Raw genomic sequence first — 60,948 nt, 5'->3', positions numbered from 1 at the left:
ACAATTCAAGTCTGCTGCTACCTGAGCCTGATGAGCTATACATTAAATACATTTTATGAGCCCAACTCCAAAAAAACAAATGATTGTGCCCTTATCCAATACATAGCCTATGTTATAGGCCACCGCAAATTTCGTACGACAGAAAAACCCATTGATTTAGCCATGTTAAAAAACAAGATGACCCTGGAAAGCCAGGTGGAGATGTGTAAATTAAACGTGCATTCAGTCCTTATATTACCGTAGCATATGCTGCAGCAAATGTAGGGACCACAATGGAAATAAGTACCCAGCTTTATTGCGCAATCCCGATCACTTTTTAAATGATTTGTGTTTATACAGTAGGTTTTTCATTTTGGGTAGAGGGTGCATTATTTTAATGATATGTTGAGTTGGACCAGTCTCCCCCCTCCCCCAGTAAATTTCACTTACATATGAACAAATATGAATGACTGTTTAGACAATTATTAAATACAGGTTATTGGCAATTTTCTACTATTACCTCGGGGGGGTTATTTAGAACGTTAAAAAATTCCGTACCCCGGAAGTGATTGGTTAGTGCTGTGGTAACCTGAAACAAACCACACCAGTTCAATAATGTCGGTATTACATTTCTCTCAGTCATGCATGGATTTGTACTACTTCAGTTTTGTATGTTGACTTGAATAGGCGCACTAGCACCCGTGTTCGTGTCTGACTTGTGGCAGTCGCCATCATCGCTATGATACCTGATAGTTACGGCGAAATCTCGTAGCTAACCGATTGCTGGCTAGCTTAGCTTGTTATCTGGATGTGAACAAAGCTAGTTAGTTAACGTTAATTGAGTTGACATACAACGTCCAGGTACTTCTGAACATAAGATAGCTAGCCTAGCTAAAATATTAGAATTTCAGGCAGTCAACCGCATTTGTGTAGCGAGCGTACTGTATCTAATTGGGGTTGCAGCCTCTGAGAATAAGCTAACGGTAACAAGCTAGCTATCGAACAGCTGTCAAAATGGATAAAGCGGAATCAGATCGGTTGATAGAGAAAGCAAAGCTGTGCTTGCGGTCAGGGCGGAGAGAAAAGGCCCTTCAACTGTTGTATGAAGCCCAGAAAATATTTCCCAGTACTCGGGCCAGAGGTAAGGGTCCCGTAATGGCCGTCTTGTTAGCCTTGCTTGCCAACTTGAATGTTAAAATAGAAAGTGCAACGTCTGTATCTTGTGAATTGCATAATGTATGCTCGAATCAGCGAATGTGTTATGCATGTCATCTGAATATTTACAACATGGTCAGGCTTATAATAATCAATATTTTTAGATAGCATGTTTGTGCCTGTAAGTGGATTGATTTACTTTTTCTAAGCTGTAGGCCACCCTACAATGTATAGCTACTGTAACTAGTCATGTTTGACTTACTTGCCGTGTTATTAGTCAATCTGGAGTTGTAGCTTTCAGCCACCCAAATTGTTTGTTATTGTTAATATACACGGAGTGTACAAAACATTTGGAACACCAGGGCGGCAGTTAGCCTAGTTGGGCCAGTAACCGAAAGGTTATAGGATCAAATCCCCGAGCTGACAAGGTAAAAAAAAAATCTGTCGTTCTGCTTCTGAACAAAGCAGTTAACCCACTGTTCCCCGGTAGGACGTCATTGTAAAATAAGAATTTGTTCTTAACTGTCTTGCCTAGTTAAATAAAGGTTACATTTAAAAATAAATGTGATATATATTAAAAACACCTGCTCTTTTCATGACAGACTGACCAATAAGGATCCCTTATTGATGCGACTTGTTAAGTCCACTTCAAACAGTGTAGCTCATTGGTCACCAACCTTTTGAGTGAAGATCAGAGTCATAAAATAAAAAACGACTTAAAAAACGTAAGCCTATTTAACAGTAACCATTTAAAAAACGTTCTGTAGCAATGAGGTTTGTGCAGTAGGCTATAAGCCCAATACATTATCACTGCATATTGGCTATGCTGGAATTGCCCTGCCAGTGCTGTTCTTCTCAGACCATTTTGAAATTATATTTAAAAATATTTTGTATATGATCACACTGTCAATAGATAATTTGTTGTATTACTTGTGAGGCACAGTTAAGTGAGCTGGACTGATGGCCTGCATCTGAGGGAGGGAGCAGTGGTGAGGCTGCCTCTCACTGTCTCTCTCTCCCTCCCTCTGCTGAGAAAAGAGGACACAGTCTTCCAGCTGATGGCGAAACTTAAGAGCCAATTTACGCTTGATCTGAAAATGTGGTCGGAGGCGCCGTTTGGATGGTGTGACGCAAATTGAGCTGTGTACCGCATCGCTGTGCGCCTCCCAAATTTTGTAACAATGCTGAGAACTCCAAATAGCCTCATGCACCAATTCATGTTACTCCTATGACCCCAAAAAATAAAACGGTCCTCAATATTAAAAAAGACACAAGCTGCTAATAATAACGCAATGTTATCAGAACACTTATAGGCTCTGCATGGTCATTCCGACATCTGCATTGGCCGTGCAGCAGTTATGGTGGTATGGCCTCTGCAGAACTCAGGGCATTCGTACTTCTTGTGTTTTGCCTAGCAGCGGAGAGCTGTTGTCAAGGAAGTGAGTTTGTGTTTTATACAGGACCCCCCTGCTCTCACCTACCAACAACCAATCATGTCTATACGGAGCCCTCCACATTGTTTAAACATTTGAGCGGCGCAGAGCATGCCCAGAGCATGCAGTACACACCATCCACATTTTCAGATCGAGCATAAATTGGATCTTTGCTATACTCCTTACAAATTAGCTGGTTGTAGCATTTTTATGACTTATAAAAGTGTTGAACAAGGTGTTGGTGGTGCTGAATAAGAACTTGAACATGAAGTTACTCATAAAAACCGCAGCCAGCTCTTTGCTGTATTCATTGTCTCTCTAGTGATGGTTTTGAAATCTCACAGTATCGACTTTGCTGTGGGTTCAAGGCTTTAAAAAAAATTTTTTTTACAGTCTAAGGCTCAAACTGTGCAGACATGGTGATCTGAGCTATTTGACTGGCCAGCGGTAGGCCTTTTGGTGCACTAGATTTGCTCTCTGGGCCTGCCGTGTATGAAATGGTTCAAATTGGGAACTTTGTCTTCCCGGCGCTAGGGCTGCTGAATCAAGTGCGCCAACAGCGCGAAACAAAAACAAAAAAAAATAGGAGCGCAAGGCTTTATCGTTGGGTTTTTACAGAAATGTTTGGTGATCGACTAGGAATGCCTTAGAGATCGACCAGTTGGTGACCACTGGTGTAGATGAAGGGGAGGAGATGGGTTAAAGAAGGATTTTTAAGCCTTGAGACAATGATGGTGTATGTGTGCCATTCAGAGGGTGAATGGGCAAGACAAATTGCCTTTGAATGGGGTATGGTAGTAGGTACCAGGTGCACCGGTGTGTGTGTCAAAAACTACAACGCTGCAGGGCTTTTCACGCTCAACAGCTTCCCGTGTGTATCAAGAATGTTCCACCACCCAAAGGACATTCAGCTAACTTGACACAACTGCGAGAGTCAACATGGGCTATGTGGAACGCTTATGACACCTTGTAGAGTCCATGCCCTGACAAATTGATGCTATTCTAAGGGCAAAAGTGGGTGCAAGTCTATATTAGGAAGGTGTTCCTAATGTTTTGTACACACAGTGTAAGTAACTCATCTTCTGAAGACAAGAAGGGACTAGGTTAGGGGAATACATGTTTCGGGTACATAATGTTACTTACACACCAAAAGCTGTTTCTTCTATTAATATTTGCCCCCATTCCTGATCTCTCCATCAGTGCTGATCGATGCCATAGTGAGGAATGGGAGCTCTGCTGCTCCAGAGGAGCCCCACATACCCCCACCGCGTGGCTTTCGATCCAATGAAGAGGACGGGGATCGAGAGGAAGCGCGCAAAGGGGCCAACGAGGAGAAGAAGACATACACAGAGGATCAGCGTCAGGGTGTTCTCAGGTACCTGAGTGATAGGGCCTACGTTCATTTTGAGCACTTACAGACCTTTACTACATTTGTCAAGATGTCCGCCCAGTGAAAGGGCAAATGCACGTTGCCCTGTTGTGGTATCAGATTTCGTACTAATCTTTGTGGGGTTTGATCCATTGCAGGATAAAGAAATGCAAGGACTTCTATGAGATCCTGGGCGTTCCTAAAGACTCTAGCGATGAAGATCTGAAGAAGGCATACAGGAAGCTGGCACTGAAGTTCCACCCTGACAAGAACTGTGCCCCGGGAGCCACCGATGCATTTAAAGGTAACCTGATCCAGGACTCATCTGATTCACATCTTTCTCTGTGAGCTAAGAAACAAATTCTAACAACAAAATAGATGAATAAATAGGGCCTCTGTATTTTGTGGGACTGCTGGTGCAGATAATTAGCTCCTTAATTATCATGCTATTGTGGCCCTGTATGTGCATCGAGTCAGACGACATCACCCCAAGAGCATCGATCATAGGCCTGATAAGTGTTCCCCCCCCCCCCCCCTACAGCCATAGGCAATGCGTATGCAGTGCTGAGCAATGCTGAGCAGCGTCATAAGTATGACCAGTACGGAGAGCAGGCTCCCTCTGAGAGCACCACCCACCCCTCAGCCCAAGCTCGCCACGGACACTACCGCAACTTCAACAGGGACTTTGAGGCTGACATCTCCCCTGAAGAACTTTTCAATATCTTCTTTGGAGGAAGATTTCCCACAGGTAAGATTTGCGTGCGTGTGTGTGTGTGTGTGTGTGTGGAAGTCGAGGTTATTAGAGTAAACTGAAAAGGTTACAGTGTGATTGAAAGGAAACGTTACCGCGTCAGCGGAGATGGTATTCACGGGAAACGCTGCATATGTTCGGCTCAATCGGAAATGACCTTTACATTTCTATTGCGTAATCTGTAACGCTTCAGCGGTAGATTGAATGGAGCCCTAAAACAAATCATGAAGACTTTTGTAAACTGAAATAAAATGAAGAAACCCATTTGAAAAACTGAAACTAACTCAAATATGAAAAACATCAAATTGTGGTTCAGTTTTAGTTTGTTTTCTTCTAAACTTTGGGCAAAAATGAAACAGGGTTTTCAAGCTTCTGAATCTGGCAGGTAAATGCCGCCAGGAGATGGCGATGTTTCATATAAGCCTATCTTGTGCATCACTTGTCTCTCAAGACTGACATGTTGCCTCCCACAATGTACCAATGTTCCTGCATACACGTCTGTAGAAGTGTCTGCGCCAGTTGGGACAGAGGAGTGGGAAATGGGGTGCGTGCCACCACCGTATCTATTTGTTGCCCAAGTGTAAAACATTCCCAACGTAGTATCTAGCTAGCAAGATGGAGAATGGCTGTATGTAATGAGTGCTTTTCGCTAGTGGCTAGTTTGCATCTACCTTCACTAAAACCAGTGCAAAGGCTTTGCCGGCAAATTTGAGTTCCTAATCGTGATATTCTGGCCCGTCTACCCAAACTCATGAATTGTAGAGAGTTGTGTGTCTTAAGAAGACGCTCTCCGGAACAATCCCCCCCCCTTTCGAAATGTCCAAGAGACATCCTCCCCAGACCTAGCGCTGCTGTTGCCTAGGTCTGGGATTTCCGAGACTAGTGCATCACTAGCTAACAAATGTGCCATGACTTCATTTGTTGTTGTTTTTTCCTCTCTTTCAGATATAGGTACTTGTTTCTTACATGTACTACTAAAGCTGAAAAAGCTTTAAAAAGATTAGTGTAAAAATGGGCAAGTTGTCTTCCATATTTCTGCAACCAGTCTAGGCAGTAATTGCTTTAAATCCAAGTCACAATGAGGTTGACTTTACAATTTAAACCTATCAATTTATGTATTACTGCCCTGTGGCAAGACGTCAAAAATCCCCCCAAATTAAAGGCCAACAAAACTGAAATGTCTTTTAGCCTCCCACGCCTACTCTACTTTGTCCTTAACATTAAAACTGAAACTAAATCATATAAAAACTAAAACTAGTAAATCAAGTCGGAAAACAAACTTAAAACTCACATTTCAAATAAACATTGAAAAAACAAATACTGTGTGCATGTATGTGTCTGAAAGAGAGAAGGCGCGTGCGTTTTCTCTCTTGTCCCTTTCATTTTTGGATTAGTCACCTTGTCGGTTGTTGCGTAGTAGTTACGAGTATGTTCTGCTCCCTCAGGCAACATCCATGTGTACACAAACAGAGGAGCCACCTACTCTAACTTCTACCAGCCTCGTCGGCGACGCGCATATGAGAGGCGCGATGAGGAAGTGGAGGAGAACCGCAGTCCGGTCAGTCAGAATCTCCTAGAAACTCCCACCAGTTCACATCATAGATGTTCTGTAGCTGTGTGATTAACCAACAGAGCTACAGCGGATTTTTCTATGGGCGTACAGTTTAACTCACATGGCTACAGCGTATGTATTTCCTATGTGTTCACAATTAATGCTGGGCCTTAAATTTAGAGCCACCACTCTTTAAGGTTTGGTTTTTGATCCTGTCTCTGCCATTTTAGATATTATTTCCCTTTATGCAGTGCTACAAGAGGCAATAAAAATGAGAACCATATGCTGCTCCAAGAGGGTCAGTTACAGTAGGGGTTAAAGGTTGACCAATGAAACGGACCAGCTGTGAAAATGAGTAAACAAGCTTTTCTTTTTTTTTTTTTTGCAATAAAGCAATAGAGTCCTAGAAACATTACTGCAGATTGATTTAAAAATATATATATTTACAGGTATATGGTTTGTTATAAACTTTTGCTTTAACATTTCTTTCTGGCTTTGCCTTTCCTCAGCAGAACACCTTCACGGCCTTCCTGCAGCTTCTTCCTGTGCTGGTGCTGATCCTCATATCTGTTGTGACCCAACTCATGGCCACCAACCCTCCCTACAGTCTCTTCTACAAACCGTGAGTCAACCACATCGACCAAGCTTCTTGATGACACGTTTGTCTCGAAAGTAGACTGCGTATGAACCTCATTCAGACTAGTTCCATGGTAACGGCCGAGTGCAGAGTGCATGAGGACCCTTTTAAGAGCAGGGGTGGGCAACTCCAGTCCTCGGGGGGCCTGATTGATGTCACACTTTTTCTCCATCCCTAGCAAACACAGCTGGTTTTAATCCAATTGCATTCTAAACTGAAGATCATGATTAGGTGATTGGAGTCAGGTGTGTTAGCTGGAGCAAAACTGTGACGGCCAATCAGGACCTCGAGGACTGGAATTGCCCACCCCTGCGTAGCAGGTGAGGTGTGATGTGTATTACCCTCTAAGTCTGCCTGTAGTGGGACTGACTGTATATTTGTCTTTCAGGGCCATGGGCCTGGTGGTCTCCCGGGAGACCCAGAATATGGGTGTGCCCTACTACGTGGACAAGGGCTTCCAGAAGGAGTACAGTGGGGAGTCCCTGGAGGAGCTGGAGAAGACCATAGAGAGTGACTACATTGAACACCTGCAGAGCAGCTGCTGGAAGGAGAAACAGCAGAGTAAGTTCAGCTGCAATCAGATCCTGGTAGCTTGGCGCTGTCCCCATTTGGAGACATGTTGACTGAGGCAGCCATGCATGGTTTATTCATGTTGCAGAGTATGAATTTCATCCATATATAAGCCAATATGTTTTTTTTCTCCATCTTCGTTCAGAGTCGGACTTGGCGAACCTTGCCCAACTGTACCGTGATGACAGGCTGAAGGCGAAGGCTGAGTCTCTGAAGCTGGACAACTGTGACAAGCTGTACCGCTTTGTGGGCCGACAGAGAGGAGAATGAGGGGCTTAGACAGGAGGAGAGGGAGGCATCTCTTTGCAGCTGGGAATTCGACACTACTCGTTTAAATTGTATTTATTTTATTTATTTATTCAAATCGGGTCACTTTTTTTTTTTTTTTTTAAGAAGAAGAAGAATCGTCTTCTCTCTGGTTAGAGCACCGTGGCAGCCAAAGCCATTTTGAATTGAAACATTGCGCCTTCTCTCCTCTTGGATGGAAGAAAGTGGAGGAGCATGTACTGTAAGCTGCCAAGCCTGGCTCTTTGTAGATAACATGAAGCCCTGCCTGCCTGGCTGGCTCTGGGATTGTTGTATTGATGTACAGGAGCCTTGTTTCTACTTCCTTACATTAAGGAATATGGGCTTGCTTACAAGGTTTGAGAATATGGTTCTGTTCACACGTACACTTTCCGTTAGTCACCTGTTTGAAGCATGTTTAGTACTGGTGCGTTACTCATTTTTATCTTGTTTTCTGTGGCGTGGGTTACATTGGAATATATTGAATAGGTCTTGGGAAAGAACATAGCTAGAGCCGTGAGTTAGTTTTTAATTGGGAAGAACGTTTTAATTGCGAAGAAAGGCAAGGACCTGAAAGCCAGTAACTTCAAGAAAAGGTTCAGATACAGAGGCAAACGACGTGAGAGATTCTATTTGAAAAGACAGATCTATACGGTCTTAAACTGTGAAGGAAAATGTGTAGATTTGTCACGCCTGCCCGTTTAGAGAAACAAAGCAAGGCAAGAGCTATATATCTCTCGCATATTAGATCCACTTACAATTTAACTGCGGATCTCTGTTTTATGTGAAGACGGATGCATTGATCCTTTTTTTTCCTTTTTCTTTTGCCGTGCATTAAGACTTTGCCAGACAGCGTTGCTGTAGTCGTATTTATTGTCCATTATTTGGTCATTTTGGTTGCTTCTCGAGCACATTTTTGATGCTGTTTTATTCTGAGCCCTATTCCCTGATGCATGCATAGTTGATCCAGGTTTTTGTTACACATCAGGTGCTCAGTCAGCCGCTACACCACAACTCTCTGAAGGACTATTAACAGCAATCCACACATCCTGCCCATTTCATGTAATCGACTTACTTTACTAAAGAGCTTTTAAACATGCTTTAGGTTTGGTTTCTCCAAAGGAACAGTTGTTTCAGTAATAGTTTCAATCTTCTAATGCTTGACCTTTCCTTTTAGTCAGATCATAAATCCAGCAGACGGAGGGTTAACGGCCACACTAGTGGCAGACCGACAGGATGGCGTTGGGGGCAGTAATGGATTACAGATTAGACCTGATGCTAACTGGAGACCTAGTGGCCTCTTGGCTAACTAAACTCTGGTGTCCCGTTGATTTGTGCTGCCAGAGCAGGTTTTCAAGCTGGTTGAATAAAATCTTAAACAATCCATTGGTGTCTCTGGGGAGCTTTTGTTTTGTTTCCTGATGCTTTACTCCCATTTTCCCCAACTGATTCAGAATGTTTAATAGTCACATGTACAGGGTTACAGGTGTGATTGCAGGGTACAGTGAAAATCTTCGGCGTTGAGCTTCAACATGCAGGACTAGTGAAATAAAATAGAAATACAACTCTCTCATATGTACAGTTGAAGTCGGAAGTTTGGATACACCTTAGGCAAATCCATTTAAACTCAGTTTTTCACAATTCCTGACATTTAATCCTAGTAAAAATTCCCTGTTTTCGGTCAGTTTGGATCACCAGTTTATTTTAAGAATGTGAAATGTCAGAATAATAGTTGATTTATTTCTTTCATCACATTCCCAGTGGGTCAGAAGTTTACATACACTCAATTAGTATTTGGTAGCATTGCCTTTAAATTGTTTAACTTGGGTCAAATGTTTCGGGTAGCCTTCTACAAGCTTTGCACAATAAGTTGGGTGAATTTTGGCCCATTCCTCCTGACAGAGCTGGTGTAACTGAGTCAGGTTTGTAGGCCTCCTTGCTCGCACACGCTTTTTCAGTTCTGCCCACAAATGTTCTATAGGATTGAGGTCAGGGCTTTGTGATGGCCACTCCAATACCTTGACTTTGTTGTCCTTAAGCCATTTTGCCACAACTTTGGAAGTATGCTTGGGGTCATTGTCCATTTGGAAGACCTATTTGCAACCAAGCTTTAACTTCCTGACTGATGTCTTGAGATGTTGCTTCAATATATCCACATTATTTGTGAAGTGCACCCGTCCCTCATGCAGCAAAGCACCCCCACAACATGACGCTGCCAACCCCGTGCTTCATGGTTGGGATGGTGTTCTTTGGCTTGCAAGCCTCCCCCTTTTCTCCAAACATAACAATGGTCATTATGGCCAAACAGTTATATTTTTGTTTCATCAGACCAGAGGACATTGCTCCAAAAAGTATGATCTTATATATATATATATACACACACACACACACACAACAAAAAAAGAAACATCCCTTTTTCACCCTGCCTTTCAAAGATAATTTGTAAAAATCCAAATAACTTCACAGATCTTCATTGTAAAGGGTTCAAACACTGTTTCCCATGCTTGTTCAATGAACCATAAACAATGAATGAACATGCACCTGTGGAACAGTCGTTAAGACACTAACAGCTTGCAGACGGTAGGCAATTAAGATCACAAGGTGTGAATGGAGGACCACCAGATCAAGACCCTGCCATGGCCAGCCCAATCTCCAGACCTGAACCCCATTGAAAACCTCTGGAATGTGATCAAGAGGAAGATGGATGGTTACAAGCCATCAAACAAAGCCAGGGGTGTCATAAAGTCACCCAACATCAATATGAAAGACTGGTGGAGAGCATGCCAAGACACACCAAATATTGATTTCTGAACTCTTCCTAAGTTAAAACATTAGTATTGTGTTGTTTAAAAATGAATATGAACTTATCTTTCTTTGCATTATTCGAGGTCTGACAACACTGCATCTTTTTTGTTATTTTGACCAGTTATTTTCTGCAAATAAGTGCTCTAAATTACAATATTTTATGTGGAATTTGGAATAAATGTCAGTTTATAGAATAAAACAAAAATGTTCATTTTACCCAAACCTATAAATAGTCAAACTGATCATTTTGCAGTGGTCTCTTAATTATATATATTTTACCTTTATTTAACTTGGCAAGTCAGTTAAGAACAAATTCTTATTTACAACAATGGTCTAGGGACAGTGGGTTAACTGCCTTGGTCAGGGGCAGAACGACATATTTTTACCTTGTCAGCTCGGGGGATTCGATCTAGCAACCTTTCGGTTGCTGGCCCAACGCTCTAACCACTCGGCTACCTGCTGCCCTCTAATATATATTACTGTACATGTCAAAAGTTTGGACACCTACTCATTCTATGGTTTTTCTTTATTTTTACTACTATGAAAATAAATGCAGTTGACAGTGAGAGGACATTTCTTTTTTTGAGTTAGTACCAGTCAAAAGTATGGACACACCTACTCGTTCCAGGGTTTTTCTTTATTTTTACTATTTTCTACATTGTAGAATAATAGTGAAGACATCAAAACTATGAAATAACACATATGGAATCATGTAGTAACCAAAAAAGTATTAAACAATTCAAAATATATTTATAATCGAGATTCTTCAAAGTAGCCACCTTTTGCCTTAATGACAGCTTTGCACACTCTTGGCAGTACGAACATTGCCTCCTTGCAGCATGCCTAAAGCACGTTCACGCACATAAGCAGGGACTCTGGGCATCTTTCTTTTGGTGTTTTTCAGAGTCAGTAGAAAGCCTCTTTAGTGTCCTAAGTTTTCATAACTGTGACCTTAATTGCCTACCGTCTGTAAGTTGTTCTTGTCTTAACGACCGTTCCACAGGTGCATGTTCATTAATTGTTTATGGTTCATTGAACAAGCATGGGAAACTGTGTTTAAACCCTTTACAATGAAGACCTGTGAAGTTATTTGGATTTTTACGAATTATCTTTGAAAAGACAAGATCCTGAAAAAGGGTTTTTGCTGAGTATATACACACACACACAGTCCATTTGGAAAGTATTCAGACCCCTTGCCTTTTTACAAATGTTATGTTACAGACTTATTCTAAAATGTATTAAACTACCCACAATACCCCATAAAGACAAAGCGAAAACAGGTTTTTAGAAATTTTGGAAAATTTATTAAAAATAAAAAACAAATACCTTATTTACATAAGTATTCAGACCCTTTCCTATGAGACTCAAAATTAGGCTCAGGTGCATCCTGTTTCCATTGAGCATCCTTAAGATGTTTCTACAACTTGGAGTCCACCTGTGGTAAATTCAATTGATTGGACTATATAAAAGGTCCCACAGTTGACAGTGTATGTCAGAGCAACAACCAAGCCATGAGGTCGAAGTAATTGTCCGTAGAGCTCCGAGAGAGGATTGTGTCAAGTCACAGATATGGGTAAGAATACCAACACATGTCTGCAGTATTGAAGGTCCCCAACAACACAGTGGCCGCCATCATTCTTAAATGGAAGAAGTTTGGAACCACCAGCCTCTTCCTAGAGCTGGCTGCCCAGCCAAACTGAGCAATCAGGGGAAGAAGGGCCTTTGTCAGGGAGGTGACCAAGAACACAATGGTCACTCTGACAGAGCTCTAGAGTTCCTCTGTGGAGATAGGAGAACCTTCCAGAAGGACAACCATCTATGCAGCACTTCACCAATCAGGCCTTTATGATAAGAATGGCCAGACAGAATCCACTCCTCAGTAAAAGGCACATTACAGCCTGCTTGGAGTTTGCCAAAAGGTACCTAAAGGACTCTCAGACCATGAGAAACAAGATTCTCTGGTCTGATGAAACCAAGATGAATCTCTTTGGCCTGAATGCCAAGCTTCACATATGGAGGAAACCAGGCACCATCCCTACGGTGAAGCATGGTGATGTCAGCATCATGCTGTGGGGATGTTTTTCAGCGGCAGGGACTGGGAGACTAGTCAGGATCGAGGGAAAGATGAACGGAGCAAAGTACAGAGAGATTCTTGATGAAAACCTGCTTCAGAGCTCTCAGGACCTCAGACTGAGGCGAAGGTTCACCTTCCAACAGGATAACGACCCTAAGCACACAGCTAAGATAATGCTCGAGTGGCATTAGGACAAGTCTCTGAATGTCCTTGAGTGGCCCAGCCAGAGCCCGGACTTAAACTCGGTCGAACATCTCTGGAGACCTAAAAATAGCTGTGCAGCAACACTGGGGTCTGAAAACTTTCCGAATGCACTGTACATACTGGTGTTACACCCGAGCTTATGGCGGGATTCAGTTAAATCACACGCTGTCGACAATGTGCCAATTTAAAAGGTCATTTTCGATTGAGCCGACATGCAGCATTTACCATAAATGCCGTCTCCACGAACTTGGGAACATTGCCTTTAAATAGCGCATTGTCGACAATGCTCAAAATGGATTGCCTTAGAGTCACAGCCTTAGTCCTTTTTGTTGGATTTCTTTAAAACAAAAACAAAAATCACACACTACCTGGTTTGCTAAGTTGGGGGACCTCAATCTTGCAACTAATATTTATTATTTTGAAACATTCATTGCCTTTAAAAAGGCACCATATGTACACAAATGGACATGCCTGTACAATACTATACAAAGGACTTAAACTCATGAAACACATACACAATGCAAGGCATTTCAGCTTTCTGTTGACAGACACGTACAGTACGACCCTAGTCATCTCATCCAGTCAACGGTTCCTCACTCAGTTTATCTACGTCACAATGCCTTGCTCAGTTTAAGAGGGGACTCGATTCAGGAGTTGGAGTATGTTTCTCTCAGTGCTGGGGTTGCGTTTGCTCTAAACTGCAATTCAGGAATTGCATTGCTCTCTCAGCCAGACATACCATGTCCTGTTGAAGTGAGAGGACATGAAACGACATTGACCCAGACTGTGGTGTCCTTCGTTACCTTAATCAACTGGGACATGACCATGGATAGAGGATACCAATCAGTTGTACTCCATCCAGAGTCATCTGCAGGTGCTCCCTGCGACTCATTTCTTCATCTTCAGGTCAGCTTCTATGGCACAACGGCGCCCCCTGGTGCCCCCATCCTGTAGAAGCACAGAGAGGGGATGGGTTAACTCTGGTCCAAAGCCATCCCCCTAGACAACACCGGACAGACTGGCCCTCATATTTAGTGTTTGTTTGAACATGATAGGAAACATGGTTCAACATTTAGATTCAATGCAACTTGCAAACGCATGTGTCAATTAGCTTGTGTGCATGAAAGTTGGCGAGCCGATTTGTGTTTCTGAGCGTATGTGTGTGAGAGAGAGAAAGAGGGAGAGAAAGAGGATATTTAAGAAAGAGAATACTATAGAGCAGGGGTATTCAATTTGCCTGTCTACCCATCCACATCGCTCCGGCCAAACGCCACTCCCACTAACGTTTCTTCTCCATGATGAGTCTGGATTTGCTTCTCGAATGCGAACACATTCTGACCGCTCTGATTGGTCCCAGAAACCGATGGGATGGGCCAGAGCCGGCCTACACGAATCACGTCATTTTTGACGTCAGCACAAACAACTTCCAGGATAGCAGGTTCAGCATGGAGCGATCGATAGAGCAACGAAATCAAATTCAGGATGAGTCGTCAGGCAAGTATTCAATCTGACTTGGGGCCAGAATGCAAATACCCCAGCTGTAGTCTTGCAGCTCATAACCTGCAGACTGGGTACTTACAAAGAGAGAGAGAAGGAAGGCAGGAGAGGCCATGGGGACACTGTCCTGTGAGAGGACAGAGGATAGTCAGAGAGAGGGAACAAAGACACACAGAACAAGGAAAGAAGAAAAGTAGTGGAGTACACACAGTGACGACACGCTGACGACACGCTGACGACACACTGACGACACACTCCAAAAGAAAAGAGAACTGCACAAAAAAAAAAAAAAAAGATAGACCCCCTCCAAAAAGATTGTGAAATGAGGTACATCATATACAGAAAAACATGGAGGGTATAAAATAAGTGAACGCCATTACTCATGGACACTAAAAATACCGTATAGAATATAAACCTGTGGGAACGCATACTGAAGCAGGACCCATCTTCTCACAGGAGTGGTCCAAGAACTGACCCGAGTCCTTTACTTAAATGCAGGTGGGTAACCAATTCCTCACTTGGATTGTGAAGATATCGTTGGAGCCTTTTTTGTGATTAACTAAATAAATCCATCTTAAAACGTGTGCTCCAATATGCAAAAAAGTACCATGTGACTTTTGGCCAAATATGAAATTCTGTAGCATTGCTAATACTTTAGTTTCAAATACTATAATACTCTTAGAAAAAATATTTATGTTTCATTTACAATCTGTAGAAACTACGAGAATAGAAAGGTTCAGAACTTTTGTGAAACATCACAGTGGAAAAATATGTGGCAGCTAGAAATCAAAACGGGATGAGATAGAGATAGATGGGAGGGGTTGAGGGTAGCTGGCCTAAAAACAAACAAAAAGTTAACTACCGGTATTGTAAAATATACTGTCGCGATGAACTGGAAGTAGAATCCTAAGTATTGCTATACATGAGTTTACTCCAAATATATATAACACATATGGAATCATCAACCAAAAAAGTGTTTAACAAATCAAAATATATGTTATATTTGCGATTCTTCAAAGTAGCCAACCTTTGCCTTGATGACAACTTTGTACACTCTTGGTATTCTCTCAACCAACCAGCTTCATGAGGTAGTCACCTGGAATGCATTTCAATTAACAGGTGTGCCTTGTTAAAAGTTCATTTAGGGAATTTATTTCCTTCTTAATGAGTTTGAACCAATCAGTTGTGTTGTGACAAGGTAGGGGTGGTATACAGAAGATTTACCAAATAGGGCTAAGACCAAGTCCATATTACGGCAAGAACAGCTCAAATAAACAAAGAGAAACGACAGTCCATCATTACTTTAAGACATGAAGGCCAGTCAATGTGGAAAATTTCAATAACTTTTAAAGTTTCTTCAAGTGCAGTTGTAAAAACCATCAAGTGCTATGATGAAACTGGCTCTCATGAAGACAGCCACAGGAAAGGAAGACCCAGAGTTACCGCTGCTGCAGAGGATAAGTTCATTTTAGTTACCAACCTCAGATTGGAGCCAAAATAAATGCTTCACAGAGTTCAAGTAACAGACACGTCTCAACATCAACTGTTCAGAGGAGACTGCGTAAACCAGGCCTTCATGGTTGAATTGTTTCAAAGAAACAACTACTAAAGGACACCAATAAAAAGAAGAGACTTGCTTGAGCCAAGAAACACAAGCAATGGACATTAGACCGGTGGAAATCTGTCCTTTGGTCTGATGTGTCAAAATTTGAGATCTTTGGTTCCAACCGCTGTCTTTGTGAGACGCAGAGTGATGATCTCTGCATGTGTGCTTCCTACCGTGAAGCATGGATGAGGAGGTGTGATGATGTGGGGGTGCTTTGCTGGTGACACTGTCTGTGATTTATTTAGAATTCAAGGCACACTTAACCAGCATGGCTACCCCAGCATTCTGCAGCGATACGCCATCCCATCTGGTTTGTGCTTAGTGGGACTATCATTTGTTTTTCAGCAGGACAATGACACAAAACACACCTCCAGGCTGTGAAAGGGCTATTTGACCAAGGACAGTGGAGTGCTGCATCAGATGACCTGGCCTCCACAATCACCCGACCTCAACCCAATTGAGATGGTTTGGGATGAGTTGGACCGCAGAGTGAAGGAAAAGCAGCCAACAAGTGCTCAGCATGTGGGAACTCCTTCAAGACTGTTGGAAAAGCATTCCAGGTGAAGCTGGTTGAGAGAATGCCAAGAGTGTGCAAAGCTGTCATCAAGGAAAAGGGTGGCTACTTCGAAGAATCTCGAATATAAATATATTTTAATTTGTTTAACACTTTTTCGGTTACTACATGATTCCATATGTCTTATTTCATAGTTTTGATGTCTTCACTATTATTCTTTATTAAAAATAAAGAAAAACCTTTGAATGAGTTGGTGTGTCCAAACTTTTGACTGGTACTGTATTAAAAAAAAAACATAAGGGGGATTTGAAATGATGCAGACAATTACACTGATAGAAGCCACAATCTATGTGCAATATTAAAGCTAACCCACCCCTAAAAAATATATTTTAAAAATACTATAATACAAATTGGATCTGCCCCACTAAATCCAAAATAACTAATTCTAACCCCCCCCCCTTAAACCTTGACCCTCTCTCCTGCTTTGAGACTATCTACCAGCCAGAGACACTGGAGAGGAACACAAGGTTGGAGCGCTGCCATGGCTATGTCTTTACACACATCGATGCAATGAAGTGGGGTACACACAATAGACATGCACACATGAAAAACACACACACACCCACACAAACACACACGACGCAGATACAAACACAGATCAATGAAGCTAACAAAGAGCTAACACACACACAAGTGTAGACACAGAGGCAGTGAAAAGATGAAGGATGAAGGATGAGAAAGAAAATATCAGTGTGTGTATCAGATTGACAGTTGAGAGAGTTGAGAGAAATATAACCAGATTACATATGCATAGCCTTACCTAAACTTTCACCAGTATCCCTGACATTGACTGGTACTGTACTGGGCCTGATCTTGTATACAGTGTAGTTTCTGGTGTGTATTTATTTGATATGACTTAGTATTACTGCATGTTGAGGGAGAGCTTGCAAAGCAAGCATTTCACTGCCCTGTTAACACCTGCTGTATCCTGTGCACGTGACAAATCAACTTTGATTTGATTTCAACTGCGTGGACTCGCAGGGATCTTTGTCTCGAGTTGTCCCAATAACTGCACAGGTATGGGTGCAGTACATGCGTTTGACTATTTTGCATTCTTGTCTGTCATGCAAACAGTAGTAGCACTATTATCTGATGGAGTCAGGTTCTTATCTACTATCATGAGTTTATCACCATCTAAGCCCATGAAGCCCACCAACAGTATGGTCTCCATCGATGGCAACTCAGAATGGACACCAGAGAAGGATGTCAGTGGGGAAATGGATAAAATGAACACTGAAGCACATGATCATGCATTAAGAAAACACCATGACTGACATACATGTGCCCTCCTATAAAATCTAGGACTGCCTTCCAAAAGGTAAGAGACTTGTGTCCTCTCCTTTCCTCTGCAGTTAAACAGATCTCTAATCTGTCTCTTCTTGCATCCCCAAATCCTCACTTTCCTTTCCTCTCCGAGACTCTCCATTCCCAATACTCTCTCCTCTCCTCCCATTCCCATCTAAAGACCCTCTATCCCATGCAGTCCCACTGAGAGGAGCACCTTCTCCGAGGGGTCCTGTTTGCGGGTGCTCTCCCGGCCCCTCAGGCTCTTGGCGCTGACGCCCGACTCCGAGGTCTGCATGATGAGCTGTGTGGCCAGGAACTGCTGGATCTGTTCCAGGACGTCCCTCTGCATCTCCAGGGCCATGTGGAACACGTCGTGGTCACAGCTGTTGTACATCACCGCGTTCTGGAACATCAGCATGATGTCCCGCTGGAACTCTGCCGTGGTGCGGATCAGACCGGTCTCAATGTTCTTCTTAATGGTGGACAGGTCCATGGGCCTGGGGCGGAGGAGAACGGAGGGGGTCAGAGTGTCCAACAGATCCACTAAGTGAGGCGACCAAGCCAGCAGAGAAAGCGCCTGTCCCCTGTGTCAGTGCTTACCTGTGCACAATACTGTGATAGCCCGGGGCAATGTCATCAGTCACAGGCTGCAGGAACACATTAGCATACCTGCACCAGGAAAAGAGCAAGGGCATCACTTTCAAAAGCTAAAATGAGAGGCAGGGTGCATGGTGCTGCTGTAGACCTGGGTTCCATGGGCGAGCTTGTTACCTGTGATTGGCGGCTGCTCGCCATACCAGCATGATGGCTTTCCTCCAGATCTTCTGAGCCTGCATGGCCTCCTGGTCCTCACTGCACATTGAACTGCATAGGCCAAGAAAAGGAACAAGGCATTTTGACATGATAGAGACATTCTTTGTGTGTGTGTGTGTGTGTGTGTGTGTGTGTGTGTGTGTGTGTGTGTGTGTGTGTGTGTGTGTGTGTGTGTGTGTGTGACTCACAACTGGGAGGAGGCAGGGCTGCTGGGGATAGAGTCTGCGGTGGTGTGGAGCTGCAGAGAGGAGGAGGCTGTGTGCAGACTGTAACCGTCCTCACTCTCACTGGCTGGGGGCTCCAGCTCGGTCTCCCCCTCTGCCTCAGACAGGTAGGCCTCCTCATCCCCCCCATCCAGGCCCTCTTTAGTCTCTGAGGCACTCCTCTCCTCTCCGTCACTCACCCCCTCCTCTTCCTCCTTCACACGCAACACGGGTACAGAGAGATGGGGAGAGAGACCGAGTTAGATACCTACAGTAGAAAAGAGGGGAATCCTTTGTCCTCCTAATATTGAGCAAATTCCACTCATCGGAGTATCTCACACAGGCTTTGAAAAAGGGCCTGCGAGTGTTACGAGTTCATACTTCCTCTTCCAATTCTAATGTGTGGGAGGTCAAATTAACGAAAAACGATCTACCAAATCAATTCATTTCAACATTTGGATTACTTCTTCTCGTCATTACCATTCACCTGATGATTCACCATTTACTCCTGATGTACTGACCTGTTGCACCCTCTACAACCACTGTAATTATTATTTGACCCTGCTGGTCATCTATGAACGTTTGAACATCTTGGAGAACAATCGGGCCTTAATGGCAATGTACTGTTATAATCTCCACCCGGCACAGCCAGAAGAGGACTGGCCACTCCTCAGAGCCTGGTTCCTCTCTGGGTTTCTTCCTAGGTTCCTGCCTTTCTAGGGAGTTTTTCCTAGCCACCGTGCTTCTACATCTGCATTGCTTGCTGTTTGGGGTTTTAGGCTGGGTTTCTGTACAAGCACTTAGTGACATCTGCTGATGTAAAAAAAAGGGCTTTATAAATTAATGTGATTGATAATAAGACAGGACTTTTTTTTGTTAACTTATGATGGGGTTCCCTGGGTCACCTGGGCGGGGGTCCCTTGGCAAGAAAAGGGTGAAGAGCCCCGTTCTAACAAAAGGATAACAGGTCTCAGCACAAGTCTGTTCTCTCTTCAGTGGGACGTGTACCTTGGAGTGTCCTCTTGTCATGGGGCCACCCTCAGAGTCTGAGGGACAAAGTGAAAAGAGAGAGAGAGAAACGGGCAGTCATGCTAAGAACATAACAGGTTGATTTTGGCATCTTGTATGGCTGTCAGTTTGATGTGCCAGGGCTATGAGTGTGTGTGTGTGTGTGTGTATACCTGCGTGTGGGGTGTCAGCTCCTTGCTGCATCCACTCTTCACTCTCACACTTGATGGTGGCATGGGGAGAGACAGGGCTTCCCTCCCCATCGGCCCCGCCCATGACCCCATGCTGCAGACGAGCGCCAATAGGCTGGCTGTGCTCCAGCATCATAGACGAGCAGGAGGGAGGAAGGCCACTGATGCCCAGGGGGTGTGTGTACCCTGAGGTACAGTTGTCCTGGCTGTCACATGCAGAGGCCCCACCCCGTATCTCCAGGCTCTCCCTCTTCACCTCCAGACTGCCGTGGAGGGAAGAGGAGTAGGAGGCTTGTGGGGCCCGAGTGGGGGCGGCAGGGTTAGACTCAGGGGGCTTGAAGGGCCCGGGCTCCCAGGGGGGGCCAGACAGGGCGTGGCCTGTCTCCTCACACAGGGACAGAGCGGCCTCCACTGCAGCTGCATCCAGAGCCTCTGCATTCTCATCACCCTATAGGGTGAGAGGTTAGAGCCTGTCACTTCATTTTTACATATTTTGTCATTTAGCAGAACACTCTTATCCAGAGTGACTTCCAGGAGCAAATAGGGTTAAGTGCTTTGCTCAAGGGAACATAAACAGATTTTTCACCAAGTCTGCTCTGGGATTCGAACCAGCTACCTTTCGGTTACTGGCCCAATGCACTTAAAACGCTAGGCTACCTGCACCACTTCAAACACCTCAGAAAGACATATTATGCAGTTATTATTAGAGAGAAGGCTGATATAACTATGGCTTTACAGGCAGAACAGGTATCCATCAACGTTTTTAGGTGGGTGAGGCGGAGGACGAGCACCTTATCCTCAATGATGGCGATGATGTCCCCCACTGTCTCCAGGTCCAATTCATCTCCCATGTAGGGCACCGTCACTTGGCCCTCTTCTGTCCCCTCCCCTGGGCCAGGCTGGGAGGCCTCCACCTCATCCCTGCCTATATAAAGACACACACATATATATAGGTAGCATTAACAGCCTTATAATATGATTCATATTCAATCTCTGCGTAAAGACAACAGATGGAGGACATGATCATGGTGACAGGCTTCACGTTCATGTCGGAGGAGATGAGATGGAATGGGATGCCGTGTACAGTAGTGTGACGGTCAGTTGAAAAGACACAGAAAAGATGCCGGGGAGGAAGTGACGAGAGAAGAAGGAAGAGGATCTGTATAAAAGCAGAGGGAGGGAGGGAACGGGAGAGACCTGTGTGTAGTGAGGCGGGGGATTCCATAGTGGGGGGTGCAGCAGCAGTGAGAAGAGCACTGGAGGAGTCTGTGCTGCCGGACAAGGAGCCCAGCGGAGCTGAGAACTGAGGCCCAGCCTCCAGCAGACGAGAGAGTGTAGGGGCACCTAGCGCACACGGACACACACACACACACACACGGACACACACACACACACGCACAGCGCACAGAGCCTTGATCTATAATCAAATGCCACGCTAAGCAATACAAAAAATTGTACTATTTGACTACCCAAGTTTAGCAAACGCATACATGGACAGGTACACATCTGCAAACATTCTAGAAGCAAGCTTTCTGTTGGGTGTTTATGCAAAAGAACAAGTGTGAGTGTGTGTGTGTGTACCTGTTGCTAGACAGCCAGGGAGAATGGAGCCTGTGAGCTGTAGGTCATGTGCTATTGTCATATTACCAGGCAGGTCACCATCTCCAACCTATAAGGCAAACACAACACCTCTGTAACTGCAACAGGAATCATCTGAGGACGAGTCTGAGATGTTGAAACGGCTATGGGTCGTTACATGTGGATGTTTTTAAATAGTATGGAAGTGAACAATCCCTATGGCATAATATAGTGTTTCCTCTAGGACATACCAGTCTGGGGCTTGTGGACATGAAACTGCCTTTCTTCAGTAGCTCAGAGAGGAGAGGGGATGGTGGTGGCGTGGCTTTCTGGCCCAAGAGCTTCTTTTGTGGGGAGTCATCCAGAAGAGTGCCCAGGCCTGACTCTGCACCAACCATCCCACAGGCCTCAGTCAGGGGCATGAACCCTGCTGCTTCTGGGGCCTACGGAGAGGAGGGGGGAAATGAAGTTGGGAAAAGGGAAAAGGAGGGATATAACATGCAAGGGAGTAGGGCAGGCAGACCGAAGAAAGGGCATTTCGTGTAGCATGTGGCAGCACATCAAATTGACAATGACAAATTGACAAAAACAGAATGTTTTTACTGAACTCCAATCATCTCTCTACCTGCCCCTGCCCCTGCCCCGTTCCCCTGTCGCTGACAGGGACTCACAGTCACTGAGGTGCTGGGGTCCTCGGGTGTGCTCTGGGGTGTGTCCCCTTGGCAGAACTCGAGGCTTGGCGAGCCGCACCCCGGGGGAGAGCGCACGGTCACACTGGGCACTCGTTTAGGGGTGTTCTTCACCGCCTGTCTGGCTGGAAGGGGGGTGGGGCGTCGGGGTGAGACTGTTCTTAGTTTGACCAATCACACTACAGTCGATCCACTAATTACTTTGACCAGCGTTTGTGGCTGTGTACACATCTATCTCAGCCTTAGATATACTTTCTGATAGAGCTCCTCCTCCAAACCCCTTGGCATGATTTTTATTTCAACATCCCCTGTGGGTTTATTGAATCATTCAAGAAACATAAAAACGCATCTGAATCAACCTGTATACTGCCTGGTATATTGAGTTCTACAAGGTCTGGAATAAGACTGATACAAAGGGGTGACCAAGGAGCAATAGCAGGAAATACTGTTATATTTACTGAGCAGATAAAGAAACGCTACAGGCAAAAGCAGCTTGTGGTGTGTATGAGGTGGGTTACCTAGATAAGCTGCATCTATGGCCTTTCTTTTCACGTCTGCCTCCTCCTCTTCCTGTTTCTTCTTCCTGACAGGCACAGAAAGTCGTCGTTGTTTTCAGAAAAACACAAATAGACACAGGTAATTAGATACAGAAATAGTAACAGAAAGTCACATACTGCACAATCTCTCCCCATAGCTCCTCTAGTTTGGAGTCCAGGTGTCCGGCTTGGATCAGCTCTGCCTCTTTCTTCAGCTTCCTGTGAACGCAGCAGACCCACAGTTGACATCAGCGTCGGGTCAATAAAGTAGCAGCAAAGATCTACTGAAGGCCGTGAGTCTCTTGAATAGAGAGTCCCACCTCTATCAGAGATTGCACAAAGCCTGTGTACCTGTGCTTCTCCTGTGTGTCTTTGATCAGTCTCTTCAGTTCATCAATCCTCTCTGCCGTGAGCCTGCGGACGATCACATCCTCCACCGTCTCCACCACCTCACCTTTCTCACCGCGCTTCCGTCTGGCGAGAGATAACCGTGTCATAAACATAACCCAGACAAGATCATGTCATCCATAAACCATTGCCTGCCTCCTTCAGACTAACACGCTAGCCACACTGTCCATGTTCTCCAACACCCTCTGGTCATAGGAAATGCAACAGCAGAACCATCACAGATCCAGCCACACACAGGAAAAGACATCAACATAAGAGTTACTGCTGTGCTCACTTTGGGGTCTCTGTCGTCTCCAGGAGTTCTGAGTACTGGGAGGCACAGTGCTAGATGAAAAAGAGAGAGATAGGGAGAGAGAAGAATAAGTCAGTTATTTCCTTAAATTCAACAGGCTGCATATACACTGAGTGTACAAAACATTAAGAACACCTTCCTAATATTGAGTTGCGCCACCCCCTTTTGCCCTCAGAACAGCCTCAATTTGTCGGGGCATGGACTACACAAGGTGTCGAAAGCGTTCCACAGGGATGCTGGCCCATATTGACTCCAATGCTTCCCACAGTTGTGTCAAGTTGGCTAGATGTCCTTCGGGTGCACCCAGCAGCGTTGCAGTTCTTGACACAAACTGGTGCGCCTGGCATCTACTACCATACCCCGTTCAAAGGCACTTAAATATTTTGTCTTGCCCATTCACCCTCTGAAAGGCACACATACACAATCCATGTCTCAATTGCCTTTGGGCTTAAAAATCATTCTTTAACCTGTCTCCTCCCATTCATCTACACTGATTGAAGTGGATTTAACAAGTGACATCAATAAGGGATCATAGTTTTTACCTGGATTCACCTGGTCAGTCTATGTCATGGAAAGAACAGGTGTTCATAATGTTCTGCACACTCAGTTTATTGACAGCCCAGGACAGTGGAAGAGGACAGTGATGGAAAATGAACAGGGCTAGGGAAAGTACAGTTAATGCAAAGTACCAGTGCTTCTCCTAGGATTTTTTTCAGCAGCAGTAGCAAAGTTAGTGTGAGGGGGGCGGGGCTGTGGGCGTGACCATCAGCACCGTTTTAGAGGCCCTCCTCTTGGCAGCAGAGACAAAATGTTGCTGTTTTAAAGCTAATTTCCTGCAATTCTACATATTTTTCCATGGCTTATGCCATGTTCTTATGCTATCTGAGTGACTCAAACATTATAACTAAATCAATGGGGGTCCCATGGCATTTTCTTCATTTTAGATTCTCCTCGACTGTCTAGTTTTTATTTTGAAGATTGTTAGTTCTCAAAGATGATCTTGTTTAAAAACATGTTGGTCAATTATATTTTCTACATACTTTATACCTGGTTTTAGTTGTTTAACTTTACACTGAAAACATGTAATCATCCCAAAATTTATTATCTAAAATGTAATAAAAAAAGATATAAAAAAGAATAATGAATACAGCAGTGTGCTGTTGTTAAATGCATATAGGGGAAACGCTGAAGGATGCATGCCACCTATCTCACTCAATCAACCCTTTCGGCAAGAGTCCATAAGGTTACTGCATTGTGGGCACCAAGGCTAATATATTTTAGATGCCATCATCAGGTTCTTGTTTGTTCATGGTGTTCATCTATTGAAGCATATCCTACCTTTTGTGAGAACCAGTCAGGGGGTCGTCCTGGCTCTGCAAATGGTTTGATGGCTCGACTGACAGACACCCTGTGGGTATGGATATCCTATAATTGCATCATCACAATTCCTATTCGACTGACCAGTTCTATTCGAAAATCTTTCCTCCCATAATCAATTGCCTGACAATTAGCCTATTGCTTGTTCCCATTAATGGAAGTCTTACTCAGTGAAAGTTGGTGGCTGGCTAAGATTCGACTGGTCTGTCCATAACAATTATTACAGTAACATGATGTAGGTCGACAAGCGTGGTGCTTTACCAGTTTTGGTCCCCACTCTTCATGACAGAGGTGGCCAAGCACAGCTTCTCCCTCACCGACCACGGCTCCGTTGGCCCCATGGCAAGCAACTTGTGTTCTGCAGATAAGGAGTGGATAGGGGGGGACGCCCACTTATTAGTCAGGACTGGTAATATATATATATTTTACACATTTATGGTAATCACATTATATTTTACTGGTCAGGATGTCCCAAGATCCTGCAAAACAAATCCCATTGTGTTAACTAACAATTATGAAAGAAGATCTCAGATAAATAACTAAGAAGGTTAGGCCACACTGAATACCAAGACTCTACCCCATGTACGGACGGGTGAAAATAAATGTTACGCTAGCTAGAGCTAGCTACCACCTTGGGAGCAGTGTTACGAAATGCCCTACGAATATTTCAAAAGTCATGATGCACCCATATCAACACCTTTCTAAGCGGACATATGAAACTATTAACTTCCGCAAAAATACGCACAAGCACATACTAGCAATGTTTTGCTGGTGACTTACTATAGCTAAATAGCGAGCTTCTGCTAACTGGTCAGCTAACGAAGAGAAGAGTGAGCCATTCATTCAAAGCTCGTACTAGCAGGGATAAGTAAGAATTGACCGATCTGCAATGCCGTCTAACTTTAGATCAATTACATGACTATCGTGTGCAAACGGTTCATGAACACTTGGATGCCATGCATTAAAAAAAGCATATACAGTATCTAATTTGACAGCAGGCTCATTGACTCACTTCCAACCCCGCTCGCCATCTTCTGGTCACACAAATACTCCACCCACCCAATATGACTCAGTACAGTATAAGCCAAATTAGATCATTCATATGAAAAAGGGAATAAGGGAAATGTTAATTTTGCGTAGACTCATTGTGGTTGCCGCTGTGTAGAAGTAATAAGTACATTAACTAAACAATTTACAGCGCCATAGTGATGTGTTTGATAACTATTCGTTTATAAACTCATGTGGTCCCATACCGACACATCGGGGGATTAGCTCAAATGGTAGAGCGCTCGCTTAGCATGCGAGAGGTAGCGGGATCGATGCCCGCATCCTCCAATTTTTTTGTGAATCAAAAAATGTCCACCTTGTAATGATGTCGCATCTTAATAAAATATGTACCCTGGCCTGTGTACAGTTAATACAATTCCTCTCTGTATGGAAGAGGTCAGGATTCGGGACATATTGCACAGGTAGTGTGTGGCTGTGTGCTTATTCTTTGCCTCCAGCGATGCTGCCTGGTTCAAGTTTTCTTTTCAAACCCTCATTGCTACATTGGTGACATAAATCCCATCCCTGTACTCACAGCATATAGTATTCTTGCTCTCTAACCACAAAATCACCATTTTCCCTCTTTCAGCAGTTCCCCTTAGATTTGATAGGGCTAATTTCGGACCCTGACCAGACTAAACCTAGTCATAGTCTTGGACTACAACCGGTCCGGATTATTTTTAATCGAGGACAAGGGTCCATGCAATGGCATTTTCCTTGATAACAGACAGTATTAGAACATCTGTATATATAAAAATAACCCACAAATAACAAAAACAATTCAAATTATAAAATAAACACTTTCTAAATTCGCATTCTTGAGTTATTTTAGTTGACCAATAGAATACTATGTCTGTAGCCACGAACTTCGCATTGGTCAGCATCTGCGTAACCTTTTTCCTGTGATTGGTTGTGCACATGAAGCGCGATGTTTGAATTGGTTGAATCAGTAGTCGCGTTGAGGGAAGTGGCTGTGCGCGAAGGCTAACAAGGGGACATTGCCAGGTGGACTTCCATGACTGAATCGAGTAAGTTGTTTCGTTTTCAAAAGTTCGATTTTTTGGGGGGCGTTTTCGAGGATAAACTCACAGACGCCGCTCAAAACCGTTACATCCCCTTGACTGACGAGGTAAGTAATTCAGCTTTGACTTGATAAAGCAGCCTGAAGCGAAGGACCTTGGCTTTGCTAACTAACGTTAACAGTAACTGTCTACGGTAGCAGCTACTAGGATAGCTTGTTTTTGCTAATCCGCTAGCTAGACAAATAAAAAAAATGTAAAAAAACTTTCAACACATAGCTAAGTAGTTTAATTATTATTAAGAAACGACGAACTACCTAACGTTAACTATTAATGTTAGCCACCGGGGGACGTTAGCTAGCTAAACAAACCAGTTCGTCTGCTTGCGTGTACCTGCCAATAACAGACAGCCAATGGATCGCTTTATGTGGGTTCAAAAATCTTGGCAGCGTTTTCAGCTCTGCAGCAACAGTCCTGTAGCTACTTATATGTCTAAAAGTAATAATGCCGTCATTCCATCTTGGATTGAGGCATAAAAATAACGTTAACTGGCTCTACATAAGACGAGGTGGGACTTAGTTGGACATTAAACCACTTTTGAGATGGGAAAACAAACGGGGATAACAACCCTCTAGAATAAACACCCGTCTTGTCTTGACTTTTGGCCCTCAATTTATGTAAGGTCCCCTTCTAACAGATTGCCGTGTGTGTGTGTGTGTATATATATATGAAAGTGGACCCTTTGCACCAACTAACTAAGAGAACCTGTTGATGTTGATTTCACTTACCCTTGACACCTCTGTGATCCCAGAATCTTAATTGTCACTCAACAGGTTATGGCATTATCTATGGCGTCTCCGTGTGGAGTCCTGTCTAACGAGGAAGATGGCATGGCTGTGTTTGAATCCACGGCAGCTGACGTCGGAGGCCGACTGAACGGGGTCACTCTGCCTGAGCTCTCCATCATCTCCCCGGGGCTAGAACATCGGCCATCCATGAGAGAGGTGAGAGGCCTTAACGCTGAAGTAATAACATCGCGCTCAAAAGATATCCAAGGTTCCTTTTATTACAGGCCTACCGGTACATCAGCGAAAGTAACACGACATTGTGATGACTGCCTGTTTCTGACGACCGCTTTTGTCACTGACTCTTCTGCTACATTTGATACAGCTGTTTTATAAGTTAGTGAAGTTGGAGACTATTTGTGAGTGTTTTGAGTTTTCCCAGATTGTGTCCCTTTCTTTGCAAAAGGCTTTAGGGTAGACGCTGAACAGTTATTTATTGGGCGTGATGCCCTCCAACAACTTGTCACACAGCGACGAGAGAGACCATCTTTTCAAGATAAGAGCTTTATAACACACGAACACTGTAATCCTTTGTCCTCTGGTCAGAAGTTACACAAACTATTCGCTCAGAGCCATTCTGACCATCTATCTGACCTATCAATCTTGTATGTCTTTTTTTTTTCTTGTCATTTATTCATTCACAAACATTTTGCACCTCAAACACAGCTTTCCATTGATACTTTCTAAGTGTGTAGCTGATTTACACAAAAGGGGATCAGTGATAGGCCTATAGTATGAAAATGTTCAACGATACATACGACTCCATTGCTCAACACCAGAAGTACAGCACTGTCGCACATGTCTGTCCAATATTTAGAAAACGTTGGTGAAGCCTGGAGTGGCCAGACAAGGCAACGGTGATGAGGGGAGCACTGACAGAGTGAGGGTGTTTCTGCGTATCCGCCCTCTGACTGAGGGAGAGAAGGAAAGAGGAGAGGAACAGGTACGATCTGCACTGAATTCATGGCGTCTCGCTCCTTATGACATTCTCCACGTCAAGACGTGTCATTTTCCTTCCTCTCGTTTTCAGGGCTGTGTGTGTGTGCAAAACGAAGAGAGCCTGATGCTCAAAGCCCCCAAAGACTCCCAGAACATGAAGTGTGCCGAGAGGGGAGTCGCCCAGAGCGTGCACAGATTCAGCTTCTCGCGGGTAACAGATTCCCGTTCATAAACAACCTGCGAGATGAACGCCTTTACTGTGACGCACATAATACGCTGTAACATACACGTTCACCATGCTCACTGGCGTCTTTTCATATGTACCTCTGCAGATCTTTGGCCCGGAGACCACACAACAGGACTTCTATGAGAGCACAATGAAGGAGATGGTGAGAGACGTGCTTCGTGGAGAGAGCCGTCTCCTCTACACATACGGCGTCACCAACTCTGGCAAGACCTACACCGTCCAGGGTGAGATTGGATTGTTGATGTAACCACAGAAAGGCAAACGTTTCTACTGCAGTGTGTTTTATCTGTTTGGTAAGTGTGTGACCATATTAACAGTGGAGATCTCACCGAGCGCTGACGTGACCTTTTCCCCCTGTAGGAGTGGGTCGAGAGGCGGGCCTCCTTCCCAGGGCCCTGGTGTCTGTGTTCAGGAAGCTGCAGGGCCGCCTCTACGGGGCCATGGACCTCAAGCCTGTCCTCTACCAGGAGGTACGCCAGCTGGACGCCGGTGAGGTCCGGGCTGAGGAGATCCGCAGAGACTCTCTGCTCAAAGAGGTGAGGGAGACTGGGAGAACGGGTCAGGAAGTGAAGTGTGGATGCATTAGATGAGTGGTTCTTTTACGGCCAGGTTGCTGTAAGTCACTACCTCCTCCCCCCCCCGTGTCTATCACAGGAGGGTGGCATGACTTCTCGGATGCGTGACGGCACCAGTACCTGGGACAGCGGCATCGGTGGACTCTCCATAACCAGCCACATCGCCACCCAGCTAGAAGGTAATGTTCTGAATGTAACATTGCTCGGGTCTCTGACGCCCAGTGGACCCTAAAGCAGAGTCTAGAGTTAGGCCTATGTACACAGCTTTATTCAATTTATATAGGCATTGGAAATATGTAGTGTTTTCCTTTTTGTATAATCCTGGTGGTTGCCTATCCACTGCTAAACATGCCCTTGTCTCTCGCTCCCGGCAGACTCAGACAGTGTGTTTCTGGAGCCCGACAGCCTGTCCCACAGTGGAGGGGAGGACCTGGAGGAGGGAGTGCAGTTCTCTGTGTGGGTGGCCTTCTACGAGATCTACAACGAATTCCTGTACGACCTGCTGGAGGCTCCGCCCTCCATGCAGCCCAAGAAGAGGGCCACTCTGCGGCTGAGTGACGACAAGCAGGGCAACCCTTACGTGAAAGGTAACACACACACACTTACATTCAAAGAGAATGGTTTCTAATCGTGACTATATTATGCAGATCATCTTGGAGAGCTTTTCCTTGTAGTTTGTTCACATTACTGACAGTTTTGCTGCTGTTTGTGTTGTGCAGACCTCACCTGGGTGCAGGTCCGAAGTGCAGAGGAGGCTTGGAGAGTGCTCAGGGCTGGCCGGAGGAACCAGAGCTTTGCCAGCACTCACCTCAACCACAACTCCAGCCGCAGCCACAGCATCTTCTCCACCCGGATCCTGCATGTCCACCCAGAGGCTGACCAGGGCCAGGCCACACGTGTCAGCGAGTACGTCCCATCCAGGCTTCTCATTCTCCGGCCCACTGTCTTATCCTGAGTGTCTGTGGCCTGGCATTAGTAATAGTGATTCTGTCCCACTAGGCTGTCTGTCTGTGACCTGGCTGGCTCAGAGCGTTGTAAAGACCAGCGCAACGGGGAGCGGATGAAGGAGGCCAACAATATCAACACCTCCCTCCACACCCTGGGCCGCTGTATCGCTGCTCTGAGGCACAACCAGAACAACAAGTAGGCTACACACACACTGCCAGAACAACAGGAATTCATCAATCAGATGAAATTTAGAAAGCCCTTTTTACATCAGCAGATGTCACTAAGTGCTTATACAGAAACCCAGCCTAAAACCCCAAACAGCAAGCAATGCAGATGTAGAAGCACGGTGGCTAGGAAAAAACTCCCTAGAAAGGCAGGAACCTAGGAAGAAACCTAGAGAGGAAGCAGGCTCTGAGGAGTGGCCAGTCCTCTTCTGGCTGTGCCGGGTGGAGATTCTAACAGTACATTGCCATTAAGGCCCGATTGTTCTCCAAGATGTTCAAACGTTCATAGATGACCAGCAGGATCAAATACTAATCAGAGTGGTTGTAGAGGGTGCAACAGGTCAGTACATCAGGAGTAAATGTCACTTGGCTTTTCATAGCCGGGCATTCAGATGTCGAAACAACAGCAGGTGTGGTAGAGAGTTAGTTGAAAACAGCAGGTCTGGGACAAGGTAGCACGTCTGGTGAACCGGTCAGGGTTCCATAGCCGCAGGCAGAACAGTTGAAACTGGAGCAGCAGCACAACCAAGTCGACTCGGGACAGCAAGGAGTCATCAGGCCAGGTCGTCCTGAGGCATGGTCCTAGGGCGCGACAGCCCCATGGAGAGAATTAGATTAGAGGGAGCATACTTACATTTACAAAGGACACCGGATAAGACAGGAGAATTACACCAGATATAACAGACTGACCCTAGCCCCCGGCACATCGACTGTTGCTTCATAGATACTGGAGGGGGGGGGGGGTATAAAATGTGCTGTCCAGATGGTCTCTTGATGAACCCATTCTCCTGTCCCTACAGGCCACGAGCCCCTCAGGTGGTGCCGTTCAGAGACTGTAAACTGACCCGAGTCCTCCAGGGCTTCTTCTGCGGCCGCGGGCGCTCCAGTATGGTGGTCAACATCAACCCCTGTGCTTCGACCTACGACGAGACCCTCCAGGCCCTCAAGTTCTCTGCCATCGCCACACAGGTACAAACCCATCTCACCATGCCTTACTTTGCAGTTACACAGCCCTGGCATCAGAGGGAGCTGGCCAGTGGGTGTACTGACGTTTGCAGGGTTCGTGTTTTAATGCAGGAGTTAGCATTTTTCACACAGGAAAGGTAAAACAGCAAAAGAATATCTTGCTGCGTTTTGTAAACGCAGATCTAAAATGCTTCTTATTGTAAATTCTGCTCGGCTTCAGTCGGGTCGGCTCCAAATCATGAATGGAAAAGGACTAATTTTGTGCTTCAGTGGCACCTCTCCTCTTGGATAAAATATCTTTGTTTTTGTCATTGGATCACCAGACAGCGCTCTGACTGATGTGTAGGCTACTTTTCTCCGGTACCTCCCTCCAGTGTAGGTTTTCTACAGCAGCAAGATTAACTTCAATCAAAAATGTGGAAATGTAGCCATGATAAGCATTAGAAATGATGACCATGCTTGGTTTTTGCAAAAAAATACCCTGCATTTTCATTGTAATCTAATTTACTTGTGTGGCTGCTAGTCAAATAGTGTTGCACTTCTTTCATCTGATAAACGATTTCGTGCCGAATGTGTTACACTAATATATTTGGTGTGAAGGAAAAACTATAGTTGCACACCCCTCATCTCTCTCCTGAAAAAAAATTACTCAATTTAAAACGCAGGTGAAATGGTTTAAAGCGCAGATTGTTTTGATCTGGGTCGGTGTGGTCTGTCCTCTCTCAGCTTGTCCATGGGCCGTCCACTAAGACCCGGGTGGCCTACATCCTGTCCCTGCTGCGGGAGCCCCAGCCTCACTCCAATGACAGCACTCTGGAGGAAGACGAGGACAGTGATGGTGAAGAGGGGGACATCACCATGTTCGATTCAGATGTATGTCCCCCCCCCCCCCCCCCCCCCCTTGTGAAGAACCGGTCAACTGGTTTGCATGTGGAGACCTGTAGCTCAACCAGTGTGCATGACTGAATCACCTCTGTGCTGTGTTCAGGCTCTGCTGCGGGCCATCGAGGTGCTGAAGAGGGAGGTGCAGCGGCAGCGGGAGGAGAAGGAGGTGCTGGAGGCCAACATCAGGGAGCAGGTGTTCTCTGAGATGATGGAGGTGATCTCTGGTATGGAGAAGGACTTCAGCCAGACCCTAGAGACAGAGAGGGCTCTGTTGGAGGAGAGGTTTGAGGACAAGATCAACAACCTTCAGAAAAGCCTCAAGAGATACTACAACCAGGAAATCGAGGTGAGGGGGATAGGACAGTCTTTCGGTGATGAGTTATCAGCTATTTCAGTTGGTTTAAAATGGTGCTACGGAAGGTTGATTCTTTTCCACATTCCCACCCATCCCAGGAGCGTGATGAACAGATAGTGGCTCTGACTGCTGCCATGGAGAAGAGAGGGGTAGCCCTAGCAGAGCCAGCCCCCCTTCCCCTCTTCCCACCCATGGCCCTGGGAGGAGTCTCGGAGGGGCTCGCCCCCCGTCGCTCCCAGCGCCTGGCCTCCACAACCACAGGAGAGCTGAGCAGAGTGCGGGCTGAGCTGGACCAGTGTCGCGCTGAGCTGCTGGAGAAAAAACAAGGTTAGGAGAGTGGGAGGGACAGGATGATGAGTGTGGGAACAAGAGGGAAGTCTAAACCGTTGACGTGTTGATTGGAGCTGGATCTTTCTAACTAGTATTGTCTTTTTGTCTCCCAGAGCTGAGGTGTATCCAGGGGCAGCGCACACCACCAGAGGCCTCAGACGCCCTGACCAACACCGCCAACCGCAAGCTGGTGGAGGGCCAAAAGGTCAGTACTCCAGCCCAGAGGCCTGGTCTTCTCTCACACGTTCTGTATGAAACACTATAACCTGGTACGGTTACTGGGGTTGGAACATGTTTGTGCCTCTCCTGCAGAACCTGCGTCGGTTGCGTCTGGACCTGCAGAAGCTGGGTTTGAACCTGCAGACTGGAGAGAGGGCATGCTGCCGCAACACAGACGGGGAGAGGCTGCGCCATGCGCTCGCAGCTGCAGACGGCACATTGGCCAAACAGGTACACGTCTATTCTAGAATAGAATTCTCCCTCGAGCCAGGGTGGGACTTTGTTGCTCGGCATTTAGGGAACTAGGGTTGGGCATGGCTGCTGCTAGTTTGTGTCTTTGCGTCGGACGTTTCTGCTACTCTGAAAAGGAATGTATTCAGGTGGGAGACAGCATTCGTTTCCCCTACCATTTTCTATGATTTCCCACAGTGTGAAGAGATGTTTCAATCTGTAGACGCTTCCCTAGACCAATACGTTTTCATTGTTTCTCCCCCTCTTCTTCTTCCCTCTGACTGTTACTCAACCCACTGTCAGGTTTAACACTAAAGAAGACTAACACAACTGCACCAGGTGGCGTTTCTCCTTCCACTCACCCGTCCCAGCATCCTCTCTAACCCTGTCCCTCCCTCAGGACCAGACCTTGGTGGAGCTGCAGAACGGCCTGCTGCTGGTCAAGGCTGACCTGAGGAGGAAGGCAGAGTGCCTGGCCCAGATGCAGATGCCCCCCTCCGCTACACCTGGCTCCTGTAAGAAGAGGGGCTGTGGGGCAGGGGCAGCAGCAGGCAACACTGACAACCAGCCCCCAGAGAAAAGACCCTTCTTCCGCTCCTTTTTCCCACAACGCACCCCGTCACGAAACAAACAGGGACGCCGTGAGGATCAAACCACACTCTACTCACGGACTCCTCCCTCTAGTCCCTGCCCCTCTGGCAGGTACAGGGTCACAAAGTGCTAACTTAAGAGCTGAAAATCAGGAGTCTGTATTTATATTCTTATACCATTATGCAAACCAAATTGTAAATGTATACTTGTAATGGCATGTTTCAAATATGTCACTTTATTTTATTCCAAATGTTACTGTATATACACACACTAAGGTGTCTTGCTGTAGAGCAGTGCTTCAACTCTCCTCGTGGACCCCTAGAAGGTTCAAATTTTTGTTTTAATCCTAAACTAGCACACCTGATTCAAGTGTCTTAATGATTAGTTGACCAGTGGAATCAGGTGTGCCAACTCTGGAATAGTTCATATACATGGAACAGCTGGAGGTCCCCGAGGAGAGGTTGTAGAGGACTTCAAATATCTTGTTTGAGTATTAAACACATTTATGACCTGAATCAGTAATGTTTGTCAAAATGCAGGATAACATTGTAGTTGACGCACACTACTGGTCTTTTTGCACGTTACACAATTTTAAATGTCTTAATACAGCTCGTCTTTATATCCCCAACAAAATAAGTTGTTGACTGGTGCAGTAGTATAAGTAGATTGTTCCTCAATCTTGGGAAGAAATGAATTTATTCTCCACGCCGTTTCCACTGACACTTCAGACCGTTCATTAGTTCATCGCATTTTCATATTCAAAAGTCAAGTGGCGACTCCTGCACCTCACTACGTAAACTTACACATATTTACATTCATTTAGAGACAAAAGGGGTAGTCCTTTACAAACAATCTCTTCCATGACAATGCCGAGGTGAGGTTGTCCCATTATGGAGTCAGTGAAGCAGGGCTTATTGCTAGCCACTGGGGTAGAGAAGGTATCTTGTCAGGGGGTGAAGGAGGACAAGTCGAGGGGGGACACCCTCCTGATGGGAGTGTTGTTGGAGGAGAGCGGTCCAAACAGGTCTGTGGTTGAGGACTCCGTCTGGTCTCTGACCTGGGAGATCTGTCGGAGCAGGGCCTTGCCTTCCTCACGAGCCTGGTGAAAGAACGCACCGCACCTCAGACAATATTGACACGTTACCTATACAGGACAAGCAGTCCGCGTGTATCTAATTATATCAAATACTTTACAGGTAGCGAACACTACCGGCTCAATTTGAAGAGTGAGGTTGTACAGGGAGCGCTTACGTCATTGTAGTCACAGCAGCGTTGTGCACATAGTGAGGCCTCGTCGTAGAGCTTGTTTTTGAAGTAGTACTGGCCCAGGTAACGCAGGGCCGTGCTCACCTCCGCATGCTCCAGCTGCTCCTGTTGGCACAAACTTCTTTCACTCCAACTGTGCAAACACAGGGGGGGCCTTGCCATAGAGACTGACTATGGTCAAAGCATACCTATATACAGTCAAGTCCATAATTATTGGCACCCTTGATAAAGATGAGCAAAACATGATTGATTTTATTAAACAAGTAATCTCTAAAAGGGTGGCATTGTTAAGGTCAACGGCATCATGAACTCTACCAAGTATCAGGACATTTTAGACAAAAACTTGGTTGCCTCTGCCAGGAGGCTGACACTTGTCCGCAAGTGGATCTTCCAGCAAGACTACTCAAAATCGACATTTTGCAATTGCCATCTCTGGACTTTGAAGCCCATTGAAAACCTGTGGTTTGAATCGAAGAGGGCAGTCTGTAAAACAGACAAAGGACATCAAGGATCTGGAAAGATTCTGTATGGAGGAATGGTCTAAGATCCCTCCCAAAGTGTCCTCCAATCTCAAAACATTATAGAAAAAGGAAATCCCAAAAATATTCCTTACCCAAGGACATTTAAACTGGTGACTATCCGGGAGAACAAAGGTGCACTCAGTTGCTGCGTAAATTTGACAGATTTATTGGACGGGACATGTAAAAAAACCAACAAAAAATAAATAAATTGGCTTACGTTTTGGCATGAATTGCCTTCATCGGAGCTTTAAGTAGGAAAAAGGAAGCACCTACAGTACATTCCCTCACGAGGGACTGTCCCCCTCATGTCAATACAGTCAGTAGTAGCAACTACACAGGTTATTCAAGCAAAAGTATGACCATCATTCAAGATTCCTACACATACATTCCACTTGAATAGCAAAAAAGACAGAAATAAACCAAGTAATTACAAAAAAAGATGAGAGCTGTTCATTCAGACACTTTGGCTCAACACAATCAAAGCAGTCGATCCAAAGTGCCTCTCTGAAACAACTCTCAATTCACCAGAATTTCAAAGTTGAGGCTGAGGCATGATTAGCATTAACGTAATGCCACACGATCACATGGTCCATATTTTTGTGCGGATAGCTGTTGTCTTCAGCTATTGCTAATTTGGTTAGGAAATCAAGTCAGGGTCTCAATTTACTGTTGTGAGTTGGCATAGTAGAATATTCCTTTAAAAACGGCAACATTCTCTACAACCATGGCAAAATGTGTAGAACTGCACAAAATGAAATCTTCGCAGCCCCTCATGAGGAGTTCAGATTTTCTATGGCCCCCACCCCCATCAAAGTTGCCCATCCCTATACTGAAAACAGGGTGCCAATAATGTTGACCCCCCCCCCAATCTTTGAGATTTGTTTTATTACCTGTTAAACAAAATCTCTTTCTCTGAGCAATTGTATTACTATAATATTATATAATTTCAGGGAAAAGATCTGTATAAAATTTTGCTCAGTATTTGTATTTATTTCATACAGTTTTTTTTCTCCTCATCTCTATCAAGGATGTCAGCAATTTTGGACCTGACTGTCTACACACACAAACACAGGCCAGTTGCTCACCCCACAAGAGAAGATGTCTTGGATGTAGATGATGTAACACTGGGCCGCGTCGTCAGATTCGTTAAGCTGCTCGTGAAGTCTGTCAACAAAAAAATGTTAGGGAATGTTAGGTCGGGATTCAACCCGATCAGCAGTAGATCCACGTTATAGTCCGGCTTGACATTTAAAAAGTCATTTCTGATTGAGCCACCATATGCAGCGTTCACAGTGAACGCGGTCTCCGCAAACACAGAATCATTACCTTTAACAAAAAGACCAAGCACAACTGGATTGAATCCCGGCACCAAGTCTCAAAAACACATCATTAAGCGGGTACATGCTAAGATCTCCTTACTTTGCCAGCTTCAGTAGGGCCATCCTCTCCACGTCCCCCACAGAGTACGCCCTCCAGTAACACTGGCCAAAAAGGAAGAAGAGAACTCCATGACAATTTACAGGAATGACAAAAATATAACATTGAAATATACAGGAAAAGGAAGACTAGTGACGGAGATACAACGGGTGCTGTTGCTAACCTTCTTGGCCTCGACGTGCTGTGAGAGTTTCTCGTAGCTCTCTCCCAGAGCAACCAGCATACGAGAGTCATTGGGCCTGAGGAGGGCCACAGCGACACGTCATTCACACTACAGTATTTGACCATTTGGTAATACACTTAACTACACGATAAGAAGCACCAACAAGAAAAACCCTCTCCCTTGTTTTTTTTGTTTGTTTTTTACACAAATGCACACCTGAGCTGGTGGGCCTTTCGATAGTAGTACAGGCAGTAGAATGGCATCTTGAGGATCTCATAAGTCTGTCCCAGGCCATACCAGGCACGGTAGTCTCGCTTGTTCACTTCTATAGCGTGCCTGAACAAAGAAAACATACGCAGAACTATTAAAAACCATGGGGGATGAATTCCCCCGGGACCCATAGGATGAGCCATGCCATAGTGGACTGTCAGTCTGACCTGTAGGCCTGGATGGCAGCAGAGGTGTTCTTCATCTCCATGTACTCGTGGCCCATCAGAGTCCAGGCCCCCAGGCAGCGAGGGTTCAGCTTCAGAGCTCTCTGGAAGTACAGCGCTGCCTTTTCGTGCTGCGACCGCAGGCTGTAGTAGTTCCCTACACACAGGACAGACAGCACTTGAGAGCTGGTTAGAGACAACACTTGCACTCTTAAGACTGTTGGAAGGTCTAGTTTCAGTCACATTGTTTGGTCTGGGTCTTGCACCGAACGGAGTAAGAGTTTTGATATGGGTTTATGTCTGGAGTTGAGGTGTGGCTTTCAGTCCGCTGTGTGCTGGCGGGACCCTTACCGATGACACAGCAGGTCTCTACCCTGTACTTGTCTATCTCCACCAGGTTGTGTGCCAGGTAGCTGAGCTCTGGCTTCATGCTCTGTGGAAACAACAGACAGGTTAATAAAGACGGAGAGACTTCCAGATGGAGACAGGCATTACTGTGGTGCAGCAGTGGGGTCTCACCCTGACATAGAGCAGGTTGGAGAACGTGTCCATGTTCTCAATGCGAAAGGGATCCTGCTCTCGCAACTCATTGAACAGAGCCAGAGCCTGGTCAATATCTAATGACAAAGAAAAGCGCAGACTTGAAAATTGATAAAATACTTCTTAACTGCTTGAAAAGGTTAATAATATATTTTTTCATATTGCTAATTTAAATTGATAAAGCAAAAGCATGAAATAAACCCACCTCTGATGTTGTGGTAGGCCACAGCGATCTGTGACATGATATACGTGCTCTTGGAGAAGCCTGCCTCTATCAGGCTCTGGTATTTCTGCAGCGCCTCTTTGATCATCTGCAGCTCTGTGTACATGTGGGCCATGAAGAAGTCTCTGATCCAACAGTCTGGCAGAGACAGGGACTTCAGCTGACGAAATGGGAGAGGAGGCACAAGTATATCAGTGGAATATTCCCCGGAAGCTCATGGACATGTTTTGTAGTCTAGTAGATCTGGGAACTATTGTAGTGGGTACAAAAGAGAATCTGTTTAAGTTGTGAGTACGTGCGCATTACCATTTCAATGTTGGTGATGAGATTACAGAGCTCCAACCATGCTCCCCAGTGTAGAGGTAAGGCATGGGTCGCCTCCACAAACACATCCACCGCCTCCTTCAGCAGATCCAGCTTCCGCAGCACCACCCCATACCTGTAAACACGCAAAGACATCACAGGTTTAAGAGGTTAAAGACTGACTAGACGTGTGTCAGGCGCGTCCAAGTTCACTGAGTGGGTGTGTGCGATATTGTGGGAGGGGCTTACAGGTACAGAGCGAATCCGTCCAGCTCTCCAGCACTGTGTTTCTTACTCAGCTCCACCCTCAGCTCCCGCAGAGCCTCGTTCCGCACCTGACCTTTCTCCAGAGGCCCTGCAGTCAATCACAGACCAAAACGAATAGAACCAATCAAGACATTGAACTCTGTCAGAGACAAAGCTTTGATCGAGGCAGCAGAGAAAGCTTAGCTCCTCACCCAGGCTGTCCACTGTCTCATCATCTTTTTTCTTTTCCCCAGACTGGAAAACAAAGGAAAAATACGAGCCTGTCAGAATTGCTAGGCTACACACAGGATGGCCATCATGGAGGAGTTGCAAGGATTCAGGCAAAAATCTCTATTCTCATTTTTAAAAAGTAGATTTCTAGAGGCGATGTTACTGTGAACGCTGAAACCTCATCTCACCAGATAGCGGGAGTACATGTACAGAAAGTATGCTTTCTGGCTGCAGCAGCCCCGAAGGAAGTAGGCAGCTCGGTCATACTCTTTCAGGTCAAAGTAGGACTTGGCCAGGCCGAGAGCATCCAGGTCCTGAGCATCCTCCTAAAACCAGGAGGTCAGACAGAGTAAAGAGAGACAGTAACAAACATTCAAATGACCTCCAATTCAACGGCGATCAATTCAAAAAGATCAGCAGCTCGTTCATGCATTTGTGAGGACAATATTATCGTGAACTAGCCATTACTGGACACAAACCTCGGTAAAAAATGTGGGTGGGGGTAGTTCATTCTTGGGCAGGGGGTCCAGGGCAAATGCCAACTCTGATGCCCTGAAATAATGTCACACAAACATCGGTGATATCACTAACGTGGTTAATTCTGTGTGTTATCTACTTCAATATGAAAATATGAAGGCTTCATGTCTGACTCTGAACAAAATAGATTTGACTAAACTTGCACGCTATCATTAGCTAGCTCGTCAGCCAAAAGGATCCGACTATTTCCCCTTCTCTTTTTTAGTCGGAATGGTGCTATGCCGGAATGTGGACAGCCAGAGCCCGGAGTGGTATATGGCTGGGAAAACGTACTTCCAGGGATGGAATGTCGTTATACTCATCCCGAAATGATTAAAAGTTAATTGAGAAGACTGAAATACGGGTAGTTTTTAATTAAACTGCCGTTTTCACCAGCATGCTAGGGTAGCTAATGCTATAGCAGCCCATTGGATTCTATGAAAATGCGACGCGTAGTGTTGGAGTGAGTAGCTACCAGAAGTGTTGTTAAATCCACTGGGGTTCGTAGCATTAACTAGCCTAGTATACTAAAGAAAACGGCAGTTTAATTAAAAACTAGCAGTATTTCAATATTCTCGATTCCCCTTTCATCATTTCAAGATGATTAGGAGTACAACAACATATTCCTTCCCTGGATTGAGGTACGTTTTCACAGCCATATACAGCTCTGGCTGTCCACATTCAGACAGCACCGTTCAAATTAATTAAGACAAGCGATAAATTAACGAGAATGTTGGATCTTTTTGGCTAGCTGGCTAACTGTGAGATCACCAAATCTAGCTATTCTATACTGAAAGGAACCGTGATCACAATAGCATCGAGAAGAGCGCTACTTACCATTTCACGCTATGTACAAGTCCTCTTTCTTTACAAAGCGATATTACAGATATGAGTTGTTTTTTTATTTGAACTAAATCACCAAACTCACTACACAAGGCCGCCATTTTTCAGACCATGATTGGTACGTCATGAAAACACAAGTTGCGATTGGACAGCATTTTGACCAATCAAATTTTAGCTCTAGATTTTCTGCTTTTTAGCGGAAGTGATTCATTACATAGTTTTTATTTTTAACAATGTAAAACAGTTTTTGAAATTTGTGGAAGTATTTTAAGAATAGGCTACCTAAATAATAAGATGGAAATCAACTACAATGCAGTTCAGAATTTATCCAGGGGGTGGCAGCATATACCACAGAACGCGATTAACTTTACAGTATGCTGCTTTGAAATACATCTAGACTGTGTACGTACCCGTGTAATAAAATGAGAGAAAGCAAGCAATCACAAAATTCCCCCTCTAATACTAACTGTCCTTAATTCAAGGTACAATCAATGTGCCCGTACCTGTGCCAAAACCTGGCACATTGACTGGCTCTTGCATTGAGGACCGTGAGCTTCAAATCCAATCAAGGTACATTTTTGGTGCGTTCAGTTAGATTCAACGTTTGCTACGTTGCGTGACGTTTCCCCAAAACGGTGCGCACAGTTCTTCCACATCCTTTGAGGTCCGTTTACTCCCGTTTGATGGGTTTGGTAAGATGTGGCCTCATCAATATGGGTGTGACCATTTGAAATAGCAAAACTCGTGCAGCACACAAGTCCCTCTGGGCTACCATAATCACAGCATTCATCAACTGATCGTTCAGTATAGTACTGTTTCCGTTGAATTCAATGTTCAACACACCGTTTTGTCTTACTGAATGCACCCCTGTTGTGTCTGCTCATGCGGTGCCCTCTGAACATAACACATGAATTGGCCCTTCACAAACATGGCTGACTGGTTGAGAGGAAGATCATAATGCATTTTAGGTTTAAACATGACGCAAAACATCTTTGCCGTTGTTGCATTCTGAACAGAATGTTGCTTTGATAACAGCTTGTGGGAGTATGTTTTACCCACTGTGTCTGATACTGTTAATCTGTAGTTTGCTAAAGGGAGCACAGTCTTGGGTTTGTGGCATGCTACAGCATTTACATTTACATTTAAGTCATTTAGCAGACGCTCTTATCCAGAGCGACTTACAAATTGGTGCATTCACCTATGATATCCAGTGGAACAACCACTTTACAATAGTGCATCTAAATCTTTTAGGGGGGGGGGGGTTAGAAGGATTACTTTATCCTATCCCAGGTATTCCTTAAAGAGGTGGGGTTTCAGGTGTCTCCGGAAGGTGGTGATTGACTCCGCTGTCCTGGCGTTGTGAGGGAGCTTGTTCCACCATTGGGGTGCCAGAGCAGCGAACAGTTTTGACTGGGCTGAGCGGGAACTGTGCTTCCTCAGAGGTAGGGAGGCGAGCAGGCCAGAGGTGGATGAACGCTGTGCCCTTGTTTGGGTGTAGGGCCTGATCAGAGCCTGAAGGTACGGAGGTGCCGTTCCCCTCACAGCTCCATAGGCAAGCACCATGGACTTGTAGCGGATGCGAGCTTCAACTGGAAGCCAGTGGAGAGAGCGGAGGAGTTGGGTGACGTGAGAGAACTTGGGAAGGTTGAACACCAGACGGGCTGCGGCGTTCTGGATGAGTTGTAGGGGTTTAATGGCACAGGCAGGGAGCCCAGCCAACAGCGAGTTGCAGTAATCCAGACGGGAGATGACAAGTGCCTGGACTAGGACCTGCGCCGCTTCCTGTGTGAGGCAGGGTCGTACTCTGTGTGAGGCAGGGTCGTACAGCGGCATGGTTCTCCCTAGAAACCTCCTCTGGGAGACCTTAAGCGCTTTTAGCAGGACGCATGGTTTTGGAACATTCAGACAGAAATATGCTAGGTAGAACAAACATGCATCTCTGACATGTAGAATAAGGAATGTAAGCTCTATTTGTAACATTTATATCTGCAACCATAGCCGAGGGAAGTAGGGGCGCTGAAAAGAAGAAGAAAAAAATATACAATATATATTATTTTTGTAAATGTATGTTTTGACAAAAGTAGTGCACTGGTCCTTTACTAGTATTAGCTGACCAATATAGACCTCTGTAGCACAGGCACACAAAAAAAGTCAGCATCTCCGCTTTGGCAAAAAAGGTAGTTGTATCATTAAGAACAGAATCTTGCAGGATTCAATAGTTGGAATTGTAAGAGTTGTTACCCTGTCCCTTTCTCTGTGACTGTCATTAGAATTGAATCCAGAAATAACAAAATCCTGTCCTCAAACATTTACATCAAAATGTGAAAAGTTATGGGAAAAGACACAAAACATCCACATCAAATTAAATATTTTTCTTGATCAAATAACATGGAAAACAACCACTTTTTGTGCAGTATTAATTTACTATCCTTACAAACTACTTAATGTAAATGTACATCACTGTATTGTACATAGGCTGGTCATCTAGGTTTGTACCTGCAGACTTTCTATCACCATGAAGAAAAACAATGTTCAATACAGTAACTGAGTACATTGAGACATCAAGTGGTTTGTGATGATGTCATGATGTGGCTCAGTTGGTAGAGCATAGCGCGTGCAATGCTAGGGTTGGGGGATTGATTCCCACTGGGGACCAGTATGAGAAAGTATGAACTTACTTACTGTAAGTTGCTCTGGATAAGAGTGTCTACTGAACAGGAATGAATAGACCATTTCCGTTTTCACATAGAGATACGTTGCATTTCAAGAAACTGGAAAACATATCAAGCATTTTTATATTCCACAACTATTATCAGATCAACTGTTTTGTACAGATAATTATCAGACTCAATTGACAAATGCCGGTGAACACTCGAATACATTTAGTTAAATACTTTTCACAAAAGTAGTGGACTGGGCCTTTACTAGTCCTGTATTAGCGGACCTATATAGACCTTCAGAGTGGGCAATTTATTTTCCCTGCATCCCCTAAGTCCACCTCCCCTCAGTTGCTTATCTCTCTCTCTCTCTCTCTCTCTCTCTCTCTCTCTCTCTCTCTCTCTCTCTCTCTCTCTCTCTCTCCCTTCCAGTGTAAAAGCCGATTTAATAGACTGACAAGGTAATAAAGTATTGTCAGAGAGTTTACAAGTGCAACCACATGGCTCACTGAGCTGGTTGAAAGATTCACAATAAGACAGGTTATACACCCGCTCCCCATCCTCTTTCTTTCTCTATTTCTATCTCTATCTCTGCTTCCATCTCACACACACATACACACACTTGTGCCCTGCAGGTAGAGCAGTGAACTGCGTGAGGAAGTTGCTCAGAGACTTTTGAGAATGCTGCGTAATTAAAAGGGACAATATCCCACTGGTGTGCCTGGCTCTATTTCTGTGCTCCACAGAGCACTACACCATGGGACCCAAAGCTGTGTACACAGAGATCGCCTCCCCTGCCTCCTCCACCTCTCTCAGTCACACTCTCTTTCATTACACGTCCCTATTCTCTTTCACGTCAGATCAAATTTGTCTTCATCTAATGCAGCTCTGAATCCTCACCCCTTCTTCTCTTCTGGTTGTGTGTGTGGGCTGAGGGCACAAAGTATGCAGTATATTCTATGCCACCTCATCTCTGAGCGTTGTGGATGTGTTCCTGCTGTACTGGTACAGTCTGTCTAAGCCAGACCTCAGTACTCGGAGGCCAAGTAGAGGACTCTGTGAGGAGGTTGTGATGATGCCGTCACATTGGATTGAGGACAGTAGCCAGCAGCTTGGCCTCATTAGGGCAGCCACCACCTGAGCCCCTGGCTGCACCACAGACACAGTCTGGCCAGCATACTGACTGCCTGACTGCAGCCCAGAGATGGGTTCTACTGTACTTATGGTTGTATTTTATACTTAGCATACAAAGAATGTGAACGACATACATTTAAGATATCAACTGAAACATGTCTTACTATACTACTCCCTAACCCCTAACACAACTCTAATCCTTAACCTAACCCTAACCCTAACCCTAACCTTAACTCCTAACCCTAAAACCTATGCCTAAAATAGCCTTTTTACAAGTGAGGAATGGCAAAATGTCCTTACTTCTCTGAATATTTGTTGGTTTACTATCATTGTGAGGACTTTTGGTACTCACAAGTATAGTAAAATGCACACACACACACACACACACACACACACACACACACACACACACACACACACACACACACACACACACACACACACACACACACACACACACACACACACACACACACACACACACACACACACACACACACACACACACACACACGGTGAGAGGTAGTGGACACATCCTTTATAACAAGGTGCTGTATGATGTCTTCCAGAGAGGTGTCAGGCTGTGGATAATGATCGAGACAGAAGTCTAATGTCTGGGCATCGAGGCAACCAGGGAGGGAAGGGGGCCGTATTTAGGGCATGTGATTAATATGCCCCTGGGACAGTTGGGGGTGGAGTTGGAGGAGAAGTGTGTTTGAGTGTTAACCTGAGTTAATAGGGGAAAATCATAACGGCAAGCCTGAAATGAACATCTGATGAGGGTTAGCTATCACTGATATTCCGGGAAATATGAAGAGCCGCATCTCATTCATACGCAATAGCTCAGTCAACACCCTGTTTGACCCCAAGGTTATTATTTATTGTAATGTGATACACACTCCCTTCTTTTGGTCCCTTGTTGAGGACTGTGGGTTTTGGGTACGGAGTTAGGAAAGGCTGCTCCCAGATGGCCGTGCAGCTTAGAGGTTGTCTGGTGGTGAAAATAAGGAACCAAGGAATACATTCCTGGCTATACATCACATTAAATCAGTCAGCTCGTCACCATTTTACGTGAAAGGCCAACTTTTCCCCTCAGATTTGATTAAAACCCAGTCTTTGGTTATTTCATATTGTACGTAACTCACTGGGTCTTGTGTGTATGAGTGTGTGTAAGTCTAGCAGTGCGGACAGCCCACTTTAACTTAATTCCCTGACAGATGTAACCCATCGGGTGTACCGAGGAGTCCAAGGAGGCAAGCCGCACAGCGAGAGAAAGAGAGAGCGAGAGCGAGAGAAAGAGAGAGAGAGCAGAGAAAGAGAGAGAGAGACACAGCAGAGCAGGGTTAGAGAGGAGTCATCATCCTTGAACTTCTGTCCTCCTGTGCTGCCGTTCTTTAGATCTGTCCCTTCCTCCATCATGAACATAGATCTAGAGAGGGGGGGGGATTGAGGGGAGAGAGAGGAAAAGAGAGCGAGAAAGAGATTATTGGAAGGCTGTCTGTATGTTCCACTGAAGCAGGTGGAGGTTTGGCACAAAATGCTCATGTTACCGAATCACAACGATTGTTAAATCGTCTAGGACACTAAATGCTGTGAAAACATTCATAATGTATACTAATAGTTTTCCGGAGCAAATCAAGTCTTGGGATTTCTCCTCATTTAAAGAACCCTGACCTAGCATTACTAAAATCCAGCAGAGACGCTTATTCACAGCTCAGCAGAAAGAGTTACAGCCCGTACGGAAAAAATACATTTAAAATACAGTGCATTCGGAAAACATTCAGCCCCCTTGACTTTTTTCACATTTTGTTACATTACAGCCTTATTCTAAAATTGATAAAAAAAATATATACTCATCAATCTACACACAATATTGCATAATGACAAAGCAAAAACATTTTTTTTGACATTTTTTACACATTTATTAAAATATCACATTTACATAAGTATTCAGACCCTTTACTGAGTACTTTGTTAAAGAACCTTTGGCAGCGATTACATCCTCAACTCTTATTTGGTATGACAAGCTTGGCACACCTGTATTTGTGGAATTTCTCCCATTCTTCTATGCAGATCCTCTCAAGCTCTGTCAGGTTGGATGGGGAGTGTTGCTGCACAGCTATTTTCAGGTCTTATAGAGATGTTCGATCGGGTTCAAGTCCGGGCTCTGGCTGGGCCTCTCAAGGACATTCAGTGACTTGTCCTGAAGCCACTCCTGTGTTGTCTTGGCTGTGTGGTTAGGGTCATTGTCCTGTTGGAAGGTGAACCTGACCGCTCTGGAGCAGGTTTTCATCAAGGATCTCTCTGTACTTTTCTACGTTCATCTTTTTTTTCATCTTTCCCTTGATCCTGACTAGTCTCTCAGTCCCTGCCGCAGATAAACATTCCCACAGCATGATGCTGCCACCACCATGCTTCACCGTAGGGATGGTGCCAGGTTTCCTCCAGACGTGACGCTTGGTATTCAGGCCAAAGAGTTTCATCAGAACAGAGAATCTTGTTTCTCATGTTCTGAGAGTCCTTTAGGTGCCTTTTGGCAAATGTAACCGATGTGAAATGGCTAGTTAGTTAGCGGTGGTGCGCGCTAATAGCGTTTCAATCAGTGACGTCACTCGCTCTGAGACTTGAAGTAGGGTTTCCCCTTGCGTTGCAAGGGCTGCGGCTTTTGTGGCACGATGGGTAACGATGCTTCGTGGGGTGTCAGTTGTTGATGTGTGCAAGGAGCCCAGGTTGGGGCGAAGAGAGGGACGGAACCTACACTGTTACATTGATGCTGTTGACCCGGTTCATTGGTTGCTGCGGAAAAAGGAGGAGGTCAAAAGGGGGGTGAGTGTAACCGATGTGAAATGGCTAGTTAGTTAGCAGTGGTGCGCGCTAATAGCGTTTCAATCAGTGATGTCACTCGCTCGATGCTTCGTGGGTGTCAGTTGTTGATGTGTGCAAGGGTCCCTGGTTCGAGCCCAGGTTGGGGCGAAGAGAGGGACGGAAGCTACACTAGTACACAAACTCCTAGCGGGCTTTCATATGCCTTTTACTGAGGAGTGGCTTCCGTCTGGCCACTCTACCATAAAGGCCTGATTGGTGGAGTGCTGCAGAGATGGTTGTCCTTCTGGAAGGTTCTCCATCTCCATAGAGGAACTCTGGAGCTCTGTCAGTGACCATCGGGTTCTTGGTCACCTCCTTGACCAAGGCCCTTCTCCCCCGATTGCTCAGTCTGTCCCGGGCAGCTCTAGGAAGGGTCTTGTTGGTTCCAAACTTCTTCCATTTAGGAATGAGGCAGTGTGTTCTTGGGGACCTTCAATGCTGCAGAAATGTTTTTAGTACCCTTCCACAGATATGTGCCTCGACACAATCCTGTCTCTGAGTTCTACCTCCAATTAATTCGACCTCATGGCTTGGTTTTTGCTCTGACATGCAATGTCAACTGCGGGGCCTTGTATAGACAGTGTGCCTTTCCAAATCATGTCTAATCAGTTGAATTTACGCCATGTCGACTCCAATCAAGTTGTAGAAAAATCTCAAGAATGATCAATGGAAACAGGAGGCACCTGAGCTCATTTTTGCGTCTCATAGCAAAGGGTCTGAATACTTAAGTAAATAAGGTATTTCTGTTTTTCTTTTTAATAAATGTTTTAACATTTCTAAAAACCTGTTGTCACTTTGTCATTATGGGGTATTGTGTGTAGACTGATGAGGGAAAAAAGAATGTAATACATTTTAGAATAAGGCTGCAATGTAACAAAATGTGGAAAAAATCAAGGGGTCTGAATACTTTCCGAATGCACTGTATATTTTTTGTAAAAACAAATGTGGATGCATGTGAAATATAAAACATTTGCAAAATAATGTATTTAAAAAATATATTTTTAATACATTTTAAATACATTACAACATATATTACAGAATGTATTTAAAATGTAGATATATATGTAAAATGCACATCAGAATATATGTTAAATGCATTGCAAAATGTATTTCAAAATACATTCAGACATATTTTATAATATATCTTCACATGTATTCATCAATATATTTGGTACATATTTTTGAAAATGTATTTGTAGTGACAACATCAAAACTATGAAATAACACATACGGAATCATGTAGTAATCAAAAAAGTGTTAAACAAATCAAAATATATTTTATATTTGAGATTCTTCAAAGTAGCCACCCTTTGCCTTGATGACAGCTTTGCACACTCTTGGCATTCTCTCAACCAGCTTCACCTGGAATGCTTTTCCAACAGTTTTGAAGAAGTTCCCACGTATGCCTGTTGGCTGCTTTTTCTTCACTCTGCGGTCCAACTCATCCCAAACCATCTCAATTGGTTTGAGGTCAGGTGATTGTGGAGGCCAGGTCATTTGATGCAACACTCCATCACTATTATTCTACAATGTAGAAAAAGGTACAAATAAAGAAAATCCCTTGAATGAGTAGGTGTGTCCAAACTTTTACTGGTACTGTATTTGTAAGAAATATATTTTTTAAACATAAAAAATGTGCTAAATCATATTGTAACAAAATAGTGACAATACAACTTTAGTGGGCTCTTTGGTATGACATGCATTTATGTCAGTCTCACTAACATTTATGTCAGTCTGCACTAACAACAAGCTCACATTTGAAACACAAGAAAGCCAATGAGACCATTGGGAAAAACTGAGAGTTTTCTTAAATGTTTTTATTGTTTGGCTAAATAATTTAACAGTGTACCAGGGTACTTGCTACTGTGATTCCTGAAATGCAGAACCTGTTGATGGAGTATTTTTAGTATACTTTTGTTACATTGTTCGCTAGCTCAGGTGGTTAGCTAGCTCTCAGGTTCATTGACCACCAAACATCGCTAATGCTAGCTAAATAACTAGCTACTTAATATATCTTGTTTTCTGAAAATGTATGTTAGTTAACTAAATTAGCCAAACTCCTATTTGCTGTTGACATCAGGATATGATTTGAGAGCACCAGTGTGCTCCAAAAGCTGTTGTAGCTTTGACTGCATGCTCACGGTGAATTCAGAGCCATTCAGTGGCTTAGCAAGTGTGATACTACAAACATAGCTAATTTTACCAGGTTCCTGTGAAGCAATTGTAATGACAGTCCACCACAAAATACTTTCCTGATTAGTAAAGTGTAGTCTGTGTTTAATTTCATTGTGTACCTCTACGGGTTTGGTGTCCCTAAACCGGGACGGTTGTTGCTAACGTGCGCTAATGTGACTAGAATGACATTGTAAGTAACAGCCAACTTTTCAGGACATGTCTTATATGGGCAGAAAGCTGAAATTCTTCTTAATCTAACTGCAATGTCCAATTTACAGTAGCTATTACAATGAAAACATACCATGCTATTGTTTGAGGAGAGTGCACAACAACAAAACACTTTTATCAAGGCAACTGGTTTGATACATTCACCTCTGATGGTAAATAATGTGCTTACATTCAGGAATCTTGCTCTGATTTGTCATCCTGAGGTTCCCAGAGACTAAATGTAGCATAGTTTTGTTTGATAGAATACATTTTTATATTCAAATGTAGGAACTGGGTTCTACAGTTTGAATCCCTGCTATCTCTATACCCACACCCAACCCGCCCGGCCATCTAAATGTGTAAAGCTTAGTGTTTTTTCTGTCGGGAAGCTAATTATCAATCATGTATTCCCAGATGAGTGTAAACTTAAATGTTTTATTACCATAGCTTTTTTGTATGTTCTCTATAGTTATGTACTTGAAAATGTATCAATTGACCAATTCGGCACTTTTGAGAAAACTCCTGGCAGACTTGATACAAAATATAGTGTAGTAATGTAATGCTTCACTGGATCAGTCTGAAACTTTGCACACACACTGCTGCCATCTGGTGGCCAAAATCTGTATTACACCTCAACTCCTATCTCATTGTTTGGCCTTTCTCTTGCATTTCAAAGATGATGGAACAATTATATTATTATTAACAATTGTATAATCTTTTACCAGATCTAATGTGTTATATTCTCCTACAATAATTTAACATTTCCACAAACTTCAAAGTGTTTCCTTTTAAACTGTATCAAGAATATGCATATCCTTGCTTCAGGTCCTGAGCTACAGGCAGTTAGATTTGGGTATGTCATCTTAGGCGGGAATTGAAAAAAAAGGTCCGATCCTTAAAAGGTTAAAAACACAGTTTGAGATCATTGTGAGGGGATTTCGCCAATAGTTAGAAGGGGAAACAGGGCTTCTTGGGAAAATGCTGTCCGAGGTTGCAACAATACCAAAGGGGGGCGGAATTTAGCGAAGGATCAATTGCCCCTCCCTGTTGCACACAAGCTTCCATTCCACCTGTCACAAGGGCTGATGGCTGATGGCTGATTTAACTAGTTATTACCAGTTGGCGGGGCGTTCAAATGGATTTTTCCTAGATGTGGTAAATTCCCCCTTCCCACTTGGTAACGAACGCACCATTAACTGCACCGCTAACCATCCACTGTAGATCCGTATCATACCAATCATTGGAAGCACAACACCTAGACCTAAACTTTGACACATTGTGATTAAATCGATTAAAAAATATATATGTTTTTTGTTTTTATCAGCTTAGTGCCCGATCTAGTGCCTGTTTTTTTGTTCTTCATTATTTACGAAGTTGAAGAGAGGCACTTACTTTAGTCATTTTTGTTTTAACCTGTTGATATGTGGAAATATATATTTTTTGAAGTGGAACATATGGCAGGTCACACAGGATGCCTGTCTTCCTGTGCCAGGGCTTGCTGGGCATCCTGTGTCCTGGTAGGACCCAGCCCCCCCCCCTCCCTTTCTATTGTTTATTGTCAAGTTTGAAAGTTGTCTCTGTGCTGATGTTGTTGTCTTTGTAAATGGATAATAAACAAGTACATGTGCTCTTTATGACCGAATGTTAAAATCAGGTGAAATCAAACATTTTTTTTACCCACCATCACAATTGAAATTATATCACTGCCAAATGTTTGACTTGTTGGCCCAAATAAATATCTCAATTGATCAATATGTAAAGAGTAATTTAAGAAGCCGAATAAGTAACCACTTTGGCCACCCTGTAGACTTGATGTCACAGCCATGGATTTTTCTGGAATATTGTCAGGCATTACATGATGAAAAGTATTCTACATGTATTTGAAATACATTTCATTTTGAATAAAATACTATAAAACATGATATTCAACTGCTCCTCCTTTAGGAATATGATTTCCCTTCAATGTTATGCTTCAATCAAGTGAACGAACTGCTATTTTTTTCACATCTTACACAAGAATGAACTAATGCTGACATTTCCAAGCTGTTTGTAACGGAGGAAAACGAATTTACAAAAGTCCTAAGATCAATGTGGGAAACAAAGGCATGTGAAAAGCTTTCAAAAGATGACTGCCTATATACAATCTTCTGACAGCTTTGAGGTTTTTGCTTTGCAAGTAAACATCATTATCTCTTTGAAAGTCTTAGCTGTTTTTCTGTAAAAGAGAAAAATAAATAACAACACATTTACTGTGGCCTCATACAACATAATAGCCACAAAAACATTTATATGACAGAGCACAATGGGAGCTGATTGCAAAAACATCAAGAAGCAAGTAAATGTTCCTGAGTGATGAAAACAGGTCATATAACAGCAGACACATCAGAGAAGACAATGATACTGGCAATTGCTGTCAATGAGACAGAGAGGCAAGAAGAATTGAGCTCAGTTGAGATTCAATCAGAGATTAAAAGTCAAGAGAAATGGAATCAAGATGAAAACAGTAGCTTTTCAAATTAACAGTCTAATATAGCTCAACAATGAACACAAATCAAAAGCTCTTTAGTTGTCGGTTTGATATTGAAGAGGATGTGTTTGTGCCTGGTCAATGCACAAGGCCGCCGAAGCCTCTATTTAAACCAAGCTGATGAAACGTAAAGGAGAAGGAGAGATGGGAAGTGATAGAATCCTGGGAGACCTTCTGGTGTGACAAATGAAGCTATGAGACTCCTGACGTGACAAATGAATAGGGTGCAATATGTCAAAATGCTCCAGTAAACTACAGGGGCCCATTTTTTATGTGGCTCTTGTCTGTAGCCTAAGCGGCATGAAAGAGTCGATCCTTGATCAAATGGATATGAGGATACATTTTTCATCCTTAAAAAGATTTCGGGATGACCACAGGCAGTTCTTAAGGAGATTGCCAAATGCCTTTTCCATCTGAGTCACTCTCCTCCCTCTCATTGTCTTTTCCTGGGATCCTTCCCCACTGGGCTCAGATGTCAGTTCAACGTCTAGTTTTGATGCACATTAGGTTGAGTTGTCAACTAACGTGAATTCAATGTGAAATCACCCAAAAATGTCACCCTGCCATTGGATTTAGGTGAAAGTCCGTTGAAAAAAAGACAATAATTCCCTTCCGTTGGTGACTTTTTGCAAATCCAATCAGTTTCCCACGTCGATTCAACGTCATCACGTCGAATAGCTTGGTTGAAATGGCGTTCAAACGACATTGACTCAACCAGTTTTTGCCCAGTGGGTCCCTTCTGCCTCAGTGGAGTGAATTAGTAAGAAGAGAGCACTAATAAAAGAGGGGCCAGGCGGAGCTGGCTGATTGAATTAGTGGAGATGCCGTCCCCTGGCTAATCTGGAACGCTATCTCCCGGACAGTGCATTAGGAGGAGCATTAACTCTATTGCACTGGAGCGTGTGCTGCTGATACCTGCCTCCCTGTCCCATCTCTAAATCTGGCCCCTTCCCCCAGTTCCAGCTGATATGATCCATTACTGTCAGCCTCATCTCCTCCTAATTGCTGTAGATAGGAGCTTGCTGCTGCTTGTAGAAGAGAAAACTTGCAGCCTCCATTTATTTTAGCACCCTGATATAGGGACCGTAATTGGAAGGCTAAAAGCAGATCTCAGCAACAGCCTCTCTGCTCCCGCTCCCCTGCACCTGTAACAACATGAGTGCACTAAATTTAACCAGAAAGCATGCTCTGCACGCATGTACCTTTCACTCATCTAGACTCTCAGGTTCAATGCAAGTGTTGAGATGACGAGTCGTGACTTGAGATGGCAAGTCTTGTAGGCGGAGGCAACAGCTTATGACTGCCTGGTGTAAGGTTGGCAGGTTGTGTGCATGTGTTTGCGTGTAAAAGGGCGTTTGGGGCGGTGGGGCTGGAGTGGGAGAGAAATCCAGTGTTGATTCGTCGCCGCTCTGAAATGTTGCAGAAACCAGTGCCATATGACATCTAGAAATGTGAAGTGGAGCAGAGGTCAGAAAGATAGACTTTTGATAAGAACTCCAAGCACCTTTTCAATCTCTCTTTCCTCTACCCTGACGCCCTAGCTAGTCCATAGTGAACTGAAAGGTCCAGCTAACCTCTCTGGCCTTGTACACAGGTCAGCCTGCATGGGTTCTGACTTTTAAATATGAAATATACTTGTTCATGTCACTGAGGGAGAGAGAGGAATGTATAACGTCAATCAATTATGTCAGGATATGTTATTGTTAGCCATCAGGGATCCTCTGGGAGGAGAAAAGACACAGTCTGGTACCAATCACCATGACAGCCGTGAGTTGGGGAGCAGTGAGCAATTTGGGGCAGAGGTCAGGTTAGATGAAGTGAGGAAGAACATATATCACTAATTTTCTGGTTAGCAACAGAGTTGTATTGGCTGTTCAGATGTGTAAGGAGGGGCTCAGCATAGGAGAAAAGGTTAAATACCAATGCTTGTTTGTCACAGCTGTTATAAGGATTTGACCAAAATGCAGCGTCGTCGTTGTTCCACATATTTATTTAAACGTGAAACTGAAATGCACTAACAAAATACTGAAGAGAAAAAAAACTAACCGCGACGCAGGAGGAACATACACACTCACAAAATATAATCACCCACAAACAACATGCAGAAACACCCCTACTAAATATGACCTCCAATTAGAGGCAACGAGGACCAGCTGCCTCCAATTGAAGGTCAACCCAATAAACATCAACCTAGAAATAGACAAACTAGAACTACAACATAGAAAGAGAAATCAAAGAACAAACACAAAAACACCCCGTCACACCCTGACCACTCTAACATAGAAAATAACGACTTATATTGGTCAGGACGTGACAGTACATTTACATTACATTTACGTCATTTAGCAGACACTCTTATCCAGAGCGACTTACAAATTGGTGCATTCAGCTTATGATATCCAGTGGAACAACCACTTTACAATAATACATCTATATCTTTTTTGGGGGGGGTTGGGGGTAGGGGGGTGGGTTAGAAGGATTACTTTATCCTATCCTAGGTATTCCTTAAAGAGGTGGGCTTTCAGGTATCTCCGGAAGGTGGTAATTGACTCCGCTGTCCTGGCGTCGTGAGGGAGCTTGTTCCACCATTGGGGTGCCAGAGCAGCGAACAGTTTTGACTAGGCTGAGTGGAAACTAAGCTTCCGCAGAGGTAGGGGGGCCAGCAGGCCAGAGGTGGATGAATGCAGTGCCCTTGTTTGGGTGTAGGGACTGATCAGAGCCTGAAGGTACGGAGGTGCCGTTCCCCTCACAGCTCCGTAGGCAAGCACCATGGTCTTGTAGCAGATGCGAGCTTCAACTGGAAGCCAGTGGAGTGTGCGGAGGAGCGGGGTGACATGAGAGAACTTGGGAAGGTTGAACACCAGACGGGCTGCGGCGTTCTGGATGAGTTGTAGCCCCCCACCCCCCAAAGGTGCAGACTCCGAATGCCAACACCACAACAACAAAAACCTCCCCAAACAACAACCACCCCCCCAAAAACAAAAAACACAAAACACAAAGGGAGGGTAGGGTGGGTGAAAAATGTCTATGGCGGCGGCTCTGGTTCCGGGCGTAGTACCCCCACCGCCCGCTGATCCCCCCGATTCTGTATGTCCGGAGGAACCAGACCCTGGATCATCGTCGGAGGCTTCGGACCGCCAACCGCCGCTGAAGACTCTGGGCTGCAGACCACCGCTGGAGGCTCCGGGCTGAGGAGCGTCGCTGGAGGCCTGATGCGTGGGACTGGCATAGGAGACGCCAGACTAGTAACACACACCTTAGGGCTAGTGCGGGGAGCAGGAACAAGATGCCCCGGACTGGGCAGGCGCACTGGAGGCCTGATGCGTGGGACTGGCATAGGAGGCGCCAGACTAGTAACACACACCTCAGGGCTAGTGCAAGGAGGAGGCACAGGACGTACTGGGCTCCGGAGGCGCACCGGAGGTCTGGAGCGTAGAGCTGGCACACCCCGTCCTGGCTGAATGGTGATTTGCGCCAAGCAAGGGCGGAGCGCCGGCACAGGACGAACTGGGCTGTGCTGGTGAAAGGGGGGTACCATGCGTAGAGCAGGCGCAGGATAACCTGGACCGAAGAGACGCACTGGAGACCAGATACGCTGAACCGGCGCACTTCTACCTGGCTGACGGCCAACTCTCGCACGGCAACGGTGAGGAGCTTGCACCGAGCGCACCGGGATGTGAGTGCGCACTGGCGACACAGTGCGCACCACCGCATAACAAGGTGCTTGCTCGGTCACTCACTCCCCACGGTAAGCACAGGGAGTTGGCTCAGGTCTTAAAACCGTCCCAGCCAATCTGCCCGCGTGCCCCCCCCAATTTTTTGGGGTGCTGCCTCTCGTGCTTCCTTCGTTGGGCCAGCTCCTCGTAATGTCGCCGCTCCTCCCTTGCTGTCTCCACCTGCTTCCATGGCAGGGTCTTGTCCCCTGCCATTACCTCCTCCCATGTCCAGGACGTCCTCCATTCTCTCCTTTCCCTGGCCCAGGATCCCTGCTCCTCCTGGGCACGCTGCTTGGTCTTTTATGGTGGGTGATTCTGTCACGGCTGTTATAAGGATTTGACCAAAATGCAGCGTCGTCGTTGTTCCACATATTTATTTAAACGTGAAACTGAAATGCACTAACAAAATACTGAAGAGAAAAAAAGAACAAACCGTGACGCAGGAGGAACATACACACTCACAAAATATAATCACCCACAAACAACATGCAGAAACACCCCTACTAAATATGACCTCCAATTAGAGGCAACGAGGACCAGCTGCCTCCAATTGAAGGTCAACCCAATAAACCCCAACCTAGAAATAGACAAACTAGAACTACAACATAGAAAGAGAAAACATAGAACAAACACAAAAACACCCCCTGTCACGCCCTGACCACTCTACCATAGAAAATAACAACTTATATTGGTCAGGACGTGACATTGTGTGACTATGTTCTTTGTCTGTGCAGCTTTATGACCCAATGGGTGAATAAACTTGGTTTGAGCTTTACTAATCGTCCGTGGAATTTTACAAGGTTCATTTAGAACCTAACAGCATACAGTACAGTGTGCCTGCAGTGTGTTGAGGTTAAACAGAGCAGAGCAGGGAAAGTGTTGTGTCTGTCTCAGCCCTGGCAACACAACACTGAGGTACCAACCCACATGACATCATCCACACACACACACACACACACACACACACACACACACACACACACACACACACACACAGATGCACGCATGCACAATCCCTTAGAAATCTCTCCTGACAAAAGCAAATACTCTCATTCCATAACACGAAGCCATTGTAATCTTGCTCACCCCCTCGTGGTGCGTACTGATGCCGTCCGCCTTGACCTCTCCGTGTTATTTATTCCCAGTATCAGTGTTTATTTATTCACAGAGGCCGTGTAAGTGATCAGGATGTCCGTGGCGACTCACGGTGACAAGCAGTGCCGGTGATATCCAGCCTATTAACTTGTTGACACTTTGGGGTCAGGCTGACGCTGGGCTAATGTCGAGTGTGACAGAGCGGAACCTCTTCATTATCCCACTGTAATGTTCTCATGGCTGAGGGCTTGCTCACTCTCTCATTCCTCTCTTTTTTTTCCTCCCTCCCTCTGTCTCTCTCAGCCTCAACCTCTCAATCTCGCTCTCTCTCCATTCTTCCCTCTCATCTTGCCCCTCCATCTCTTGGAGCCGTCCGGGTACTCTATTTTTTAACAATCTTTTTTCCACTTTCCCTCTTTTCTGTCGATCCCAGCTTTTTTTCCTCTCTCCATCCCTCTCTTATTTCATCACCTCTCACTCACCTACTTGCCCTCTTTTTTCTTATTCTCATTTGGCTCTGCCCTGAGATGGTCCCATCAGTCTGCTCTATCCCCTTTCTATTATTTGTACATCTTCTTCCCATCTCTTCTCCTGGCCTGACACCCTCCCTATTTGTCTGCAATTTTCTCTCTCTCTCTCTCTCTCTAAAACACACTTAGAGGTTTGATAACAGACTCACCCCAGACTGCTCTCTAAAACCACCTGTCCCAAAGCCTCCTCCAAAATGCAAAACCCTAAATGCTTTATTGCGACTGGCTGCATGTCCGCATGCAGGGGAAACCATGGGGAGAGTAAACAACAGCCAAATCATTAAGCGTTACAAGCACAATGAGTAATACTGAACCGCCAGGAGAAATCTCTCTCACTCTCTCCTCTCCCCCTTCGTCATCTTGTCACTTGTTCTCTCTTACTGTATCTCCTGAATGATGCTGGCGTGCATGCATATAATGTACACTTTATTCATTTTGGACTTTTTTGTAAAAGTTTAGTGCAGTTCTCCTTATTATTATATTGAAAGGAAGTATGGAGGTAGAGAGAGAGAGCGCGCGAGAGAGAGTGCGAGAGAGAGAGAGCGCGAGAGAGAGAGCGCGAGAGAGAGAGCGCGACAGAGAGAGAGAGACAGAGACAGAGAGCGAGAGCGAGAGAGAGAGAGAGAGAGATGTTAGTTCAGTTCATCATAGAAGAAAGACCTTGATGTGGGCAGGTAGAAGGTGATGAAAACGTCATGCATGAATGTTATTGTCATGGGTTGTTGTTTGTGTTCATTCACTCATTCGCCTGAACAGCACAATTGGTAAATGTGTGACAATTATTTTGGCAAAAGATCAACTGGTCATGGCAATATACTGTACCTCTGATGAAGGGGAGGTTACTAACACCATATACATGAGGGAAGTAAAGTTATTGGCTGTCATTATTGAAATAGTTTGTGTGCACTTTAGTGTGTTTGTGTGTAGTTTTGTGCTTACGTGAGTATGCTCATTAATGTGTTTGTACATTTTGCCAGTCCCCACGATGAAAAATGCTATTTTAGACTTTGGGGTTAGGTTTAGGGTTAGGGTTACAATTAGGGTTAGGGTTACAATCATGGTTAGGGGTTAGGAGTTAAGGGTTTGGGGTTAAGGTTAGTGTTAGGGTTAGGCAGTGGTGTAAAGTACTTTAAAGTACTAAAGTAGTTTTGGGGGGTATCTGTACTTTACTATTTATATTTTTGACAACTTTTACTTTTACTTCACTTACATTCCTAAAGAAGATAATGTACTTTTTACTCCATACATTTTCCCTGACACCCACAAGTACTCATTACATTTTGAATGCTTAGCAAGACAGGAAAATTGTCATCCTTACTGACTCTGATCTGGCGGACTCACTAAACACAAATGCTTTGTTTCTGAATGATGTCTGAATGTTGGAGTGTGCCCCTGGCTATCCGTAAATAAATAAAAAACTCAAACTATTGTGCCATCTGGTTTGCTTAACGAATTTGAAATGATTTATACTTTCACTTTTGATACTTAAGTAAATGTTTGCAATTACATTTACTTTTGATACTTAAGTACATTTAAAACAAAATACTTTTAGACTCAAGTAGTATTTTACTGGGTGACTTTCCCTGGGCGGCAGGTAGCCTAGTGGTCAGAGCGTTGGGCCAGTAACCGAAAGGTTGCTAGATTGAATCCCTGAGCTGAAAAGGTAAAAATCTGTAGTTCTGCCCCTGAACAAGGCAGTTAACCCACTGTTCCTAGGCCGTCATTGTAAATAGGAATTTGGTCTTAACTGACTTGCCTAGTTAAAAAAAGGTTCAATTAAGACTTTCCCTATTATTTTTATGTATTTATGTTATTTACCCTTTATTTAACTAGGCAAGTCAGTTAAGAAAAAAAACGTATTTACAATGACGGCCCACCAAAAGGCAAAAGACCTCCTGCGGGGACGGCGGGCCTGGGATTAAAAATAAAGAAATAAATACAATAAAACACACATCACAACAAGAAAGACAACACAACACTACATAAAGAGAGACCTAAGACAACAACATAGCAAGGCAGCAACACATGACAACACAGCATGGTAGCAACACAACCTGACAACACATGGTAGCAACACAACATGGTAGCAGCACAAAACATGGTACAAACATTATTGGGCACAGACAACAGCACAAAGGTCAAGAAGGTAGAGACAACAATACATCACACAAAGCAGCCACAACTGTCAGTAAGAGTGTCCATGATTGAGTCTTTGAATGAAGAGATTGAGATAAAACTGTCCAGTTTGAGTGTTTGTTGCAGCTCGTTCCAGTCGCTAGCTGCAGCGAACTGAAAAGACGAGCGACCCAGGGATGTGTGTGCTTTGGGGACCTTGAACAGAATGTGACTGGCAGAATGGGTGTTGTATGTGGAGGATGAGGGCTGCAGTAGATATCTCAGATAGGGGGGAGTGAGGCCTAAGAGGGTTTTATAAATAAGCGTCAACCAGTGGGTCTTGTGACGAGTATACAGAGATGACCAGTTTACAGAGGAGTATAGAGTGCAATGATGTGAGCATTGGTGGAGCATTGGTGGCAAATCCGATGCACCCTTACCCTCTGATCTATAAATTATGTCTCCGTAATCTAGCATGGGTAGGATGGTCATCTGAATCAGGGTTAGTTTGGCAGCTGGGGTGAAAGAGGAGCAATTAAGATAGAGTAAACCAAGTCTAGATTTAACTTTAGCCTGCAACTTAGATATGTACTGAGAGAAGGACAGTGTACCATCTAGCCATACTCCCAAGTACTTGTATGAGGTGACTACCTCAAGCTCTAAACCCTCAGAAGTAGTAATAACACCTGTGGGAGGAGGGGCATTCTTCTTACCAAACCACATGACCTTTGTTTTGGAGGTGTTCAGAACAAGGTTAAGGGTAGAGAAAGCTTGTTGGACACTAAGAAAGCTTTATTGTAGAGCATTTAACACAAAATCTGGGGAGGGGCCAGCTGAGTATAAGACTGTACCATCTGCATATAAATGGATGAGAGAGCTTCTTACTGCCTGAGCTATGTTGTTGATGTAA

The 60,948-nt window shown here is 44.6% G+C and overlaps 4 protein-coding genes and 1 non-coding gene across 12 annotated transcripts; 3 read left to right on the top strand and 2 right to left on the bottom strand.

Annotated features, from left to right (window-relative positions):
• Window positions 1-541: 541 nt before the first annotated feature.
• Window positions 542-9,115, top strand: LOC115154818 (dnaJ homolog subfamily C member 18). Its single transcript, XM_029701432.1, has 8 exons — window positions 542-1,120; window positions 3,768-3,942; window positions 4,095-4,240; window positions 4,478-4,684; window positions 6,133-6,245; window positions 6,749-6,861; window positions 7,265-7,437; window positions 7,592-9,115. The coding sequence occupies exons 1-8, from the start codon at window positions 994-996 to the stop codon at window positions 7,714-7,716; spliced, it is 1,179 nt and encodes a 392-aa protein (XP_029557292.1). The 5' UTR covers window positions 542-993; the 3' UTR covers window positions 7,717-9,115.
• Window positions 9,116-13,183: 4,068 nt separating this feature from the next.
• Window positions 13,184-26,538, bottom strand: LOC115154816 (bromodomain-containing protein 8). 6 transcript variants are annotated; one of them, XM_029701427.1, is made up of 20 exons: window positions 26,456-26,538; window positions 25,135-25,231; window positions 24,835-24,904; window positions 23,479-23,528; window positions 23,148-23,270; window positions 22,935-23,015; window positions 22,779-22,843; window positions 22,243-22,385; window positions 21,823-22,014; window positions 21,575-21,662; window positions 21,191-21,337; window positions 20,785-20,918; window positions 19,976-20,441; window positions 19,803-19,840; window positions 18,780-19,009; window positions 18,550-18,642; window positions 18,379-18,447; window positions 17,993-18,275; window positions 14,394-14,438; window positions 13,184-13,762 (listed from the first exon to the last, which is right to left on the bottom strand). In XM_029701427.1, exons 2-20 carry the CDS (start codon window positions 25,212-25,214, stop codon window positions 13,703-13,705), a joined length of 2,457 nt encoding a protein of 818 aa, XP_029557287.1. In that variant the 5' UTR covers window positions 25,215-25,231; window positions 26,456-26,538; the 3' UTR covers window positions 13,184-13,702. The 6 variants fall into 6 exon arrangements, with proteins under 6 accessions (XP_029557287.1, XP_029557285.1, XP_029557286.1 ...); XM_029701425.1 differs by lacking the exon at window positions 26,456-26,538 and adding an exon at window positions 25,886-25,920; XM_029701426.1 differs by lacking the exon at window positions 26,456-26,538 and adding an exon at window positions 25,654-25,838.
• trnaa-agc (transfer RNA alanine (anticodon AGC)) lies at window positions 26,136-26,208 on the top strand. Its single transcript has one exon. It is a non-coding gene; the product is annotated as a tRNA-Ala (tRNA).
• Window positions 26,539-26,850: 312 nt separating the features above from the next.
• Window positions 26,851-34,809, top strand: LOC115154815 (kinesin-like protein KIF20A). Of its 3 annotated transcripts, none has more exons than XM_029701422.1 (17): window positions 26,851-26,948; window positions 27,773-27,943; window positions 28,602-28,727; window positions 28,815-28,934; window positions 29,056-29,194; window positions 29,331-29,506; window positions 29,625-29,724; window positions 29,920-30,132; window positions 30,265-30,451; window positions 30,545-30,688; window positions 31,518-31,686; window positions 32,410-32,556; window positions 32,672-32,914; window positions 33,022-33,250; window positions 33,367-33,458; window positions 33,566-33,703; window positions 34,104-34,809. In XM_029701422.1, the coding sequence occupies exons 2-17, from the start codon at window positions 27,776-27,778 to the stop codon at window positions 34,425-34,427; spliced, it is 2,715 nt and encodes a 904-aa protein (XP_029557282.1). In that variant the 5' UTR covers window positions 26,851-26,948; window positions 27,773-27,775; the 3' UTR covers window positions 34,428-34,809. The 3 variants fall into 3 exon arrangements, with proteins under 3 accessions (XP_029557282.1, XP_029557281.1, XP_029557283.1); XM_029701421.1 differs by having other exon boundaries at window positions 26,851-27,049; XM_029701423.1 differs by having other exon boundaries at window positions 26,851-27,049; window positions 34,007-34,210.
• Window positions 34,810-34,956: 147 nt separating this feature from the next.
• LOC115154817 (cell division cycle protein 23 homolog) lies at window positions 34,957-41,149 on the bottom strand. The gene is made up of 16 exons (XM_029701431.1): window positions 41,012-41,149; window positions 40,138-40,210; window positions 39,847-39,984; window positions 39,640-39,682; window positions 39,431-39,536; window positions 39,185-39,317; window positions 38,861-39,038; window positions 38,635-38,732; window positions 38,467-38,548; window positions 38,119-38,272; window positions 37,898-38,017; window positions 37,682-37,757; window positions 37,501-37,562; window positions 37,167-37,245; window positions 35,546-35,665; window positions 34,957-35,393 (listed from the first exon to the last, which is right to left on the bottom strand). Exons 1-16 carry the CDS (start codon window positions 41,116-41,118, stop codon window positions 35,241-35,243), a joined length of 1,722 nt encoding a protein of 573 aa, XP_029557291.1. The 5' UTR covers window positions 41,119-41,149; the 3' UTR covers window positions 34,957-35,240.
• Between the last annotated feature and the right edge of the window lie 19,799 nt (window positions 41,150-60,948).

Source organism: Salmo trutta, chromosome 19 (assembly GCF_901001165.1).
Source record: "Salmo trutta chromosome 19, fSalTru1.1, whole genome shotgun sequence".
Classification (NCBI taxonomy): domain Eukaryota; kingdom Metazoa; phylum Chordata; class Actinopteri; order Salmoniformes; family Salmonidae; genus Salmo; species Salmo trutta.
Note: the sequence above shows the minus strand (reverse complement) of the source record. Positions and strands in the feature narration are given on the sequence as shown.

Excerpts from the sequence above, each read along its gene's own strand:
- LOC115154818 (XM_029701432.1), top strand. The coding sequence starts at position 994 with ATGGATAAAGCGGAATCAGATCGGTTGATAGAGAAAGCAAAGCTGTGC. Across the intron at positions 1,121-3,767 it reads TCCCAGTACTCGGGCCAGAG|TGCTGATCGATGCCATAGTG; the intron begins GTAAGGGTCCCG and ends TCTCTCCATCAG. Across the intron at positions 4,685-6,132 it reads TGGAGGAAGATTTCCCACAG|GCAACATCCATGTGTACACA; the intron begins GTAAGATTTGCG and ends CTGCTCCCTCAG.
- LOC115154816 (XM_029701425.1), bottom strand. Across the intron at positions 23,271-23,478 it reads GAGACGACAGAGACCCCAAA|ACGGAAGCGCGGTGAGAAAG; the intron begins GTGAGCACAGCA and ends ATCTCTCGCCAG. Across the intron at positions 21,338-21,574 it reads CCCTGGCTGTCTAGCAACAG|GTGCCCCTACACTCTCTCGT; the intron begins GTACACACACAC and ends CGTGTGCGCTAG.
- LOC115154815 (XM_029701421.1), top strand. The coding sequence starts at position 26,936 with ATGACTGAATCGAGTAAGTTGTTTCGTTTTCAAAAGTTCGATTTTTTG. Across the intron at positions 30,689-31,517 it reads AGGCACAACCAGAACAACAA|GCCACGAGCCCCTCAGGTGG; the intron begins GTAGGCTACACA and ends CTGTCCCTACAG. Across the intron at positions 33,459-33,565 it reads AGCTGGTGGAGGGCCAAAAG|AACCTGCGTCGGTTGCGTCT; the intron begins GTCAGTACTCCA and ends CCTCTCCTGCAG.
- LOC115154817 (XM_029701431.1), bottom strand. The coding sequence starts at position 41,118 with ATGGCGGCCTTGTGTAGTGAGTTTGGTGATTTAGTTCAAATAAAAAAA. Across the intron at positions 39,537-39,639 it reads TGAGACAGTGGACAGCCTGG|GGCCTCTGGAGAAAGGTCAG; the intron begins GTGAGGAGCTAA and ends GATTGACTGCAG. Across the intron at positions 35,666-37,166 it reads AAGACATCTTCTCTTGTGGG|GAGCAGCTGGAGCATGCGGA; the intron begins GTGAGCAACTGG and ends TTGTGCCAACAG.